The following is a 72089-nucleotide window of genomic DNA, read 5'->3' on the forward strand; positions in this document are numbered from 1 at the left end:
CAATACGGTAGGAGACAGACGGTCCTGACTCCTGTGATACCGGTATACTATATGGCAGACTTGTAAACGACTCAAATTTTTTTTGAGTCGATTCTTTGTTTGAGTCTGGAAATTTGAATCGATTCATCAAACGACTCATGATGTTAAATTTAATTGATTCGAATCAACTCATGACTCATCAAGTTCCTCGATAAAATGATTCGAATCAACTCATGACTCGAGCAACTAGCCAACGGAATGATTCGAATCAACTCATGACTCACACATTTTGATGAATCGATTCAAATCAACTCATGACTCACACGACATTTTTATTGAACTTATTTCATTCAACCCATGACTCACTATAGGCATTTGTTGATTATTTGACTTAAAGCTATCATAAAATGAATATGCCGCATACCACAATTGTATTAAGCAGCATAGTAGCCTTGACCAAAGATTCAAGCAGCTACCTAGTAGGACTAGGTACATAGGTACCTACCTTACACCTACCTATCTTCAACACTCAACAGTCAACAGTGCAATGTCAGATAAATTTGTAAGTAACTCTGAGAGACAATTATAATATAAGTAAGGACTAAGGAGTAGCATAGTAACCTATCTCTTATTATTACCTAGAAAGTCTTATTTGAAAATTCAAAAGCACAAGTTCCGAGAGGCATTCATGTTTTTTTTTAATCAAACTTTTTCTACATGATAATGAGACAAATGTTACTACTTCTTACTTATCAGATAAAATTATTCAAACAGTACAACCTCAAAAATAGGATTAATCCCACCTGTGAAACATTCAGCATCAGCAGGGACTCCATGGGCCACGAGGAGGTCATGACCTTGCATGAGTGGCTCAGGCCTCAGAATCAGATATGATCTTGAGTTGAGACTCATTGAAAGTAGTTAATGTAGGTATACATACATTCTCCAAACGGCACCTAGTTTAGCAGTGCCAACTGGCTGCCAGCTAGATAGAGCCCATCCGTCACTTACCCATTTATGTTGGCTCAACGTGGAGATTAAAATGAAGGAATATAAAAAATATTGTTAGTCTACAATTTTAGATTAAAAATGACGTCATTGAATATTAATCGATATCAGGAGCACCGGAGCACTAGCCAAGTGGCTCTTTTGGTAAAAATAAATTGTCATTGGTGCAATTCGGGCAACGTCATCCGGCCAATTTGTCACGAGATTCAGACGTGAAAGTTATCAACTGCGCCATTAATGTAGTTTTCTTAAAACATACTATGACTTTCACATTCTATTCTCGAATTCATGACGTCACTCATAGTACATATTTTAGGCGAATGGAGATCGCTGAGGAAATATTTCAAAGCCGCTCCTTTACATTATTCTGAAGATTCTATGATGTCATAAAACAAGTTTCTTTTTAAACTTCTATTTCATGGAAAAATGTGCATTTTGTGGTTTATTGGCAGTTGAGCATCGCAATTTTGCGGTTTATATGTGAGTTTATTTATATTATAGCATAGCCTATAGGTAGTTTATAGGCTATAGGTAGTTTGGGTGTATTTGACTCTATAGACGCCCAAACTCTTATGCTGTTGATTGATTATTGGGACCAAATTGGGACTGGGAGAAGGGGAGGCAGCCGCAGGTGTCAATTCTGACTTCTGACATGTAAAATTTAGGTACCTAGGTAATGTAGCAGGCACTTGGTTTGGTAAGACTAAGTACCTACCAACTGCCAAATGCTTTTGGCTCATTAGGCGCCTGTGCCTGAGCCTCTGAGGCTCTTATAAGTCTGAAATATGGAGTTAAGTGATGGCTAAAGCTGAGGGGGTGATCTAGCATTGATTATTAGGGTGTTGATGGTGACTTGTAAACGACTCAACTTTTTTTTGAGTCGATTCTTTGTTTGAGTCTGAAAATTTGAATCGATTCATCAAATGACTCATGATGTTAAATTTAATTGATTCGAATCAACTCATGACTCATCAAGTTCCTCGATGAAGTGATTCGAATCAACTCATGACTCATCGAAAAACGGTTTGATTCTGAGTCGATTCACGAATCAACTCAGAGTCGTTTACAAACCTGCTATATGGTGAGAGTCACTGGCACAGCCCTGTGACACTGGCACGGCCAAGGAATCGCAGACACAATAATGTGTGGAAGACACCGGCACGGGGACACAGACACAGAGGTGGGATGGACACAGCAGCATGATGATGATAATAGAACCATAGATAGGATGAAGACGAAGAAGGAAGAAGATGGAAGAGGAACGGAGGCGAATCAGAGATTGAACATAGTTAGTGACGGAACTGTGGTTGAAGAGAGAGACGGTAACGAAATGGAAACATGTCACAGGTAGCAAAGAAGGCAAAGGCATAGAATGCGACGGAGCGCAGGTGGAGAAGAAGAGTAAGAGAGGAAGATAACGACACACGGAGACGAACACGGGTTGATGGCGAAGAAGATTTACTGTGGAAAGCATAAATCCAAAGGTAGACAAGGACGGACTTTTATAGATGTTGTCGAAATTTGTTCAGGGTCCATGTGCTGACATTAATATCTTGAAGTAAGTACAACGAGATGGAAATGCCTTAGTACGGCGCCTTCCACTTGCCTGAGCAGCTAAAACCAAATATGCTAATGGCCAAGGGGCCACACACGCGAGAAGTTATTTGAAATATGCACCACCAAAGCATGACGTCGGATCATGTATTCTGGAGCATTGCGTGTGCACCAAAATAGCAGGAACCACTCTAGACTCTCGTCAGAAGGTTCACCATTAGTCTCGCTGCACTGCTGATGGATCATATTTGTCCGAAAAGTGCCGCCGCGGTCAGATCTAGCCATTATGCTCGCCGCCAGCCTATGATTACTTCCTCCACAGCAGTCGGGAATCACTGTTCGTGTGGCGAGTGCCGATAGTATCCAGACCGCCGTGTGTGGTCTACCACAGCCCCTTCTCACCCCACAGCCTGGCCACCCAGCCCTCCTCCATGCCTCTGAGGTAGGGGGCGGCGTGCAGGGTGTCGGCCTCTGTTGCATGTATCTGAGCGCGCTGCCGGGGTACCGCAGGGCTACACCGCTGGACCGGTACAATTAGGTCCGCTTGCGGGAGGTGGCGGGCGGCTCAGTGCGTCCCTGCACGTGCGAACCAGAGACCGGCCCTGGGTGGGCCACCCTGCGTGCAGCCGGCCGATAAGACCGGTGTTGACGGTCTGCAAGTGTTGTTTACAGCTGATAACTGATTACAGCAATTGGACGTGGCGTGTTAATAGATGAAGCTTATGCCTTTTAACGATGTTAACTCTGTTGATTATCCATTCTATTGAGAAAATATGAGGGAAACGGTAAAATTTGCGTTGTAGAACAAATCGGTGATAGGCAATAGCCAACATTCGTGACGTGTTTTGTTCTACAATGATGTCGAATACAAGTGTAATAGGATGTGGGAAAAGTAATTGGGAGCATAACCTCTTCAAATTGGCTGGCGTAGTGCTTTTTTAGTGAGATTCACATACATGCTTGTTGTTTTCCGGAAATGTTAAGATTTGTTAGGCATTTGGACCAGTTCGGTGCAATGTGTTTAAATATACGTATGGGACATTGGGAGACACTACTACATTCGATACATTCGATACCGACCCCCCCCCCCCTCCGACAATTTCAGACGTATTCTGGATTTCTTATTTATGTAGTGTTCGGTATGACTCGTATTTCTCAGTGCCCATGTGTTTGAGTTTCACCAGCTGTTCATTGTCTCATACAATCGTCAGTCTCTAATCCCACACAGTAACTCAGGCCCATCTCATGTTTTCCCCCATACGCACCCTGTTTAACACAGTCGAGTAGCTCCGGCGAATCATCGGCTCCCTCAGCTGAACGGATTAGCCGTAATGAACAATGAGCTGGCACACTGCGCTCGCAGATACCGGCTCTCACCACCGTTCTGTGTCTCAGATCTCACCTTGTTTTCGGCAGCTCCCAGAAGGTCTACCAGAGAACAAACAGTGCCGGATTAGGTGGCTAATGACGGCCGAGTGCGACCATGGGTCAACAGACGGCGGGGGGCGGGCAGCGGCTCCTCTCCCAGCTGTGGTCTGCCGCCCGCCCGCCGGCCGGCCCGCGCACACCGCACAATGGACGGCCCCGAAGAAAGACATCACACGCCCGCCCGATTTTCGGCGGCCAGGGGCGACGCCAGGGCGCTCATGTGGATATTGTTCCTACCGGCAGATATTGTGGCTACAACATTGAGAGAGGAGGCTCTCAGACACCACCAGACCCCATCTGCGACTGTCCCCTCGAGTCCCCCCTGGTGACGTTCCTGTGACCGCCTCTGCGCGGGCCTCCCTGGCCACCCGGCGGGGCGCCGCCCCGACAATCGGCCGACCTCGGCCGTCTCTCTGTCCCCGTGTAATCGGGATACCCGTGACAACCGGGCCCTGTCGGGCGCGGGGTGTGAACTGTGAACTGGGAACACAGCTCGGGCCGCTCGCCGGACGACGCAGCCCGACTGTGTTCTGGGCAAGGAATTCGGCAGAGCTGCTGCGGGGTGGTGGTGTGGCGTGGTTTGCTCATCGCTGTTTCGTGATGTTAGTTGTACTCACATATAATCATGACTGAAAACGATTGGGGTCACTCGGGATATGTTCAAGTGAATAATGCATATTGCACATGAAATTATTGTCTTGGTTAATATTTCGGCATAATTTTTTATTTGAGCTGCTACTTGATCAATCTTATGTGTATTGTGTAACTTGTTAGTTGTTCTTATATAATTTGCTAGCTCGTATACGGCGAGTAGCTCTCGCCTCAACCTCTGAAGGAAGAGCATAAATTCATCTGTGACGCCGAAGTTTGAAACCAAGCAGAAAGCGACATTTATTTTTTAGGTCGACCTGCCAACCGTCATCTATCCGAAGGATTCACTGCATAATTGAACTCGTCATTGTGTTCTTGCGGTTCGTAGCAAGGGTTTTACCACCCAACAGGGTTGTACTTGACTGATGAGTCGAGTCAGAGATTTGACTCAACTCTGACTCAGATGAGTCAGGTTTGAGTCGAGTCAGATAAAATGTTGAGCTGTTGAGTTGAGTCAGAGTTGAGTCAGACAAAAATATTAAGGTGTTGAGTTGAGTCAGAGTTGAGTCAGTAAAATAACTTTGGACATTGAGTTGAGTCAAAAACATTTAGGAACATGAGTCAGCTGACTCATCTTTCTAGAAAAAAATATGTAAGCTTTTCATTCTCCCCTCGCTTAACAGCTTAGGCATGGCCCTGCTGCCGGATTTTTTTTCACCCCACCCCCCTCCCCTCAACAACTTTTTTATCTGAGTCAATTTTGAGTCAACACACTTGACTCAACAAAAAATTTGAGTCAAGTTTGAGTTAACTCATATTTTCATTGAGCCTCTTGAGTCATGAGTCGAGTCAAGGGAAAAAATCAGCTCCTTGTTTGAGTCAGAGTTGAGTCAGGGCTTTCTGAAGTTGAATGATGAGTCGAGTCGGCAATTTTTTTGAGTCGAGCACAACCCTGCCACCCTACTCTTCTTTTGAATGTGGACTGAAGACTTCTTTTGTTCCATATTTAGCGAAAGGGATGGAGACCCAAAATAAAGATGAGTGCGTTACCCGTGCATTAGCCACTCTCATTGTTACCCGATTAAACTCTAGCTCTCATGTACTTGGCCTAGTTTTCAATTCCGTCTGGTCAATGCTATTCCCAATTAAGCACCTATTTTGCTTGATATTGAACTTCGCCCACTTGTATCTGAAGTCCACTCCAAAACCCCTGGTTCTATCAATCCAACAGCTCCCTTCCTCTTCCTCCAAAACAGCTCGAGCGGAAGTGCCGGCCACCAACTGAAGTTCCTCTCGACATTCCAAATCGGCGGCGACCCTGGGCCAATACGTGCCGGGTATCGGCTCTTTTCACCCCTCCCCCCGCACCGGCCCTTTCCGTCCCCGCCCCCGTCCGCTGCGAACGAAGCAGGAAACACAATCGGGTTCGTTAGCGGCCTGCTAACCGTACGGTGCGGCGTCGATAACACACTCCCTGTAGCCCCAAACATTCAATTATCGTGCCGGACAGCGCGGCGGCGGCGGCGGCCGCGCCATTTGCCGGCTTAATTGGCGTTGATTTACATGTGTGCCAGCGATAAATTGGTATTTACCCGGCGGCAGGAGATAGTGTTTCGCGGCAGGTACCGCCCCGCGGCCGACGGACGGCCCAGCTGGGATTGTTACCGGCACGAGCCGTGTCCCGGCACCGCGGCCCCACGGCCCGCCCACCGCACAGCGCGGCCGCCGCTCCCCACGGCTCCCCAGTCCCCGGCGGCCTCGGCAGCAGCACTGTCGGTCGGCGGCGGGGACTCCCTCCTAACTCCCTTCCTCTGCCTCTGCCTCTGCCTCTGCCTCTCTCTCTCTCTCTCTCTCTCTCTCTCTCTCTCTCTCTCTCTCTCTCTCTCTCTTTCAATTTTTTTTTTCAAATGAAATATTTTCCTTTTCTCAGATATCATATCAAAGTTTTATCTGGCACTACTCTTACGTTTGAGGCACATATTATCCAAACAAAGCATCTATATGCTTCGCAGTTTAGAGATGAGCTTAACCACAACGTAAATAAATGCAGTTTCCAACTGGAAGCCCTTAGTGATACCGCAAACAGATTGCAGCCAAGTATGTGTATCACCACCCATCTTGGTTTGATCCAGCGGCTGGTGGGGCACACAGACATACTTACCGTCCATTTGTGGTCGGTCAATTATCATTTAGTGGGTGTGGGCGAGCGGGCCGGTGTGCTGGCGAGCAGCCCATCTTGGTACAGCGGCCGGCACGCCACCAGTCATGGGCGTCCCATGCCACCTGGCTGGCAGCTCCGGCCCTCTGCTCTGACTGCTGCGTGATGCGACTAGCACCGGTTGTTGTTGAAATCAGTTGCTCTGGGAAAAAAACGACTCAGGGTTGTGTGTTCTGTGCATCGACCTCGTCCATATGAAGAAGCGAAGCATCATTTGGCAACTTCAACTGTATGGAGATGTAAGTTATAGATTCGTTTTCTTTTAGACGTGGTTGGCGATATTTGTGGTCCAGGTGCGTTGACAAAGTTGACAAGTGAGTGTTGCCGATTTTTCTAGACATCGTTTTAAAATTTGAATACTATTGTGTGATAAAGATGTATTCCCAGATTTTATGGGCCTTGTTAAACACCCTACCGTCTTCTCTTTCATGAGTGTGAGACACTTTGCCTTATCTTTTTTTTTAATAAATTTAGTCCGAACCTTTTTGATAGGAAGGATGCACAAGGACAGAGCCACCGCTAAGCGAAGCTTGTTGCGGCGACCCTGCCCTCTACCCTCCGATCGCGCAATTCCAGTTCTATGGCAGAATTTAGAGTCCAAAGTTTAACGTGCGCACATAGCCGCGCACACGGCCGGTCCCCTCGCTGACTTCGCCTGGCTACGGCCTGCCACCAACCGCAATCATACCTGTCAGGAGGCCCATAAACGTCAAGCGCCCGTCGCGCTTCGAACCCGGACTGTTATAACCGGGAACGCGTGCTCTCACCACGCGGAGTCCAACGCTCTACTAACTGAGCTGCGGGACCATCTCATCCAATAACGAATAAAATGAGAGCGAAATACAACACTCAACAACGATTCAAGCTGCTTGAAAGTCGTTAGGTTCCCAGGCCCTCACAACACTGGCTGGATTGAGCTCTGGAAGACGTAACAAAGTGTCTGCTTCCTGTTCTGTCAATCTTCGGCCACAGTCCACCTCAACGACATCTTACTGTCATTTTATTGCATAACGTGCATTCCTGCAAGGATTCTCACCGGTGTACGTACTTACATCTCACACGACTAACAAGGCTGAGCGGACGTGGCTGCGGTGGTGAGCTGACCTTGGGTCCTGTGATGTCACTAAACGACACTCGGTGACGGAGCCAAAGGGTTACACGGGTCCGACGGTGGGGCCCAGTCCTGTAAAACTGACAGCCCGGCTGAGTGAGTCGTTTAAAGGGCGATCGGCGCTCGTGAGCGATGGGTCGCCACTGGGATGGATGTATGTCCCCTGCTGTCCTCCCTAACGACACCTACACGTGAAATACGGCCCCTCGGAGGGCTGTATTGCCAGGAACGGTATAACACTGACAGGTAGGGAGGATATGTCCCCAGACCCGGCGCCAGAGTTTACGACGCTGGCGGTCCTAGGACAGAGTCTTTGTTTGATTCTTGACATTAGGAGTAGCGGTAGGTAGGGAAGTCAATGGAGCGAGCCACCACCTTCCATGATCTTTAAATTTGATGCTATGCTGTCCAAGTTCTACTTAGCGAAAACTTTTTTCATAGAAGGAACGATAGTATTTAGGGTAACGTTTCACTATGTCTCACATCACTAGCAAGCCGTTTCATAAGGTCGACGGGGCACCACCGAGCGGTGAGACTTTTCCACGTTGTGTGAGGATGAACACTCTGTTCAGATATTTACCCAGGTACTACAACCTACAGCGACTGGCAAGAAACCCACATCGGCGCCGGCTGTGGTGAGCGATAGCGGCAAGAACCAGCCGATCTCAGGTCTAAGTGGTGTGCTACACGTGTGATCGAGGTCCGTCTCGTCACCCTCATTCAAACCAACTGCAAAAACGGACTCGGACGGTGGGTCGGTTAATCAACTAATTCCATCAGGACGGATTGGTGAACATAAGCAGGACATTCGATGGTTTGATATCAAATGATTCAAGCACTTACACGTAAAACATGACGATAATACGTGCACATATCTTATATCCACCAAATATTCAGTAAGGATGGGATGAAATGAGCGGACACGTATTGTTTACTTGTCCCAATTATTGATCTGTCTGCGAAACACTGCACACAATACACACAAAATCCTGGAAGCGCGCCGTGCTCTGCGGTGTAGAATGCCGCGGGTGCAAACAGAGCCGGTTAGCCGAAGTGGGAGTGCTGCAGTTCGGGTCGGGTTTGTTTGTGTTTTGGTCCAGTACCGGCCCCTCAGTCCGGATATTCCCGTCTCTGTGTTGCACAGACAGATGTCGCTCGTGCCGCTGTCTGGGCCGACCGGGGCTGGCAGGAGTGCCTGCTCCTCCAGCAGGCAGGAGCATGCCCCCTCTGCCTGCTGATTCTGCTGTATACCCACCGCCACAACCACCATGATTGATTTATGGTGATGATGTGTCCTTTATAGCCCACATCAATGTAGTTTTTGATAAAAATATGATTCGAACATTATAGCTCTTAGTACCTACTCAATGCATTTTTGTTTTGTTTTGTGAGCAGGCACTTCAAAATGTGCACATACGAGTACTACATTCCAGACAAAGATGCATAGATGTCAACGAAGTGTAATATTTACATCAAGTGACCGCATTTCACGTCAGTCTCTCGGTCACACTATACACTAATCCTGTTATTTCGTTTGCGGCAATTTCAGCAGAACACAGTGAACAAATACCTACAGCTACCTACACAAGAATTATATTTACCGAAGGTTTGTAGAATCAGTCTAATCCCCATCTTATTTTGTGAAGCTGTTTGCTGTTTACGAACCCCGACATCAGCTCACGAGCTATGAATCTCAACAGATGTCTGTGACAAACCGAAAACCCGCTAGCAAGTAAACAATACTGCAGCTGCTCATAGGTTTTCAAAACCTGCCTGACTGGCTTCAAGCTTTATCACATACACGAGCAGCAGCGTCCCGTCCACTGACACATTCCACGTTCGTACCGACACATCGACCCGGCTTATTGGTTGTCGTCAACAGAGTGCAATAACAGGCTTGTCAATGTGTCGCATTTGGCGTGCTTCTAAGCCCAATAAAGCGTCGCCACAAATCACCACTGGGGACGCGGGCAGTCGCCGGTGTCACCGGGTGTCATCCTGTCAGGTGTCAGCCGCGGTGTCAGGTGCCGATGGGGACAGATACGGTGACTCGGCGCTGCGCAGTTGGGCGCAGTGGGCGTGTCTCCGCACTGCCGCGGAGAAAATGACAATAGGCGATAGCTCGACTAAGATGTCACACGTTGTAATGTCAGCTTTTATCGCCCAGCCAATGTGTTAGCGAGCAAATAGGCATTTTAGATACCTTCGCAAAGACGGCCGGCGCTCGGAGCGCGGCGGTCGGTCCGCCGCGCCACGCCGCTCACATATGTGTCATCTGGCCCCTGTCCTGGTTCTCATGCCCACGTGTTGTGCGTACCACGAGGGCTGAGACGGGACGGGGGCCTGACAGTCTTCGACGGGACTCCACCGGTGCGCGACGGCCCGGTGCACGACGTGGCCGACGTGGCCTTACGTACGACGCGGCCGACGTGGCCCTACGAGAACGATCCAGTGAACCGCATTTGTGACCGCCGAATTTTGTGCATTTTAACCGTTTCCGTTTCAATCAAGAATAGACCTTTTCATATATGAACAATAACTTTATGGTCCTCCGGGTGACGAGAGAACGAGTACGAAAACGAGTGAACGATGACGAGCACGCACGAACATTTCCGCATCGAACGGGTGAACCGAACGATTCTCACGAACATTCTGGTCCTCTGGGCCGGATATCAGTGAACTAGTGTGCGAATGGATTTACAGTGACGACGCGGTAGTGTGAACTGTGAGTGCAATGTCTGACAAACGGTCACGACATGCCAGTGATGCGAAATCACATCAAAGCCGCCGAAGCTCGTATCACACGAGGAGCGAGGCGAGCTTCAGCACGGCGTCCTCCGGTCTCAGTGAAGCCCGCCGACGAGCTGCACTTAGCCAGCTCCAGGCGGAACAGGCCCAGCGCACCGCCGCGGCCAAGGCTGAGCTGGCCCGGCGTCAGGTGGAGCAGGCCCGGCTACAGGCGGAGCAGGCGGAGGCGCAGGCAGCGCTGCAAGCTCAGGCGGCGAAGGATGAAGCAGAATGCCGCCAGCTGGAGTTGGAGCTGCTGGAGCAGGAGGAGCGGGGTTCGCAGCTCGCTCGTTCTTACGCTGCACCATCCGGCGTCGGCCTCCCGGTGGTTGCAACAGAGCCACCGGCGCAGGTATGCGTGTCTCGACAGACGGACGAGTCGGTCACGCGCACCCGACAGTGGCTGACTCAGTCTCAGCTACACGTGCCACCAGTGGATACGGCTCCCGTCAGCGCTGTGCCTCCACCTGCAATGCGTCTGCAGCGCCCGTCCAGTGACGACAACCGAGCGGTCCCGCATCTGCCGCGCATTACGCTGGAGAAGTTCGGCGGCTCTGCCATCGAGTGGCCGCGGTGGATAGCCCTCTTCAAAGCGCTGGTGCACGACCGCGCTGATCTCACCGACGTGGAACGGCTAACCTACCTGCAGACTCACCTGACGGGGCCGGCAAAGGAGTCTGTGCGCGGCATGCTCTGCGACGCCAGTCTCTACAGCACCGCCCTGGGTGAGCTGGAACGAGAGTTTGGTGACCCGTCCCGTGTGATACACGCCACGATGCAAAGACTCCTCACAGCGCGGCCGGTGAAAGATGGCGATCTGTCAGCGCTGACAGAGCTGTCTCGTGAGCTCCACACCGCGGTGAGCGTCCTACAGTGTTTGCACTACGAGCACGACCTTGCCGCCGCCACGAACGTCACCACTGTGATTGGGAAGCTACCAGCCTCCCTCGCCTGGAGGTGGGGCGAGCACATGGTGGAAAACGGCATCACTCGTCCGACGCTCGTCGATCTCGACGAATGGCTTCGCCGTCATGTGTCAGCTGGTCGGTTGGCCTTGAACGTGACCACCAAGCAGCTGCCGAAGGTCGAGGCTAATGACGCTGAGTGCCGCCCGAGACGCGTGTTTACCACCACGTCGGCGCGGCCCACGCCGGTGGCTGTAAAGCGGGAGAGGACAGCTGCCATAAAGTCATCAGCGGACGGACACAGTGACTGGTGTACCATGTGTCAGCAAACACACGAGCTCCAGCACTGTGACGAATTTCTCGCGCTGACTGTGAGTGAGAAGGCAGAGTTCGTCGGCAGAAACGGACTGTGCTTTAACTGCCTGGGTCGCGATCACATCAGCGCCACGTGTCCCAGTGATGCACGATGTGACGCGGAGCACTGCGGCAGGCGTCATCACACGCTGTTACACAATGGAGGACGAGTGTTTCCGCTGCGCGATTCCGATGATGGTACGCCGTCATCTGCCAAACATGTCGGCACCGCATCGGCCGAGCCTCGCAGTGATGTTCTCCTGCAGGTGGTGCCCGTCACCGTAAATGGGCCGGCAGGTAGCCGCACCACGAACGCACTCTTCGACCTGGGCAGTCAGGTCACACTGATCACCGACGACCTGTGTGACCGGCTCGGCATCTCAGGGCCCACCGACAAATTGGTGCTGAGTACGCTGAGTGGGACCCAAACGACGACGTCACGACGCGTATCCTTCGCCGTCGAGGCTGTGGGCGGCGACGGCAGGGCACACCGTATACGAAACGCCCAAACGACGCCGACGTTAAACGTGTCAGCCAAGGCCATGGACTGCACAGTAGCAAAGGAGAAATGGCCGCACCTTGCCGACCTGGATCTCCCCAGCGCCACCCACGGCCCAGTGGAGGTGCTCCTGGGAACCGACGTCATCGAACTTATTGTGCCGCGAGAAGTGATCGAGGGACCGACGGGAACGCTGTGCGCCGTAAGGACGCTGTTGGGATGGACGGTGACTGGGCGGGCGTCGGAACGCTCGTTGCTCGATGGTGAACACGTTGTCAATCACGTTCGTGTCAGTGATAAAACGAGTGCAGTCGCTGACCTTCACACCCAGGAATCATCAGAGACGACCCAGTGGTGTCACGCAGCCGAGCCGCCGGGCCCGGCCGACATCTTCAGCAGAGGCGGCCCGGGGACGGACCTCGCCCCCGGCGGACCGTGGATACGAGGTCCAGCTGCGCGGTCCGGCCCGGCCGCCCTCTCCGACGACGAGACGAGGGTGACGGCGTGCGTCACCGAGCGAGCGGAGCCGGTCGTAAACGGCAGTGACTTCTCGTCCTGCCTCATGGACTCCGGCGGCCTGCTCAGAGTCGGTGGCCGTCGCTGGAAGCGGAAGAACACGCAGCCGCAGGATCGCTCCTGGCGACGCCGGCGGCGAGAGTGTCTCCCCGCGCACGCCGACCGCACACTGCATGTCGATCATGGACACGACCGAGGTCAGGGTCGACGAACCAGTGCGACTGACCGACGTAAACGTACCACGTGGACATTGGTCGGTGAGATGAGCGGAGTGTGTGACCCTGGTGTGGGCGGTCTTATTCCCGCCGTTGACGTGACGACTGATACCGGCCAATACAGGCGGCCTGTCTCTCGTCTCTGCCGTCTTGAGTGCGACGGCGACGGACAGTAAATGGACTCGGAGAGATAATATGCGCGCACGTGGGACGGCTAAAGTGAGTCGTCTACGACCGCACTGTGCCGCCGACGAGCAGTGTGGAGATCGGAGCGTTTATTAGTGTTTCCTGCGCCCACCATTCGCGGTGTTAACGTGTGTGTGTGCGTGAGAGAGTGAGCCGCTCATTCTGTCCGCTGCGAATGGTCATTTGTGTTGAGTGTTCAGCCATTAGCTATCAGCTGTGAGCCATGTGACAGTTCTTGGACGCGCTAGTAGTTTACGACCTTAGAGTGTAACATAGTAGTGTTAGATTAGTTTATGATACGCACCGTGTTAGCGCTATTGTACGTCCGCGTTTGTTCGCTTCGCCGCTTCGGTAACGTAATGTGTGTCATGTTGTACATTGTGTGATGGGTGTTTGTTGTGTGTCGGCCATGTGACGGCAATGTCACTGCCGCCAATGCCTCTCGGCCCAGCGTGTGTAGTTTACGACATGCGTCAGTGTGTGACGGCACCCGGCTGCCGAGACCGCGCCGTCACCAGTTTTATGACTGGGTGATTGTTGGCGGGGATAATGCCTGCCTCAGTCAGACATTGTGTAGTGCGTAATGCGTATTGTGTGTGAGTGTATGCATATTGCACACGGTGTACGGATCGTGGCGAGTGTGTGCGTGCGTACGAGACGCTTGAACGATTGCTCGCTAGTGGTTGGATTTTCCGCGGATGATCGCGAAAAACCGGGCCGGCTATGTTAGCGAGCAAATAGGCATTTTAGATACCTTCGCAAAGACGGCCGGCGCTCGGAGCGCGGCGGTCGGTCCGCCGCGCCACGCCGCTCACATATGTGTCATCTGGCCCCTGTCCTGGTTCTCATGCCCACGTGTTGTGCGTACCACGAGGGCTGAGACGGGACGGGGGCCTGACAGTCTTCGACGGGACTCCACCGGTGCGCGACGGCCCGGTGCACGACGTGGCCGACGTGGCCTTACGTACGACGCGGCCGACGTGGCCCTACGAGAACGATCCAGTGAACCGCATTTGTGACCGCCGAATTTTGTGCATTTTAACCGTTTCCGTTTCAATCAAGAATAGACCTTTTCATATATGAACAATAACTTTATGGTCCTCCGGGTGACGAGAGAACGAGTACGAAAACGAGTGAACGATGACGAGCACGCACGAACATTTCCGCATCGAACGGGTGAACCGAACGATTCTCACGAACACAATGCGTTATAAACCTAAGGGTTTTTGTTTTCAAAGTTGTTCAGGACTTACTTTGCAGCCTAGTCGTAGCAAGATAAAAAAGACTGCACATTACCTGCCTGAACATTGTAAGTGGTAAAAGGAGCAGTTTTTTTTTTGCACTAGCTCATTTCCAACGCTTAACTTTTATCCTGATTTGGCTTACAAATATTTATTCTTTATTCTCGTACTTTTCACGAAGCCCTTTTGACTCGAGTTATGTGTGGAATTAATCATTTGTTTCATTTAATAATGTTTATCAGGCTCGACATCTTATTATAGCTCAGTAATATTGTTAAAATGTCAGCGAAGCATTTGAATGAGTACCGCACTTAACTTCCATTTTTAGGCCTTTTATCTATAGGACACCTCGCGTTGTTACGGGGGGGGGGGGGGGAGGGGCAGTGATGACACCTCTCTGCAAGCACCACAGCCTTCCTAACCCGTCAGTAAAAACGTCGCCTACCGTTGGCGGCGCGGCTCGGCTGGCACTATTTGCTGTCCTCCGTCGTCCGCGCTGCCCACCGGCTTACACTAGGAGCCGGCGCGGCTAATTCGGCGCAGAGCTGTTTGCGGCCGTGTTCGGCACCCGCCGCGCCGCGCTGTCAGCGGCTGTGCAGCCAACCGAGAAGCGCCGTTTTTGCTCACGGCGTCTACAGTGAACAGGCGCGGTGTCTTCGTCTCAGCACCGTCTTTTCCGCGCGTTCGTCCGCTGTTGGACGGGCTGGCAAACATGTAAAACCAGCCAAACTATCATCGTGAGCGGCAAAACCGCTAAGCATGGATCCGGTTTGTATAGGACTTGTAGGGCCCAATCCCTAACAGTAATATCGGCATTTAACCCTCGCCGGACCTATTGGTTTTCTACATACGCGCCGGCCGAGGGGGGGGGGCGGGTACGACCCCCCCCCCCTCGCCGTTTCGCCCCTGGTGGAGCTAGCGCGTCGCGGAAAAAACGAGCGTGTGCGCCGTTACGAGACGCAGAGATTGGTACCCAATTTTAAGGTCCTAGGTCAACCGGTGACCTCTGAGGTCAGGTCAAGTGCCCAAAGGTACGGTTCAGTTTTTGGTGAATAACTTCGCAAAAAACGGCCGCAGAGCGCCGATTTTGTCAGCATCGTGTTCGTCTCGCTCAGGCGCGTCGAATGATATACTTTTTGTCCGGGTCAGGTCAACTTGGGGTGTTGACCTCAGGTCAAGGTCAGGTCAGCACCCCCAGGTCACGAAGTTGGTCGAAAGAGGTCATGTCGCATATCATTCGATTCGGCAGGTCTTCCTGAGTCCATTGGTGGCTTTCCCGACTCGCTAGCTCAATTTGATCAAGAGTTATTGACGAAAAACTAATATGACCTTGATGACGTCATAAATGACGTCACGCAAGGTCAACATTGCAAAAGTGACGCATCTAACCTTGCAAGGAGTGCAGCAAATCACGATTCTGTGTGCTTGAGATAGTTGGAGATCGTTCCCGGCGCCAGAATAGCAGTTTTCATTTTTCCCCATTGACTTATAATGGTGAGGTCACGAAAATGACCTGACCTCATATGACCTTTAGGAAAAATCCGAGATATAAAAGTTGTGGGACTCATAATGGATACTAGATCCTGCAAGTTTCATTTCCCTGTGACATCTCCTCTGGCAGTGAGGGCGTTGCGAAGTTGCGACATCTGAAGACCGTGCAGAGGTTCACTTATGACGTCATAGGTCAGTGACCTGACCTGACCCAAAAATGCGGTTGGTGTCAAAAGATCCGGCTTGGATCAAAGGTCAGGTATGCCAAGTTTCAGTTCTCTATCGCCAGCGTGTTCGGAGCTATCGCGAAAAAACCCTATGGGGGGGGGGCGGCACCCGCCCCCCCCCCCTCGGCCGGCGAGGGTTAAACATTAGCCCAATGGTGTTGTATGCGAAGAATGGCTTTCATATAGTGAAATTATTAACTATGTAAGATCTACCTACCTATATATTTTCAGAAAGTGACGTTCGTGCCGCCATGTGCCGCTAAGGAAATCTGAATTGAGTCGGTGGTGGACAAGCTGTTGTAGGCATAAAATTGTGGCTCAAAATGCCCCGTAAATGTGGTGGAAATGTAAAGATGTTTTTTAAAATGCCTTTTACCTATCCATTACATACTGCCCCCATCCCCAAACAGGTGGTGCTAGCTTTGTAATGAACACACGTGGGTTGGAACCATAGCAGTAACGCATTTAGCTGAAAATCGTTGACCCCCTCCTTTTGAATCCACCAGTGATATAGCATCCGTCCGTGTCGGTTCGGGTCTGTGTGTGAAGGCACGGGTCTGTGTGTGACGGCTCGGGTCTGACTGTCTGTGGCAGCACAGGTCTGTCTGTGGCTTCATGGGTCTGTCTGTGGCGGCACGGGTCTGTCTGTGGTGGCTCGGTTCTGACGCCATCCGTTTGTGGCGGCACGGGTCTGATACTGTCCGTCTGTGGCGGCACGGGTCTGATACTGTCCGTTAGTGGCGGCACGGGTCTGACACCACCTGGGTCTGAGTCCAGCCATGTTCCTTTCGTGACTCCGTGGCGTGACGGCGCCTCCTAATCCCGGCCGTGACTCCACGGGGCGCCGACACTTGGCCCGATTAATTATCCTCCGTGCCCCAGACAAATCCACAGTCTCTACTGCAAACCATCAGACAAAACCCCCGACATGAGCAAACTGCTCCACAGAGCACCGACTCACCGACACTGGCCGGCTGTTGGACACACAGAGCGGACGTCTCGCTGTCGACGGGCGGCCGGTGCCGGTTCCTGCGCCGGTGACGGCGGCCGCGCCGTCGCTCGGCCGTCCCATCATGGCCGTCGCGTGCCCGTGTCCGCGCCGGACACGTCCGGAATGTCGCCGGACAGGCCGCCGGCGGCCGGCGCGGCAGCCGCGCGCTGTTATTTTGACTCGGCTAATTAGGAAATAGATTTTCACCAGCGTGCCGTCTGTTTGTCGCCGCCCGCCCCCTCGCTGCTGGAGGGGGGGGGGGGTGATACCCACGGCGGCCATTACGATGTTGCGGTGACCCTGCGCCGCGCCGCCTGAACGGCAGGCTGTCTGACCACCGCGCCGGACCGGGCCGGGCGGCCGTTCGGCCGATGGCGGTGCAGCGTGCATCCTGCACTGGCGGCGGACGCGGGCGGTCACCCACCGGACCACGCCGCCGAGCAAATACGGCCATCTGGGCACGCAATGCGGCCCCCAGTGACGTCACGACGCCGGCATCGAGAGCTGTGAAACGGAGACGAGCCGATCTGAGGCGACCGAGACGGATTCGGTGGTGATATCCTCCAAAGAAGTGGAAAATGATGGTTTTTAGTGCAGATTGAGTGATAGCGAGACAGAACGTGTTACCGTTAGCAGCAATGGCGTTGTCAAATGAAGCGAAGGTCGCACTGTTGCCATGGGAATTGATTCTTCCGGGGACTATACATTTGCAACGATGCTAAGTACCCCGCTTATCACTTAGCAACATGTAATGACTTACCTTAGTTTTGCTTGATACCCTGTAGATCACATGTGTTTGAAACATAATGCCTTATTTTATGTTAAACATTGATAATCTTTGCAAATGTCTAATTTATTTTGTGCATTATGCGACTTAGCATCGAAAATCTTATGAACTATGCAAGTCACTGTACTAAGAGGAAAGAGTTTTTCTTCCAGGTGCGAGGTATTCTTGGCTTGGCTTGTTACCATGCCGACATGCTAGGTATATAAAATATACGGAAATATATAAACAACCTTTATAGTCTTTTAATTTTTCAGTTTTTTTTTCCACTGAAACGCTCGTCACTCATGAGTCTATATATCCACAAGTCCAAATACTACGCTACACTTTAACTTGTTGGCTTCGTTTTCTCGTGAACTTTTTAAAAGGTATGACCCTTTGTTTCCGACTTACAAAGGCGCATTTTAAGTATTTTTTATATATAATTTAAGATCAAATACCATTCGGAATCCTAGCTGCCACTGATGACCGTTATTATGCAGCTACTCTTCTGATTAGCAATATTTAAATTTTGTTTCGTGTTGCGTTTATCGGTTGGATTATAACGAATATCTTCATCATAGCTGGACTATAATGAATATTTAATGACATTTTGATTTATTATTTAATTCGTTTTTTTTAATTCAGACGTCACGCTGCTACTGGCCGGTCAGACGCCCCTTTGCGATCGCCCCCCCCCCCAGTTTGTGGGCTTTGGGCGCGGCCCGGGCGCCACCGGAGGGGCATTGGCACGAATAGCTAGCTCCCCTCCAAGCACGGGTTTCCCGGGTCGAACGCAACGCTGCACACTGGTCGGAAACGTCCTCACGAGAGGCCACGGGCGATTCCGGAGTTTCGGATTATTTTTTATATAGATCGATTTGAAATTGATCAAATTATTATACTTAGGCCAAAAAAACTAATCCGGGTGACCAAAAATAGCTGTAATCAGCCCCCGAAGATGGGGTATCCCAGAACTCGGAAACTGACGCGGAGCAAGAGGTTTCTTGAGCCGGATATTCAGAGTCTTACTGCTGATAGACACCAAATTGAAATCCCACATATTGGCCGTTTTCACGACGGAACTTTCGCAGAGGAACTTATTTAATACCTAAAAAGTACCTACCCTTTGAGGCCTTAACATCCCTCAAACTGAAATATTTTATGTTCAAAATAATTTTAGAAGTTTAAATCCGGGCATTTTTTGCCCTCAAATCACTTATTTATTTACAAACACAGCAATTTTTGGTTCTAGTAGCCCACCTTTCGACTATGAGGTATCAAATCAGCGTGGCAACTTTACTCCCTCGGGTATCTAATTCCGGAATTCTTAAAAACAAGGAAAGTATATATCGAGCTTTCTTTTATGCCTATTGAGTTATGTTTTAATGGTGATTAAAATATGGCAAATTTTTTAATTACATTTCACATAAGAAAAACACGCAAAACAATGAAACAAAAATAACTACGGTGGAAATAACCAATCAGCACCTCAGTAGGATATGACGTCATACAAGAATGGTGTTGAAGGCCGTTTGCAGTCCCGGCCGGTAGGTCACGTGACCGCCGGGAGCCTCGGGTCACGCGGCGGTCGGGAGTCGGACGCGGGACGTGGTCGCGGGTGGACGCGCGGGGCATCATGCTTTGCTTTGCTTGCTTTGTCGACTTAATATAACTTACGATCGCATACGTGTGAAACCCAAACACTGCTCAGTGCCCTTAGAAATTGAGTTTTGGAAAGCTCAAGTCCCTATAGCTCCTCAGGTCGGCAACAGTTGAAGCCTCATCTGGACTAGTGAAAAAAGCGAGGGTAAGGAACCTTGTGTTGCTTTTTCTTTTACCGCTATAATTATCTCAAACCATCACAATTTTGAGTTGCCACATTGTCTGGTTCACTACATTCGTGTAAAACTTGGTGAAGGCTGGTGGCTCAAAGAAAGGTGAAGATATTTCTTTAAGTGCCTAATCCGTGAAATATCCCGGCTTTACAAATCTACACTTTTCATTTTTTCCACGATACATTTTTTAAAATTGTTAAAATTTATTCAACATTTGTTAAAAGGGGCTTTGGTTTGGTGTAAACTAGATCATAAAGTTTACTATAGTTTTGTGCAAAACCTGGTGGCTGAAGAAAATAGTAATTTTGCTAAAATGATGTGCGGAAATTTGTTGCTTTCCAATTTCTAAATCAAATTACTCATACCTATATTTCATTCAAAATTAGGAGGCATTATTACTGTTTTTTCTTGCAACATGAACTGAGTTTGGGTGCAGTGCTCCGGAAACGTTGTGGAACTTTAAGCTAGCTAGAGCAGTTTCCATAAAAATTGTTTAGATAGTTGACATAGCATGTTGACAACGGTTTTGCTGTTTCTAAAAAAGTGAAAAATATTTTCCTGCATTAAACAGACAAGGCATGTTATTCTCATAAGCTATCGAATGTGTGTGCGTGTGTGTGTTTTTTTAAGCTGTCAATTGTAACTTCAGTTACTTTACTTTAGAACATATTGCCCAGAATGCGTCACTGATCATGAGCTGGTATATCATATCATATGTAGCAAATGCATAAATGGGAATAGTGTGTCATGAATTTTTGTGCATGCTTCTGGATCATCTGTAATTACATCAAAGGCTCGGCTCAAGAGTGTCCTGCCGACCAGCTTATGCCCAACCCTTTCTGTCCGCAGAACGTCTTCCGTCGCCTGCGACTCCCGCACGCCGTTTGCGCCCCGGCCGTCCGTACCGGTCTTCGCGCTGCGAGCCGCGCTGCTGGAGTTCGCGGCGGCGTCGTGGAGCTCCCATCGGGACAACGTGTGATGCCCGCGTCGAGCTTATAAGCCGTGAGCTTCGATTGGCGGCTCACGCGGTCACCAGCTGTATGTACAGCCTCGGCCCCGACGACCCCGCTAATGGCCGAGACCGGCATACCCCCTGCATGGGTCCGCTGTCCGGCGCAGCGCTGGCCGCCCGCATGTTACGTTTGGCTGTATCGCTGCCCAGCGGGAGCGCGCTCCACGCTGCGGTAGAGGCACACGTTGCGACCCGACTGAGGACCGCAACCGGATGGTGAGACGTCGGCCTCTGCGCCCTGGCCGGGGTAGGCGTGACCGACGTCACAGTGGAGGAACACCCAAACAAGACCAGCCCACCGTCGGAGCAGCATGGAAATATCATGTTCTGCCTGGACGTCGGACCCGGCGGCCGCAGAGCACCTGCACACGTGCGGAGAGGGGCGCTGGAGGCGCGGCTTCTGACATCCCGCGGCGCGGCTGCTGGCAATACCTGACAACGGCGGCAATGGAGGCGGTTGGGAACAGCTGCAGCAATGGTGATGGCGGTGATGGCGACATGGCGGTTTGGGACTTCATCTCAGCGCGGCCGCCGCCCAGGCGCCGCTGCGCCCGGCTGCTCAGCCACCTACCGGATGGCGGGGTGGCCCTTACGGCCCTCACGCCCGTTCGGTCTGCGGCCACGTTCTGGGGTGGCCGTCGCGGGGTTAGCGGCGTTGGACTTCGTCCTTTATCCAGACTGCACCGTACCATCTGAACGGATGGATCTGCCAAGAAAGATGACATCCAAGGCGGCTATGAGGCGATCACAGAGCTTCAGCAAGAGCTTCTCCTTCATGGGGCCGGCCGGCCGTTAAGTCGCAACACCGGCTGCCGAGTGCCAACAGCTGCGTGCGCTGGCGCCGACGCGTTGTGGGCTGCGCTGCTGACGCTCAAGCTGCGATATCAACCATCTATGAATAAGTGGCAGCGGTGGCGGCTTGTCAGTTGTTAACGTGCCTTTGCAGACGTTGTGAATAGCCCGCGTTGGAATCGCATGGTTGGCAACACCACGCAAGCTAAAATGGGCTTCCTTGATGAACCTACTTTTTAAGCATTGTAGCCTTTGTAATTTTTGATGTTTTGCTGTAGGTATTATTTTCTACATATATACTATATAGGCACTCACGTACTTTGAATCGCGCAATGCAATTGAACCATGGTAAAGACAATGATAAATGAACTGAGAGCTGACATGCCCCATGCTTTGTGTCAGTGTGTGTGTGTGTGTTTTTTTTTTGGCGAGTCGATAAAAGTGGTTTTGGACACTGGATGAGTTTTTAGGGGTGTGGTGAGGGGGAATGTAATTCCACAGACCTTTTGTCAGATTCACCAATGCAGTAGGTCTGTGCGGTATTTAGATATCGGAGCATTCTTTGAAAGTCGTGAATAGGGCAACTGAGAACCTACCTATAGCCGTGATATCCCCTCACAAAAACTTCTTTTAAATAACCGGGGATAAGTACATAAGCAGAGTAATTGCTATTACGAACACCTAGGTATCACAATGCTGAGCGAATAGGAAAATCTATAGATGGAGAATTGTGCCGCGTTACGGGTGCTCGGGCGCAGCCAATCCAGCGTTACCCCAGCGGTGACCTTGACCCGCATCGTCTGTCTCGGCTCCAAAGCCAAACCGGCGTGGAATTGGGAGCGCTCGAGCACTCATGGTCCAGCGCAATTCTCCACCTGAATCCATTCCTGATACACATTTGCTTGCTCATAGTCATGTAACCCCGGTAAATTCATCTAACTTTCATATTGGTCGCTCCATAGACAGATGGCCACAGATATCAACTTAAAAGGCCATTGTTGCATTCATTTAGTGGAGATCATTAAAGAGCCGTGATAGGCCACAAGTCGCGTGACATCATACGTGTAACAACCAATGACGTCGGCCTGCAAAACCCAATGGAAGCGGCTAGCAGCGTGCAATAAAACAGGGCGCTGCTTTCTAAATGTCTGTCGTGCGCCATAAATGAATATATCTTTTGTAGTGTGGCAACTCAGTATCTTTTTTTAACTATTGTACTAGTATTTAATAATTTCATAATTTTATAATTGTGCTTACGCTTTATGTTGATGTTAGTGATAAATCCTTAGATAAAGTAAATCGATGTGATATTTAATAGAAAAATAGCAAACTAACGCGCCATTCATTCGAAAGCTGGTAAACCTACTAAAAAGAACTACTAAAATTCCTGAGGAACCAAAGGATTATATTGGTATCAAATAGATGCCTGCTATTCCGTCGTGAAAACGGCCATTATGCATCAAAATGTTCGTTATGAAGTTGCCGACTGGTCAGTGCAAAATTTTTGGTATACTTTTTCCCTAACTAAGATTTACTGTAGCTTTTTTATGAAGGCTCTCCTACAGTGATTCTGGAATATAACTGCAAAGTTTAGGTAAGGAAACAACAGGTAGTCCCATCTAGTTCCACTCTGATTTTTTGTGAGATGAAGTAGGATTTAAATTTACACCAGGGCAACATAAAAGCTAACTGTGCATATTTGCGCAAAATTTGCAGGAGCCGCTCTTCCTACCCAACTACCGCCCGCCCCGCCCCAGTTTCGGCTCGGCCGCCGCGCCCGGCTTACGCTGACCTGTGTGGCCTGCACGCATCCATGCGTAGTTGACTGGTCATTAAAACAGATGCGCTTGAGTTTATGAATTTTGTGAAAAGCGCGTTTTATGTATGCATTTATTTATGTATTGACATCAAAAGCCTTCCACATATTGCGTGGCAATTACGGCTTGCGTTTAGAGAGCCTTGCAATTGACAACCATCACTCGGCTGAACAAAGTGGAAATTGAAACCTTCGTGAATATAAGACGCTGCAAATATAGGACACCTGTCACTGACGTCGGGTTACCTTGGGCCGTCTTTTTACATTAGATCACAATTCCGGTATTTAACCCTGGCCGGACCGATTGGTTTTCTACATTGACCGGGGAGGGTTGGTACAACTCCCTCGCCGTTTCGCCTCTAATTGAGCTAGAGCCTCGCGAAAAAAAAAACAAGCTTGTGTGCCGTTATAAGACGCAAAAATTAGGTACTACCCGATTTTAAGGTCTTAGGTCAGCCAGTGACCTCTTAGGTCAGGTAAGTGCCACAAGGCACGGGCTCGGTTTTAGGTTAATTACTTTGCCAAAAATGGTCGCACTGCCGCGATTTTGGCATAATCGTGTTTGTCTAGCTCAGGCGCGTTGAGGTGTTTAGGTGAAGTCAACTTAACCCTCGCCGGCACAGGCCATTTTGCGTCCTTCGACGGCACAGGGGGGGGGGGGTACGACCCCCCCTCGCGTTTGGCCCCTGATCGAGCTAGAGCCTCGCGGAAAAAAACGAGCGTGTTGCCCGTCACGAGAGAAAGCCGATGATACTCAATTTTAAGGTCCTAGATCATCGGGTGACCTTCCAGGTCAGGTCAATGACCCGAAAACCGGGAAAATCGGGACCTGTTAGAAAGTCGTAAATTGTGGCTGCTATGTGGTTTTCCGGGGTGCTGATCACGAATATCGTATTAGTTTTGATCAGAGATGATGTCTTTAAGCATTTAGACCAGGTCGGGTCAGGTCAGGTCAGGTCAACCGGTAGGGGTTGTGACGGGTATTCGTAATACGTGTCAACCGCCTCTGACAGCTTCGTAACATGCTACGAAGGCGCCAAAACTGCTTCGTAAATGTTCAAATGGTTGCTAAATTGAATTCAGCTCCAAAAACTAGCCTAGAAACATGTAAAACTCGAAAAAGTGAACCGAGGTCACCCGAGGTCACCAAAGGTCAATGACCTGACCTGACCTTCAGGTGACCTTGACACCCATCCTTATGTATGGGAGCAGCATCAAATCACATGTTTGAACGTTTGAAACCACGAAAAGCTTTCAAACGCGCGGCTAATGCGAGCTGACATACGCCGAATCGCGATTTCGGCCAAACATGGTCACGGAAAAGAGGTCACAGGTCAAAGATCATTAGGGTCAGGGTCATGAAATTTGAAGGGTAGGTGTAAAATTGATCAATGCGAGGGTACTGAAAGTTTCGTCGCGATCGGCCGCTTTTTACGCGAGTTATTCGCGAAAAACCTTAGGGGGGGGGGGGTTGCATCAACCCGCCCTGTGCCGGCGAGGGTTAAGGTGTTAACCTCGGGTCAAGGTCAGGTCGGAGCCCCTCAGGTCACGAAAATGGTTGAAGGAGGTCATATTGCATATCATTCGATTCGGCAGGTCTTCCTGAGTCCAATGGTGGCTTTCCCGACTCTCTAGCTCCATCTGATCAGGAGTTATTGACGAAAAACTTACATGGCCTTAGTGACGTCATAAATGACGTCACGCAAAGTCAACAATGCTAAAGTCAAGCACTGGACCTTGCAAGGAGTGCATGAAACCATTCCCGGTGCCCGAATAGCAGCTCCCAATTTCCCTTGTTGACTTAAAGTGGTGCTAGATCCTGTATTATACTCAATTATGACGTCATAACTTAACAGATTCACGTCATATATTTAGTGCTTGACATCCAAATGATAGCTTACATATGACAGAGAAGGTATGCAAAGTTTTATGAAGTTTGCTTCACTAGTTGTGGAATAACAAGCAAAAAACTTTTGCGGAAAGGCCGCTGGCCTCTCGCTGGAGCGTTTCCGACCAGTGTGCGCTGGCGCGCTAGTGGAAGAGGGGGTGGTGGGCTTACATTTCGTCATTCCAGGCTATCGTTCCCAGAGAATAAAGGGTATTTTTTTTTTGTTGACTTAGACGCATTCGCATTAGAGTCCAATGTTGTACGACGTCCTCTGTCGCTGATTTGATCAATCATGCATAACATAAATCGATTCCGCTTCTTATAGGGCTATTGGATTCCGCCAGATTAGGTTTGGGCTTCGGGAATAAACCACTCTCTCCTGTTTGTTTCAATTTCCTATTTGCTAAGCATTTTTCATTTGAACACTAAACCTAGCATTAATTTTGCAAATATCCGTAAGCTAATGGTGACGTAAACTAATGGTGCGTGGCCATCGTAGCAGCCACCACGGTGCCTGTCATGTGGTCATGCTTCAGCGCTCAATAGCCACAAGCGGCCTGAGGAAGCCAAAGTTTTTGTGGCTCCGCGCCCTCGAAAATATTGGATTATGGTATAGCGTGACCGCAAATATGTTGACTTATCTGATCCCAATATGGTACGCCGTGTAGCGGCAATGGCGCCGTACTGTTTGGCCCTTGCTCTGATGTTGGTAATTCCTTGTGTATTTGGCCCCAACGGACGACTTATGATTGTCTGCTGTCTATCGCGATTGGCTTGTAACAACACTCAAACGTAATAATGACACACAGCAATGGTAACGTTTGTCTGCGAACGATTCTCTTCAGCCTACTCTATGATTTTGGATTAACTTTTGGTTTGATACATGATATTCTGTTATTGCTTTCCCTTTACTCGTATACTGTTTCTGGCTTCATTTCGCTGGAATGTAAAATGAGTACCTATACCAGCATCCTTAATTGAATATAGATCATTAACACAGATAGTGAATAATTTTTAAGCCCTATCGTCCTCACATTCATCCTCATTTTCACTTTCATCCCAAACCTCCTTGTCAGCCATAATTTTACCAACACAACCACGATAACCACAACCGTGCTAACACATTCACTACCCCATCAAACCACACCAGACCACATTAGTCCGCATTAGAGCACGCCCCATTCCTGACGCAACCAGCGGCCACATTAGCGCTGTAAGCATCTGCCGTCCCCGGTACACCGACTGCTGCTGGCCCGCGGCCGACTGGTGCACGATATGGTGGTGTCTGGTCCGTCCCGGGGAGTCAGAGCTGCTGATGAAATACTCGGGCGACCGTTGTCCCATTCAGGCGTGATGCCCGGTGTTTGTTTGTTTTGTTTTGTTGGGTTAGGCTCTTTCGGTCGACAAGACCATTGCAGAGCCGGAAGGATGATAGGAATTAGGGGGAGACATTGGTCTGGGCAGGCACCCTAGTGAGTCGCCGGGGCTGAGCCCGTCCAGAGGACAGGCCACCCAGCCCCAAGGCACTCACTGCACCCGGCTACGGGGTGCGCTCCCTCAGGAGCAGCGGTGCCGCTCCAAGGGAGCAGCCCGCATGAGATAAAGTTGCCTGTCCAGCCCGGAGGGGGGTTGCGGAGTTGGGGAAAAGGATTTCAGTATCCTGAGGATAGAAGCACGGAACGGTCGATGCCCGGTGCCGTGGACACTGGACATCACTGCGGACCATGCTGTTACGGTGGCGGTCGTGGAAAGATAGCGTGGCGATTTTTTTTCTGGTGACTTATTAAAGTTTATTCCCTTTCGACCATTTATGTTAGTTAACCCGCGCACCGACGGGGGTCTGCGCCAACTTAGTACCGACGGGGGGGGGGGGGGGCGGATGACCGCCCCCCCCTGAGATCTCGAGAACGAAGCAAGATAGCGACAAGCGGTAAACGGCATCGGATACGCACGGACAAGGTCTACAATTTTTACTAAGGTCATTTTCAGGTCAGGTCAAAGATGACGTCACAGGGGTCGAAAAAGTCAAAATGGCGGCGCTAGATATGGAGAGGGTTTTTCTCGAATAACTTTCGAAGTAGTCAAGATAGGAACAAACTAAGGGCATCATCGTGATCCTCTCGTCAATCCGCATCGAATGATTTATATGTTGACCTCGAAAGGTCAAGGTCAAAGGTTGACCTCAGGTCACGTGACCTCGAGGTCATCATGTATATCATTCGATGCGTCTTGACGAGCTGAACACAATGAGACCATCCGCGCGGCTGTATCTTGTTCCTGTAAGGAGTTATTGGCAAAAAACCTTTGGTGACCTTTGATGACGTCACATGACCTTACAGCTGCCCAACAGCAAAACAGACCTCAAGGTAGTAAAGGTTGATCGTATGTGAAGTCATGTATGGTATATGGGGCCATTCCGACCCGTTTTAGTGGTAAAAACAGGGAGTTGATTTTTCCCCCATTGACTTAGGGGAGATCCGTGTAAGACGCCCAGGGTCGATAAGAGGCCCCATCGCTTTTTTTACCAAACCAATAATGTTATTTATTTTTTAATGTTCTTGTAAAGCAGAAGCCCTCTTGAAACAACAACTCACGAAACCTGAGGTATCAGGTGCGTCGCAGCGACTTTTGGTAAGCCTGTTTCTGTTTTTGCCCCTTTACTTGCTAGATATATGCATCTTTATCACCCTTATATATCTGAAAAAACAATGGCTATCAAATGCAATCTTTTCTCATCGAAATTGTCACATGTTAGCTTCAGAATAGACCATGTTCTGGTGCGCTGCAAATGTCTCATAAACCATAAATATTGTGGACGTTAAAACACTGTATTTTTTTAAGAGGCCCTCCCTTCGAGGATGATAAAACGCCCCCCGATAAAAAACGCCCCCGATGCTAAAACGCCTGCACCTGCGGCAGGCGTGGCATTCTTTTTTCAAGGAGTTTGTTTTTGTTTCTTTTTTCTGTTTCTTTTCTTAGAGGTTATAGGTACAATTTTCGTTGGTCATCAGCGTTTGGTTGTGCTAGTTTTCGCATTGTTCGAGCGCTTTGGAAGTGTTATTGGTTTCGATAACACCGTATTTGCTTAGCTTTTCGAAATAAAAGGCCTTGCAGCTGTGTTCGCAAAGCGTCTTTTACAAGTCGACTTGACTTTTAAAACGCCCGAGGGGGGGGGGCGTCTTACCATACCCATAGTGTAAGAGGCCCTTTTGCAACTTTTTCCAAAATGTTAAAGTTTACGGTTTGTGTACCCCCTAGATTCATTTTGAATGCAAATATGTATGGGAAAATGATGCATGCTCACAGCGCATGCACACGTTAGCGCTTAAATATTATCAGTTGTCTAAAAATAGTAACTGAGCTTAAGGGGGGGCCTCCTGCACCACTCTCCCCTATAATGGGGAGGTCGAGAAATTGACCTGACCTTAGGTCACCGACATCAAAATTCCGAGATATACAAATTGTAGCTACTAATGACCTAATAACATCCTGCGACTTTCAAAGGCCTCCGACATCTACTGTAGCTCTGGCACGGTGACAAAGTTGCAAAAAAGTGACTTGAGGTTGGGTCATTCAAAGTGACCTGGTGACCTGACCTTAAAAGTTAGGAGGTTCAAACTTGCACACCATGTGTAAAATTGATGAGAGAATAGTCATACCAAATTTCGCGGCGCTACGCGCCGCGGTTTTCCCGCTATCCGCGAAAAACCTCAGGGGGGGGGCGGATATCCGCCCCCCCCCGTCGGTGCGCGGGTTAAAAGTGATAGTGCTTTTTCTCTAATTCAGTTTTAGACATAACGAATAACATACTGTGGTTGGTGTGATTTGGTGTTTTAGAACGCACCAGCAATGAGGCTATATGGCTAAGAATAGTGCATAATTGATTAAACTTAACGTGATATTGGCTCCCAAACACACAAGACAATGTTCAAACGGTCTGACAGAGCACACGTTCATACGCCTACGTCAACAATAAACGGTGGGACAGGAAACTTATTATTTATAGTTGGCAGTGCATTGTTCGTTTGCTAAGCTTGGATTCAGCGGTGTAAAAATTCTGGTAAGTGAAACATCAAAGAGCATGGGCTGGCACGAACTTGGTGCCACAAAGCACAATATCCATATTAGTGATAAACATTTATGTGGTGATTTACAGCCATATGATTTCTAACAAAGACATTTCACCCCGCTAGTGTTTGATAAAGTCGTGTGCATTTCACCGTGAGCCATCAGTCTATACAGCGGCTGGTCCCAGTCTAAACCGAAACGGCAACGATTAAATGATAGATTGAAACATTATTCTTGCCATTAAGAAAGGCTCTATAAGCTGCGAAATGAGCAGTGAATTTGAAAGCAAAATCGTTTTACATAATGATACAATTATAAGCAGGCGTTTATAAGCCGTTGTCAGCCGTTACTAAGTCCTTTTTTTATAAGCAGTCGTTCCATCAACAAAATAACGATTAATTTAAAATTAAGTGCTCTTCATTTTCCTTGTTAAAATCTGACTGTCGCAGGGGCGTCTTAAATTGGTAAACCTGAAATATTTTGCATTATATGCATTTCTTTCAAGTGTGCTCAAGATAATGAATCTTAAATGTTACATTTTTAGATGACTCTGTGGAAAATAAATCATGCACCTATTTAAAGTCAGTAGGTATACAAGACTGTAACCATCAACCACTTTCAAAATGTCTAAAAGTGACTTTTTCAAGCATCCGATCTATGTTCCGTTGCTAATGAATATTTTATATCCCTGCTGCTCTTCAACGCCCAGTATTTGGACGTTTCACACCCAACACATTTCGAACACTGCCCTCACTCCAGACCCCTCTGCCCCCCCCCCCCCTGCAGGTCTGGGCAGTGGACAGTGCTCTGCCGCGGACTGCCTGCCGGGGGGGGGGGGGCTGGAGGGGCCTGCCATACAAACAACGTAACGGTTTGGGGCGCGCGGCGACCGCGTGCCAGAGTGCTGGCAGGGCGGCGCTGCGTCCCTCCTGGTCTGGAGGTGTCGGAACAGCGCCCGCCTGCCAGCTGCCCGCCGTGACCCGGCCCCCCGCCCTCCCACGGGAACACACGCCGAGTGGGGAGGGAGGAAAGAGAGGAGGTATGGGATAAAGCAACGGAGAGGGTCATTTGGGGAAACATTTATTTGTTTGTGTTAGTCAGTGAGGTTTGGGGCGATATTCTACCCTTTCATTGATCATTTGTTATGCTGTGGAGACGTTTTCATCTCCTTGATTATCTCTATATGTCAGTATTTTGAATGTCCATGTATTCCCCGGTTGTTGCCTGTCTTGCCTGCCTCCTCCCATTTTGTGCGCACTTACATATTTACACCGCCGCTTGTGCTACAAATCAAACGCGTTCCGTTTCTACATGCTTCTAACGATAGTTTGGAAGTTGTATTTTTGTAAATATGTAGGGGCTGATGCCGAGGAAGAAGGTTCAGCTTGGCAGACTTCACCACCAATTTCACAAAAATCAGAGGAAGTTAGGGGCAAGGACTCATAAATATAGTTAACGCCAATACCTGCCTGTAAATTGGAATGCTCCCTAATTAAATCACAGAGCTAATCGACGGTTTTCTAGAATGCCAACAATGCAAGAGACGTTAGTCTTCTGAGAATCATTTGAACGGTGCGTGTCACCCGAACAAGACATGTCAAAACAGCGGGCAGACTGTAGCGCGCCTGCTCTCGAGCGGCGAGTGTGAGGCCGGCTCCTGGGAGCTCGGGTGCCGCCTCTGGCCGACTTCATCACACCAATAAAAAGTGGAGAATAAACACGGTGTCATACTGGGTGAGAGTGAGCGCCAACAGACCATTGTTAGTGGGGAGGGCGACCGCCGCCGCTCACTCGAGGCGCCTACAGTCCCAGCCTGAAGTGGTCCCGTGCTGGGGGTCCTGCGTTCTGTCGGTCCTGGCGGTGTGTCCTAGCGGTCCCGTGGTCTCCGCTACTCTGTGTGGTCCGTGTGGTCTCATGGTCCGTGGTCCCGGCGCGGTCGGAGGCCATGCGATGTCGCCCAGTATCCGGTTCAGTTACCGTCCTCTATCTAGCTGCAGCGACCGACGCTCTTCCTGTTTACATACCAGTCGACATTTACGATATTATCTTACAGCCGGGTAAAAAGCGTGTTGGCCCGCTATCGTCCCGGCGGCGGTCGGTAAATATTTACACGGGCTCGCCGTGTCTGTTTTGGTCCGGAGCGGCGACCACTGCGGTGCGGCCTCCGGGTCGGGCACCGGCCCGGAACCATCCGGGCATCACCGCACCGTGGCAGCCACCCGGGCTCCACTCCTGGGCAACCACACGGACACCACCGCCCGGCACCGGCCCGGAACCACCCGAACTCCACTCCGGAGCAACCACCCGGACACCACTGCGGCACCAGTCCGGGGCAACCACCGCAGTCTGCACCACCCCGGCACCATACCGAGACAATATCAGCAACGGCCGGACACCACGTGGACACCAATCCGGGGTGAGACCACTGCAGTCTGCACCATATCTACCCCGAAAAAGAACCTCAGCATCACCAGGGATAGGTGCTAACCTTGGCATAACCCACCACCCGGCAACGGCCGGCTCAAACCCCACACCAAGATTACCGGCACCACCGACTGGTGAATCCCTCAACCCGACTGGCTGGAATACGTAACATCCCCGACACCCACCGAGCTACGACACCGGCTCTAGCCTCTCTAAAGTACCAGCTTCAGTGTTACACTAAATGGTTCAGAATTAACGCCTGAGGAAGAGTGATGCTGTGGTGCACGCGCTCACTAGTTAGCGTTCATGGTTTGTCCTCTTTTCTAGCTATCAAAAGTTTGACGTTTTGAGGTCTCGGGAGTTCTGCAAGGTACCGCCATGTGTGCCTTGAACTTGAGGCTAAATTCTACTGTATTTTGATAGTTCGATACCGCTCTCCTCTTCGCTTTTAGAGCGAAATAATGCCAAGTGAAGGTAGGAATGATATTCCCAGTACACCAATAATTTTTGACAAGCCCGGCGTCAACTTTCACCTTCGTTTATCAATGCCTCCATTATCCCAAACAGATATGTGTGACATACAATAGACTCTTTATTGTACATACAAGCAACACAGCACATAGGGCTTTACACACGAACGATAGGCATCTGTCGCTAAGCGTCTATGCCGCAGGTGCGGCTGACTAAGTCACGCAGCATCAACGAGTCGACTTGACACACCAATAATACCGTATTCCAATCGACGGGCCGCGCGAACCCGACACAACGTAGCGGCGCAACGCAGCCGACTGCAAGTACGTAACGAAACGAAACGAATACCGAGACACCAACGACGGGCTACCACCTACCCGCCATAAATAAAACAACAGAGTGGTTTGTGAAAGAAGGTGCACCGCCGCCGCGACAGGAACAATATCGCAGGGTTCGGGACGGGTCGGGTCGGGTCGGGTCAGGCTGTCCGCACCAGGATATATCAGAGGACCAGATCCACCTAGCTTATCTCTGAGTCTACCCCGAGCGAGACAAGACCTTGATGAAGAGCGAATTAGGCTTTGGAAGTAACCGCCAAGACGTCTTTCGGAGAAGCGGTATTTGAAAGAGGGCTCGCATAATGGTGATGTGGGGAGGGGCGAAAATAGCATGAGTATTTCAGCCAACTGGCATATTCGGAGCCAGTCAAAAACCATCTGTCGGAGCTAATAACTAAAATGCAACAACTGAACAATAATTTTGTTTTCTGGATTTATCCAAGGTTCAGGAACATGCTAGCTCAAATAGATACATACAATCGTTTTGTCTTTAACATTCGAAATTTAAAACGTAGACTGCGTCAATTTGAGTGGGAACTTTACCATTGAATAACACTTTACAGCGACACATCCACATACACCAAAATCTGCTACAACCAGTATCGCCTTGTCTTCCAGATAAATGGCCCCCTCTAAATTTCTGACAAGTCAGGTTTGTCGTTTGACTAAAACCTACCTAGCTTTGGACCTGGGTGGCGGGCCACTGCCGTGGACTGGTCGGTAGGTCTCGGCGATCGATACACGCCGGGGCCGGGGCGGCGGTCGGGGCGGCGGCGGCGGCGGCGGGCGTATTGCACTAGCTGGGGGCCGCCGGCTCAGTCGCGGCGCTCGCCGGCGGCCGGGTCGGCTCCGGCGGCCGGCTCGGACTCTCCGGCCGGCGAGCCGAGCGGCGAGCGGTGCTGCGCCGGGAGAGCGGCCGCCAGACCGGCCGGCAGCAGCGAGCCGCCGTACACGCCCGCAGACGCCGCCGACACCAGCCGCGACGGCAGCTTGCTGTACAGGTCGTAGAGCGAGGCGGCCGAGGGTGTGGGCGGCGGGCCGCCGGGCGCGCTCGGCGTCGGCGGCGCGCCGGTCGGCAGCGAGAACGGCGAGCCCAGGTAGGGCGGCCGCTCGGCGCCGGGCGCGCCCAGCCCGGGGCCGTACAGGCCCGGGTACACGCCGCGGTAGTAGAGCGCAGCGGCCGGCGGGTACAGCGGGCCCGGCAGCCGGCCCGCACCGGCCGCGTACGCCGCCGGGTACAGCGCGGGGAACGGCAGCGCCGTGAGACCGTGCCGGAACGCCACCAGCCGGTTACGGGCGGCCGTGGACGAGCGCCGCCGCAGCTTACCGGTGGTCGGGCCGATCACCACGTCGTCAGAGGACGGGTCCAGCATCCAGTAGTTGCCCTTGCCGGGGTCGTCGTAGTGGCGGGGGATCTTGACGAAACACTTGTTGAGACTGAGATTGTGCCGAATCGAGTTCTGCCAACCCTGCCGGTTCTCGCGGTAGTAGGGAAAGTTTTTGAGAATGTACTCGTAGATGCCACTGAGGGTGAGCCGCTTCTGAGGGTGACTCCGGATCGCCATCATGATGAGGGCGTTGTAGCTGTAGGGAGGCTTCTCAAACTTCTTCTTTTCGGCCTTGTCGTCGCTCTTCTCGTCGCCCTTCGCCTCTGACTTGGCCTCCTCGGCGGGCTCGGCGTCCGAGAGTTTCTCGTCGCCCTCGCGCGAGTTGTCGAGGTCCTCGTCGGTGCCGATGACGTCCACGTCGCTCTCGACGATGCCGTCGTCGGAGGCGACGTCGGCCTCGGCGGCCTCGGCCGGCGGCAGCGCGGCGGCCGACTTGAACGGGTTGTGCAGGAGCGCGTCGATGCTGAATGACGATTTCAGTGGCGACGAGCTCATGTCTACAGCTGAGCAAACCATGGTGTCATCAGCGGCAGACGGTCCACTCCTGTCGGCGCGCGGCTTGGTCGGCCGTGGAGAGCAGCGGCGCCGGGCGGTGGACTGACACGGTCACGGGCAGCGGCGGCTCACAGCGGACAGACACAGCACGTCTTCACGCGATACGGCACGGGGCGCTAGTGAGAGACCGGTCGGAGGCGGCGGCCGGCCGACCGGCGAGCCCCGCCCACCGCCCGGCCGCCAATGGGCGGCGGCAGCGGCGCGCAGGCCCCGCCCCGACCGGGAGGCGGAGCCGCCGGCGGCCGGCGGCCACCACAGAGAGCCGCCGAACCGCCGGCCCGCCGGAGGCGACACCTTTCGCAACACATCTCAGAAATATAGCCGCGTCGGTTTTCGGTTCATCCCTGATGTCTTTCTCGCGCGCCGTCCTGCGGGGTGCTGTGCATTGAGTTACGACTCGCTAAATCACGCAACACTTATGTCCGCTCAGCACCGAGCAATGGCCAACAGATATTCGGCGCGAATTTATCGGGCAATAATTAAACTCATTTGCTGGTCAGCAACGCTCGGCAAAGTGGACTTTGATGACCCATAAACTGGAATAGAGCCTCAACAGGGTCGCGCTGGCCGCGGTGTCGTGCTCAGGTTTATGACATGGCTCGGGGCCGCCGCCGCCGCCCTTTCATCTACCGGTGACCGCGCGCGACTCCGGTCGGGTCACGGAACACAGCCGCCGCCAGCCGCACTCTGTGCCAGCACCAAACGGAGCGCGACACAGAACGGCCGTCTCATTGTTCCAATCACATTCATTGAGACAATTGTGCCGATTGTCTGCTGGAAACGAAACCATTTCCTGTTTAGCCGAGCCGAGCCGCGAGCGGCGCCCGTCGAGTCAGAGATGAGGGAGCGAAAAATGATGGAGAAGGCAAAGACGAAGAGGAGGAAATGAGATTATTGGAAAGGATTTACTTAATTTGAGGGATCGGTAGGATGATCATAGAGCATTCTTTTTATGTCTTATGATGTTTTGTATTTGATTTGAACAAAATTGTTTTCTCTGACATACCTGCATTTGATTTGATGTGCTTTTGACATGTTGCCTATCGTTTGTTCATTGAGCCTTTCAAGTCACCTTTTGGAGCAACGGCGCTTTTTGTTTGTTTCAATCTGAAGTTTTCTGAAGTCATATCGGTTTTCTAAAAATTCCACTTTTTGGACCCTGTGGGATTCAATTTTGATTACCTAATAAGACATATCATCTAAGTGTTTTTGTAGTGCTTGTCACGATCTAATAAACGACGCTTTCCGCTTACCTCTTACTTGCTTAGTCTTTGAGAAGAGGAGGCGGGGGGGGGGGGGGGGTGGGGGTGTACGGCCAAAACCACCGGAAGTAAGCGGGTAGGTAGACCTCACATCATTGCATGAACAACGCTCGGCGGCGCCCTTTCTCACGCTCGAAGTGACGGATGTCTTTCAGCGTGAAAGGCATTTACAGAACTACATATGAAGACAGCATATGTTATTTAGGACGGGTGTATTTCTTACTCATTCTCTTGAGAAGCGCCCTCAGTAACATTGAACTGTCTATTTATATATAACCCTCATCAATCATCTCAGCTGTAGACATTGCGCATGACCGCTTACGGGAAATTTTCGTCCTTACCTAAGTGAAAAATCAGCAGATGTATTTATCTTCAGGGGGGAGCATGCACTCTGCAACCTCTGTTGAGCTAGTGCTAGGGAAATGCTGCTGTAAATTTCAGGATTTGCTGGCGTCTAATAGCTAATGATTTATGGAATTTGGATGCTATATTTTGCAGAAGCTGTGATCACCGCCGACACAAGCCAGGTGTTGGGACAGGTGCTGATCGAAAATCGCCGCTAATCTGATGCTCAAGGTCAGCTTGCCCGTAATTGAAGGAGCACTAATAGTATTTCAAAATCTAAATAATCTAATAGTATTTCAATATCTAAATATAGCGTTCAATATGTGTTGGGCGTTCATGTCAAAATGAAATTAAAAACATAAATGTAGTTCAATACAATTTAAGCTTAGCGAATGTGATCACCCTTTCTGTCATGGATTATGGTGCTTGTAAATTTTAACCCTCGCCCGTATTGGTGTTTTTTTTTCCAGCCGCGAACGTATAAGGGGGGGGGGGGGGGGGTCCGTTGGACCCCCCTTGCCGTTTCGCCCCTGATCGAGCTAGAGCTTCGCGGAAAAAACGAGCGTGCTGCCCGTGACGAGAGGGAGCCGATGATACCCAATTTTAAGGTCCTAGGTCATTGGTTGACCTTGCAGGTCAGGTCAATGACCCAAAAGTCGGGAAAATCGGGACCTGTTAGAACGTCGTAAAGTGTGGCTGCTATGGGGTTTTCGGGGTGCTGATCACGAATATCATGTTAGTTTTGATCACAGATGATGTCTTCATGCATTTAGTCCAGGTCGGGTCAGGTCAGGTCAGGTCAACCAGTAGGGGTCCTACCGGGTATTCCTAGTAGGTGTCAACCGCCTCTGACAGCTTCGTAACATGTTACGAAGGCACCAAAACTACTTCGTAAATGTTCATATGGTAGCTAAATTCGAATTCAGCTCCAAAAACTGGCCTAGAAACATGTAAAACTCGAAAAAGTGAACCGAGGTCATCAAAGGTCAATGACCTGACCTGACCTTCAGGTGACCTTGACACCTACCCTAATGCATGGGGGCAACACTATATCACATGTTTGAACGCTTGAAACCACGGAAAGACTGCAAACGCGCCGCTAATGCGAGCCGACATACGCCGAATCGCGATTCTGGCCAAACGTGGTCTGGAAAAGTAGGTCACAGGTCAAAGGTCATTTGGGTCAGGGTCATGAAATTTTCAGGGTAGGTGTAAAATTGAATAACGCGAAGGTACTGTAAGTTCCGTCGCGATCGGCCGCTTTTTACGCGAGTTATTCGCGAAAAAACATGGGGGGGTCCGTTCGACCCTCCCCCCCTATACGGGCGAGGGTTAAGAAATAAGTGGCAAGGCTTGATATTTTTTGTTTTGTTTTTGTAAGAATATGAGGGATATTTATCGAGCACATTAATGTAAAAAAATGAAATTTGACCACTAAATGTTAAAGGGACTATCCCACCTTTAACATGGGGTTTGAGTTGAGATAGCCAAGTTTGCGGCAAGGTTCAGAAACCACTATCTATCTAGGTTGCAACCCCCGCGGCCTCTTGGTGTTGAAGAAATTCGTTCCCTTCATTTGAAAATGGGCCTTGTACAAGGCCCTATCTTCAACATGGAGCGACCGTTAGTGTGACGTCACCTCGTTTAGTCATTCTGATTTAAATGGGTTTGTTCGTTGAAAAATCGCTTAAAACTTGGTCTGAACTTTGTTGTGGTGCCTACAGAGTAAAAAGAATCAGCTTTATGACAGTAATGTGGCCTGGGGAAGGAGGTAATTTTGGGCTGTGACGTCACATATTTGAAAGTTTGTGTTTGGAATATGGGAAGCCTAAGATGTTTAATGAAAAATAAATGCCAGAACCGTGTTCCTGGTCATCCAATCTATAAAGTCGGGCACAATTTAACTGGTTTTAACAACATTTTAGAAGGTGGGATAGACCCTTTAAAGGTATTATCAGGGTTTTTTTTCCGAAATTTCGGAGTTACTCAGTGAAACGTGTAGAAGAAGGTGGCTGAGGCCCCAATCCGAAGTCATTCGTCTCAAAATTGCCTAATTTCCAAATGGTGGGCCTCCAAAGTTGATCCGTCTGCCAGCCAGTACCTGGAGGAGGCAGTACCAAGTACTCGGATACATTTCCCTATAAGTCCATAGGCTTAACACTAGCTAGAGACTTCTAGAGATATTTTTTATGCCAGATAAGGCCGTCGCATACCAGATAAGGCCGCAACGGCCGTTCAACGTTACGTGGGGAAATGGGAGAAATCTAAAGACTTTTTTTCTCTGACGTCTCCACTCCAATATCATCTCTAGCGCAACTGGCAAGCGTTGTTAGCATTGGCTCGTGTCGTCGTAAATAAGATTTGTTTGACGGATATTCCGTAAGTTGAGTGTGTTGTTGTAATTTCTGAGGCTGTATGAGTTGGACGGAATGGCGCCATCCCGCCATGTGCGAAATCTGTGCGAAACAAAGCTGTTCCTATTCATATTTGAATGTTCAAGACTTGTGGGCTTTGTAGCCAGTGCGTGTAGCTTCTAGATATCCTGTGGGTTATCAAAAATCAAAATAATTAAAAAAATTTGTTGTGTGCTTTCAAACTAAGCTCATCCCGAGTGTAATTCAAGAATGTCTTAGTTCAAGCAATTAAACTTGAAAGTGATATAGCTCCAGCAATGAAGAAGCTTGGATGGAACGTTGAACCAAAGTTACCTATCATTTGTAATGTTAATGCTAAGTGCTGAACGTTACCAATAATTCGAGACATCCGTTGTAAGATGTATGACGCAGATCAACTTTGATCAAGTGAAGAAAATAGATTTCAGATGAAACAATGTCAATGTTCAAGGTTGAGCGACTGGCAGATTTCGGAGTGAGCACGAGTGGCCTTGAGACATTCTGTTACTGTAGGTACTCAAAATAAATAAATTATGTTGTGTGCTTTGAGGTTAAGTGTTATCAGTGGTGCTTCATGGCTGTGCTTTGTTGTTGGTGTATGGGCATATTTTGAGCACATTGCAGCATGATATTGGTGGTGTGTAAAGCAACTGATCTCCGCAGACTGCACTTACTTGCAAAGCCTGCGGACTGACTTTGCAGACTGGCTGACAATGAGCAATGCATTGCTGACTGATATCATTTATTCTGTGTTAGTAGCACAAAGTACAGAAGTGGCACATACATTGTTACTTTGAAAACCTGATGTGAATTTGATGTAGAAAATTGGTGGCTGACGTTGAGTCCTTACGTATTGTGAGTAGTGTACAGCTGGTGCATTGAGCACAGACTTGAGACCAGTGACGTTTGTATCAGTAGACTGTGTTTGAGTCTACTTATATGGGTAGTCATAAAGGAGGCGTCACACTTCTTTTTGCAACCAAGGAGATTAAGCGCTATACCCAGAGTTGCTTTGTCATCCAACCTTACCTAACCAAACCTAACCTTACCTACAACCTAACCTACTGCGCCTCTCTTCGTTCGTTCATGGTTGCAAAAAAACAAGTGTGACGCCTGCTATACTACTACCCTTATATGGCCTTGGTTTGAGTGTGGTGACTGAGTAAGCTGGTGTGTATAGCCATGCAATAAGTGTTTTGAAATATACTTTTGGGACAGTATTGAAATGGTGTGTTTTGGCCATCTGGCATGGATGATGGAAAGCCACTAACTCAACTTCAGGAACGCTTCTTCATTATGCTCATCTAAGGCACAATCATCTATTTTCTCTTCGCAAGGATTGATTACTAATTCACTGTCAATTATAACCTGGTCCAGAAGGTTTCGCTGGGCCACACGGTTCATACAGATTCATCCACAGTGCTCAGCAGTGCATGTTTTCAGATTTCAACAGACTGTAATTGTTTCTGTATGTACATATGCATCATGCAAGGGTACAACAGATGCGGTATTTGGTAAGCAGTTGGCAGCAAGGTGGTGTTTGTACTTATTGGCAGAACCAGTTGAGCAGGACTTAAACTATCCTAGTTTCTCTCCAATTTACTCAGATCCGTCTCAACACATTGAACATATTGAAAGCGTCCATCCATGAAGATGTCCTGCATGTATACTCATTTCCGAGAAGGCACGCTCGTCGCTCATCCATTGCCGAGCAGGCACGTGCGTGCCCATCGCCGGCGCGCATTAGCGCGCGTCCATGGCTGGGGCGCACGCGCGCGGCCATGGCCGGCATGCACGCGCGCGCGTCCATAGCCGGCGCGCGCGCCGCGTCCTTACCCGGCGAGAACGCCGCGTCCGTACCCGGCGCGCACCCGCGCGCGTCCACAGCCGGCACTGACAGACCCTGACCGACGGGCGTGCTGCCGTCCGCGGTCCTGACAGATGGGCGGCGGGCCCGGCTCCCGCAGCTCCGGCAGCGGGCGGCAGCCATGGTCGGCATACACGCGCGCGCGCCCATCGTCGGTACGCAAGCGCGCGCGCGCCCATCGTCGGCACGCAAGCGCGCGCGCGCGTCCATAGCATTTGTATTTGTATTTTACATCATCGGCACTCTTCCACTCAAGGTGGCTATTCCGAGCCCTCGTCAAAACAGTAAGCGCGTTAAAAAGACACATAAACAGTTAAACCAGCAAAAGTATAAAAGCACGCTAAAACTAAAAGCACAGCTAAAATGTTTGTATGGTCGCCTATCCAGCTACCTGACTAGGTGACTTTTAATACCTTTCTTAAAGCGCGGACCAGACATGACCTGAAGCTCCGTTCCTATGACATGTTCGTTGTACAGTTTACACGCTCGCTGCTTAAAAGTTCTTTGGCCAAGGCTGGTTCGAACACGCGGTATATGTAAATGACCGGACTGCCTAGTCTGGCGCTCGGAAACATCTCTATTGTACGATATGTCCTGTCGCAGTACCTCAGGCTCACCCCTGCTAATCACCCCGTGTAGCAGACATACGTCGTTCATGTCAATCAACGCACTGACGGGGAGCCACTCCAAATTCCTAATCACGTCGGACACATGATCATACTTCCGTCTGCCAGATATCACTCTGGCAGCAAAGTTTTGCACTTTTTGCAGTCGCTTTAAGCTCGTTTTGCTGGCACAGCCGAATACCTGACTACAATAGCGCACATGTGACATGACTAAGGCGTCCAGTATAGTCGGAAGTACGCTTGGAGGAAGCACATGCCTGGCGTGCATCAGGCCAACAAGAACGCCTAAACATTTGGTGACGATATAATCAATGTGTGGTTCAAAGGTCAGTCGGCTATCAAAGATTACACCTAGATTTTTAACAGTTGACACCGGTTGCAGAGTCTCTCCCAGGAACTGCACTCGGACCGGATCCCTCTCGGCAGCCTGTAGCGCCGATCGGCCTCCGGCGACCATCATCTCGGTTTTAGCAGCGTTTATCTTCATGCCGTTCTGGAGAAAGTAGGTGGCCAGAGTGTCCAGGACACCCTCCAGTGCAGTCTGGATCTCTGGCAGCCTCTCCTTGGGTCCTGAGACGACCAGCCGGGTGTCATCGGCATACCTGGCCATCCTGACCATACTGCCATTCACCTCGGACGGCACGTAGCAGGCGGCGCCGATGGAGGCGATGTTGTACAACATCGGTCCCAGGCAGGATCCCTGGAAAATGCCGATGTCGATGGGGAGCAGCGTCGATCTCTCCCCTCCTGGCACCTGAACACACTGCTTGTGTCCGGTGAGGTAGCTCCGAAACCAGCCCGGGTCTATCTGAAGCAGTTGAAGTTGATTCAGCAGGGTCTGATGGTCCACAACATCAAACGCGCGGCTGAGATCAATTAGCGTCAGGATGCTGATGTCGCCCCTGTCTGCTGCTTCCAACAAACTGTCGTTCACACTGACGAGTGCTGTAGCGGTGCTGTGCTTTTGTCTGAATCCATGCTGCTCTAGGCTATACAGATGGTTTCGGTTTAGATAGCCATCAACTTGACGGCAGACGACCTTTTCGACAATCTTACTGATAACAGGAACGTTGGTGATGGGTCTGAAATTTCCTGCAGTGCTCAGGTCACCTTTTTTGTGCAGCGGTATGACGACTGCGGTCTTCCAGCTGTCTGGTACCGACTCCGACACGATGCTCTTGTTGATTATTTGCAGCAAGATCCGTCCAACGACGGGAAAGCTCAGCTTCAGCACCCTGATGTCGATGGCACCATCAGCGAGCGATGATTTGTCTGGCAGAGAGTATATGATGCGTCTCAGCTCCTCCAGAGTGATCGGGGTGAGTCGCAGTGCGTCAGAGTGGACGCGAGGGAGACGGGCAGCCAGAGCACGTCTCCCAGACTCATGGAACGTCTGGATGACGGCCTGGTGTGTTTCCTCTCCCACGGTGGTGAAGTATGAGTTGAGGTCATCTGCTGACAAGTTCTCAGGCCGGGCCGGAGCGCCGCGCTTCGGCGCAATAACTGCACGCAGCTGCCGCCAGAGGCCCGATGACGGAGCTTCTTCGACTCGTCGAGAGATGTCGCTACGGTAGTCCCGTCTGATAGCGCGCTTCACTTGGGAGTTAAGAGACGCGTACCTCTCCTTGTCATCGGCAGCGATGGCTTGTCGACGTTGGATGATCAGGTCACGGGTGTCATCTGAGATCGGTGGAGGCGCTGGATTCCGTACTTTAACCATTTTCATAGGGGCATGATGATTGAGGACGGACTCAACTGCGTGGACGAATTTGTCCCACTGGATCTCGCAGGAATCCGACCTGGGAACTCTCTGTACCCAGTTGAGGACGTCAAGATCTGCACGGAACTGTGTCGTATCGAGCCGCCTCCAGTCCCTCTGTGTGCGGTACACAGCTCGTGGTTGCCGGTAGCGAGGAACGCTGATTTTACCGAGCAGTTTACGATGATGTGCAGTGTAATCGCATATTTCCACGTTGCACTCAGCGAATGGTTCATTTCTGGATCTTGAATAGAGAATGATATTGTCTAGCCTGGTCGCTGTTTCACCACGGTAGAATGTGGGCTCATGAACCAACAGTTGCATGCCAAAGCTGTTGACTAGTCGATCCAGTTGCTGAGCTCCCGCTGGATTTGTCTCGATGTCTGCATTGAAGTCACCGCCGATAATCATCAGAGATGGCATACACCGCTGAATGATTTCTGTCATCTGTCTCTCTAGCTCATCGAAGTCTCTTTCGTTTTGAGTCACAGTAGTAGCCGGTGATCGATAGATGCAAGCAACCACAGCGGAGCGATGTTTGTCCAGTTTGATTTTGACCCACACGGTGTCCATGTGAGAATCGTTGAGTTCAGATGTTTTCAGTAGGGTCTCGGCTTTGATGGTGTCTTTGGTCAGAATTGTCACTCCTCCGCCGCATTTCTTTCTTCCTAGTTTCCGGTCTGAGCGGTGGATCTTCTCGCTGTATCCCGGTACGGTTATCAGCCTGTTCGGTGTGGCATTCCGAAGGTTTGTCTCGGTGTAGCAGAGAATGTGGGGCTCGCTCTCAGCCACGTCAGCAGCAATATCCGGAAGCTTCGGCAGGAGCGACTGCACATTCAGTACATGCAACCGCAGTTGTGTGCTGTCCCGCTTCTGCCCCAGTGTGGGACATGCATCGCGAGCGGTGCTGTGCGTGCGCTGCCGGGGCCGGTCGGCCCGGCCGGCCGCTCGTTCGGCCGATGTAGGCACCGCGCCGGCCGATCGGCCGGCCGCACGAGTCTCACGGATGGTCAGCCTGGCCGGCCGCTCCAGGCAGAGCGAAGGGGCGTCGCCGAGCGGGCCCCGACCCCTCCTCCCCCCAAGCCCAGGCGGCCGGCGCCCCATCAAGACAGGTATCACGTGACCGACACCAGTGGCGGTCTCAGGTGCCGGGGCGAGCGGCAGCTGAATGAGGGCGCGGTCGTATTCCGGACGTAGTTGATAATGCCATGAACGGTCGGCCTCCTGCGGCCCGGCGCGGCGCTGCTGCAGCCGGCGGCCTGCTCTCCTCCCTCGGCGACGGCTGGAGCCGCCACTGCACGGCCGCCGGAGCCTCTCCGACCGCCCGGTAGGTGGACGCAGGTCAGCCGAATCCTGGTAGAAACGGTAGAGACTCGGAGCTGTCGTTCTGATTGGTGGTTGTGCCGGTAGATTCTCGGGAAACCGGTAGAACGCGGGAAGTTCAAACGTGACCCGCTCCATGTAGTGCAGCGACGATACAAACATACCAATTAAAGTCACATACATTAATAGAAGGTCACACATTAGTCTGTTCCTGAATCACTGAGACTTAAAAAGCACTTCAGTACAGTTTATATGCAAAAAGCACACTTAAGCACTGTGTAAAAACACTAAAACGGAGCTCACTAAAAGGCGGCCGCCATAGTCAGGCGCCAGCTGACGCGCACCCGTACCTGGCGCGCACCCGCGCGCGTCCGTACCCGGCCCGCACCCGCGCGCGTCCACTGCCGGCACTGACAGACCCTGACAGACGGGCGTGCTGCCGTCGGCGGTCCTGACAGATGGGCGGCGGGCCCGGCTCCCGCAGCTCCGGCAGCGGGCGGCAGCTCCGGTGACTGTTCCGGCAGCTCCGGCCTCCGGCAGCGAGCGGCGTCTCCGGCAGCGCTCAGCAGCGGCGCCAAGCAGCAGCAGCGGCTGAGCCAACAGGCGGCCGCGGAGGCACGCCCCCCCCCCCCGGCCCCCCCCCCCCCCTTTGCACATTGTTCGTCCATGGAGATGTCTGCAAGCACGACCATTGTTGAGAAGGCACGTGCATCCATGGCTGAGCACTGAGCAGGCACGTGCGACCCCTTTGCACATTGTTCATCCATACATATCAATATAATTTACCTTATTGATTAGTGTGAGTCTTGCAAAATCTTAAACTCAGAAATACCACAAGGCAGGCTGCCTGGGTGAGTTGCTAATATGAACATAATGAACATTATACATTAGTGCAGTACCTATAAGTACCCATGCTGTGTGAAGGACTTGGTCCTCACGTTCATTCGTTTGGTGATTGCACATGGTGGCATGTGTACCAATTGTTCTCCCTAACCCTTCTTACAACTTTGACTAGCAAGTAGAAGCTGGCAAAATGCAAGGAGCTTACAAAGCATGCTTATATGTAGATAACTGAGGATGATTCTCTCAATTGAAGCATGATCCACACTCATCAGCTTCTTCTGTTCTGTTCCACAAACTAAAACTGAAATGACTCAATTTTCCTCAAAATATATTCATTTATCACTCATAAACAACAAAAATATACATTAAGTAGGTACCAGGGCAATAAAAAACATACAAGTTACATATTTTTTTCATGTACAGTCCTTTCACAGCAACAATATGTAGAAACGCACCAAGACGTTCACGGAGAGCCCACCCATAACAAACTATGGTTGAAGCCGGGGCTCTGCTGCAGCAGCAGGGGTGACGTACAGGGCACAGAGGTCATGTCACATCATGTTGTACAACCTGTTGTTCGAAAAAACAGATCAACATTGATTTTGAAAAACTGTAGCGCTTTCTTCAGTCACTTAGGTAAGCTTTCTCGCAAGACGTTACATTAGATTCACCACTCTTTACAAAATAATCAGATTGAAACTTAGCTCTTGTGCCTGATGCACTTACATTTTAATTTATTGAAATAAAACACTCAAATTTATCCTTGAAAATTGTTGACATTTAAATGATATTAACATCAAGATTTTGATGATCAGCAAACAAGCTATTCAAATCACACCCACATAATAACTTTGGCAATGTTGATAACTCTTGCTGTCTTATTGAAAAGCAAATCTTCAATTTGTTCATATCCAAATCCAATGCCAAGCACTGAAATCTTGTTGCAAGGCCCTAAAAACAACAGACAAAAACAAAACAAAACAGTCTTGTGAAAATCGCCAGTGCGGTGAGGCGGCCTTGGCGAAATTTCCCAAGGCTGCTCTTTGTTTACATTTTAGCGATGGGCCAACTTGGCCGCCCAAGTACTTGTTTTGCGTGAGTAAGTACAATTTTGTCAATTTTGAAACGGCTATATCTCGCAAATTTTGGTACCGATTTACATTTTATGCATATCTTTAGAATCGGCAGAGTCTGGGGAGTTCATTGATTGGAAATTTATGCCAATTCCTTTCAATTTTTAAACCCTGATAATCCCTTTAATTATGCTTTGAAAAAAAAAACAGTTCTCTCTGAATCATATTTTTGCAGCATGCCGACATCCAGTTAAGTCATTGTGTGTTTGTTAGTTTGTTATCGAGTGCTATGTATGTGCGGACAGGGTTCTGATGCGACACATAAGACCTGCAACGGGACAGGCCACTGTTATCGGATAATAGCAAACCGTCCTGAATTAACGACATTGAGTCGATGTTCCAAAACGATTTCAATGAAAATGATCGTGACTTTACCGAAAGCCGCACAAAGTTTAGTACCACCCTCCGAATTTACAGCTGCGCTGGCCGCCTTTTGCTTTTCCGCACATGCCAGCGAGCCGGTATAGGACGTGCGGACCATCCGTTCCTCATTGCTGGGTAGTGGGTAAGGTTGAATGACCAATTACCATCCCGCTCACTGCCTGCACGCCTCCAGTCAACCCGATAGCGCTGTACCGTACCGCCATCAGGCGTCAGCAGTGAGCGGCAGACAACGGCAGGCAGACGGCCAGCCCACCGCCGCCATCCCCGCCGCCGCCGCCGCCGCCCCGACCTCCGCCAGCCGGCGTGGCGACAGGCTCCTGCAGTAGCAGCGAGGACAAACATGACGCAACTCCGGGCGCCATGATTGTGTGACAGGCGCCATCACCCCCCCCCCCCTCTCAGATCAGCGGCGGGGGCCCACTGGCCGGCGGGCCGACCGATGAGTGCAAACATGTGGTTTGGTGTCCGAACCGACACCGATGACATTTAGAGGACTGACTGCCGTTGTCGGATACTAACCAAACGGATGGAGTTTGTCGGTCGGATGATAGCTAGATTCCTATCGACTCTAGAATCTAAGGGCACCCCAAAATCTTCTTTGAAAAGCGCACCAAAAATGTGCACAATGCACATTTAAAAAAGGTGCCATTAGCAAAGTATAATTGTCGTAATCGCAAGTAGTTACATGTTTTACAGCGTACTATCGTCCAATTAATAGTGCATGACTAAATGACAGGGCCCATCCCAGCACTTGCCTACCATGCTACCTTTTCTCATCCCCCGCCGATGACCTCGCCCCTGACCATTTTTACCCTTACCTCTCCCGTGTACCTCCGCCGTGGTCGGTCACGCTTCCTGATAGTTTTGGCCTGGTGCAGTGAGTACGACCGCTTTTAGTGGGCTGCTGTCACGGGCTCAACACCCCAGCCCTGACAACCGGACCCCTCGTGTCGCTATGTCGCCATCGCGTGAGAGACGGTGGCGCGATTTTTCACCGGCCGGCCGCGCTCATTTGGCCGACTCTCACACAATATTGACAGCCCGATGTTGTGCCGTGCCGTGCAGCCGAGGCCGTTTTTCACGGCCCGGGACGCTGGCTCAGGCCGTCAATGTCGCCCAGCGGAGCCAACGCCTAGCGGTATGACGTAATCCGTCCCGCGCCGGCCATCCTGGAGACGCCGGCTGCTACCTCAGTAAAGTCGCTAGGTAAATGGGCGTTTGAGTGTTTTGTGTGCATGCTAGTTGGAGGAAACAAGGTATTGACAATTTTTTAAATGGTATAATATCGTCTGGGGGTTTTCTTTATCCGGTAGTGTCTTGCTTTCATTTTCAAAAAAAAGATGGTTGTCGGCATAGCAATGTAATAATGACTTCGCTCCTTCATCTTTAATTCGTCCATTTTGACAACTTCAGCTAGAATAAGAAGCATTTTGTAAAAATGCTTTGGATAATGGTGTTGTCAAAACAAAATTTGCCGTCTGTATCCAGCAACACTTGCATTGTGTCAGGCGCCTCTGTCGCTTGCGCGTCTCTGGTCCCTGAGCCCAGGGCTTCTGCCTTTGTCACCCCTCTCCACCAATCAGCGACTCATAAATCACACCTGTGACCCGGGTGACCCTCGCGCTGCGCCCGCCACCGCCCCAGGGGTGTTTGTTTTCGACACTCCGCGCCAGTGCCCCGCGGGCAGACGACCCACAGCGCCCGATCACGCCTTTTTGTGGTCGATGCGCGGGACAGGGGCTGGATCGGATCCCATGGGTGCCGAGGACGAAAGGGTTCGTCGGTGAGAGGATAGGGAGGGCAGTTGTGCTGTTTATGTTTTATCGAAGTCGTGATAAGTGTTGCGAGGAGCTCTCGGAAGGACTCGGAAGTAGAGTATTGCAGGACTCGATCCAAACGTTGACCTCGCCCGTTTGTTTGGGATGATGAGTATCGCTTCTCGAATCACGCTGCCATCATATATCTTTCCTCTGTGGAAGGGTGTGTTCAGCTGCTCTTTGAGAGCCGATCCTCACGGCCCATTGCGTTTCAATAGAGACCGTATGACTTCTGAGAGGCTGCCGTCGGGCCGCAATAAGCACCGCATTTACATCCTTGATTTAGTTTGGTGATAGGGGTTGGTGAAGTCACTTCTTCGTCCATCACTGCGAGGGTAGTGCTGATTGATAGTTACTTGTGGCTGATGTGTTTGCCCATGAGTTGCTGAAATGGAAGAAATGAGTTCATCTTAGGTTGTTACTGTCAAGTCAAAATTAAGTTCGGTTGGGAATGTCTGAAATGCTTTGTTTTTTTTTTTCCAGAGGAGTGGAGGATAGAATGTGGAGAACAGAGCTTTGCCAAAAATGGAACTGTACCAGATGCTCTACGATGCTACCTTGGTAAGTACTGATTATTATAATATTATCACGTGTTCCTGTTTTGGAAGCACCACGCTGTTCATCAGCCAACCAACCCAGGCGCCGGCACCCAAGCGCGGGGAAACCCTGTCCCATCTCGGACACACTGTTTCCCCGCTGTCCGGCTTCACCAATCTATTTATTTTCCATCACGCGGCGCGCGAGTGTGGCATCTCCAATCTCCGCCTGTGAGCGCTCCCCTGGCGGCGCGTGCGGCGGAAAGGTCACGCGGGGGTCGCGCCACGCGGCCAAACGCGTCCGTAGATAAACACGACGGATAAGGTTTCGGTCCAGCGCTGATTGAGAACGAGAGGGCGCTAAGTGGCGGGTAATTGGTGAAGGCTGGTGCCGGCCGTTATCTGGAGCGTCGCCCGCCGCCGCCGCCCAGGGGACGGCCGTCGGTCGCGCGGGGGGTAAAAACCCGCGGGCGCGGCGTCAACCGGGCCGCCACGTGCCTTTTGATGGCGCCGTTTGTGCGGAGTGCACATACCAGCGGGACATGGGCGTGATGTCGAGATACCAACGGCCGACAGCTGCGCGCGATTTCGGCCGACTATTTCTCCCTCGAGCCAACCACAAAGCCTGGGCGGCCGGCCTGGACCGGGGAGTGGGGTGGCGGCGGTGTCACGAGTCGCGCCGCACACATTCCTGCCAGCCGTCACGCGGGCACTGGCGGCGTCACGCGGCGCCGCCGGTGCGTGCGTGTGACGCTGCGTGTCCGGCGGGTGTCGGAGCGACGGCGTCTGCAATCCGTCAGCGCGGGCCACGGCACGGCACAGCGGCCCGGGGCAGAGGCATAGCGCTGACACCGCCGTCCGCGGCCCGGGACAGAGGCTTGGAGCGGCCTCAGCAGAGGTGAAGTGAAGAGCGGCCTAAGTAGGCTAAGTATGATATTGTTAGTGCGCAAATTCACTATTTAGACAAGACCAGAAGAAAACAAACCCAATGTGTGTTTTTACTTATTATGATGGTAAAGCAGCTAAAACAAGTTCATCACAAAAGAAAGTAGCACTTGCTATGCATGTGATTGGACGTTGAAGTCCCAGTAAAAATCGGTAGCAATTTTGCTTCCATATACAGTACACATCAGTTATGAGAGAGACCACGTGTGTTGGGCACATTTCTCATCATAGCTCATCCTCCCTCATCCAGTAGAGGACTCGACCTGAATGTACCGCATCCACATGGATCCAGGGACTGTGGTGGTAGTCGCCTCCGGCATTTCGGTGACTTGCCAGGGTGCCCCACCAGTGGATACCATGCACGCTGGTGGTGGTCAGCACCGAGTTATCGCCACCCTCTTCTCGCAGCCACGGCATCCTCTTCTCAATGCCCGTATCCTTGTAGGACCACCTGTCGAACCGCCGGACTAGACGGACGTCCGTCTGGCTGCCCGTCTCGTCCACAAAACTGTAGCGACGCGGCGCGAGCCAGACGCCGCCCCAGCGCTGGCGGCCCGTCTCCGCCTGCGCCTCGATCCGGTAGGCGAACCTGGTGCCGGTGCCCAGGTCTCGGATGGCGTCGGCGTGCCGCAGGATCGAGTAGTCGTCCGCCATGGCGGGCGCGCCCTCCCGGCGGCTCTTGACGCTGAGCAGGTCCCAGCTCTTGGAGTTGGCCGTCAGCAGCAGCGTCCAGCCGCCGCCGTCGTGACTGAAGTCGCACAGCACCGGCACCGGCATCCCGGTGAACCAGTAGATGCCGTCCCGGGGAGCGCCACCCTGGTCCCGCAGCTGCAGACAGGAACGGGCGCAGGCACGATTCTTCGAGTCAAAGGAAACGTCTTGAGAGGAGAAGGTCTCTGGCAGGGGCTCCGGCTGAGCCTGGCAGGACGGCTGGACGGTGACGTTGTCTGCTTCTGAGGGACTCTGCTGCTGCTGTTGCTGCTGCTGCTGCTGTTGCTGCTTCTGCTGACGATCCTGATGATGGTAGTGATGGTAATGATCAGCCAGCGCCTTCACCACAGTTTCTCCAACAGTCTGTCCCAGCAGATCCCAAAGCTGTTGAACGGCCGGTGGATGCTTATCGGCCGGCTCATCAGCTACTGGTGCTGGCTCGCCACCAGCTGCTCCGTCCTGTTCACCAACTGGGGCTCCGCGGGTGTGCCAGAGACTGGCAGAGAGCAGTAACAGGCACAGAAGCCGGCAGGTCGGGAATGCCGCCATGATGTCCTTGTTGGAGCACAGCTATAGTATCAGCCCTACCGTATGCTGAATATAAGAAAACCAGCAGGAGCGGCGCAAGGAAGCGTGACACTGCTGTTAGCTTGGCAGGGGCTTTCATTTATATGCATCTTTTGTCCAAACAGACGTGTTATACGGTCTGGAAACTCCTCCGCGAATTTCAATCAGTTTATTTGGATATGTCTGCACCGGAATATTAATTGTTATACTCTGACAGATACCAGCTCGTCCAGATCACAGCTGCATGGCTCTGTCCCGATGAAAATACACATTCCACCCAGCTCAAGTTCAGATGACTGTTTAACAATTTTGTAGCTTAAGAAAATGAATTGCACCAATTAGCAAATAATCTGATGAGTTAGAAGAACATTATGAGCGAAACAGCCTGAAACATGGGGCTAATACCGCCTGCCGAGGACTTAGTTTTGCATTTTGGATGCGCTGCATCTGAGATAAATGATTATGATACCTATATTTTTGCGACACATTTAAACAAACGGATGAGAAAAAGTGATACAGTTACCAAGTCATAGTGAAGCCATGTTTACGCACACGCTGTATATAAGTGTCAAAGATGGCCTGACCGCAGCACTATCGCTTGCGCCTGCGCCAAGGCTGGAGCTTGTCGCTTCTTCTCTGGTGAATGGAAGGACTTTAACCTTGCTACTCAGCGTAATTGGTCACCTCACCATGGCGACACTCAGGCTCCTCCGGCTGGTGTCGCTACTATTGCTCTCTGTCACCCTTGGTCCTCTACAGGGGACTTCAGCCAGCCACCACGATGGAGCGGTCGGTGTCGGACAAGAACCAGTAGTGGATGGGCAGACAACATTTCGGCAGCTGTGGGATCTTCTGGGACAGACGGTTGGGGAATCGATCGTGAGGGCTGTGGCTGATCATTGCCATAACCACATGCGCCAGCATCAGGAAGGCCAGCATCAGCATCCCTCAGAAGCAAACAACGTCACCGTCCAGCCGTCCTGCCAGGCTCAGCCGGAGCCCCTGCCAGAGACCTTCTCCTCTCAAGACGTGTCTTTTGACCCGAAGAATCGCGCCTGCGCCCGCTCCTGTCTGCAGCTGCGGGACCAGGGTGGCGCTCCTCGGGACGGCATCTACTGGTTCACCGGGATGCCGGTGCCGGTGCTGTGCGACTTCAGCCACGACGGCGGCGGCTGGACGCTGCTGCTGACGGCCAACTCCAAGAGCTGGGACCTGCTCAGCGTCAAGAGCCGCCGGGAGGGCGCGCCCACCATGGCGGACGACTACTCGATCCTGCGGCACGCCGACGCCATCCGAGACCTGGGCAACGGCACCAGGTTCGCCTACCGGATCGAGGCGCAGGTCGAGACGGGTCGCCAGCGCTGGGGCGGCGTCTGGCTCGCGCCGCGTCACTACAGTTTTGTGGACGAGACGGGCGGCCAGACAGACGTCCGTCTAGTCCGGCGGTTCGACAGCTGGTACTACAAGGATGCGGGACTGCACTCGAGGATGCCCTGGCTACGGGGATCAGATTACAGAGAGAATGCCGTGCTCTCGACCAGTAAGAGGAGCAGCCGTAACTGGCACGGCACACTGGCCAGCCACGTGAACGCCCCGGGGAACTACCGTCCCAGCCCGTGGATCGATGACCTGGCGCCCCACTCGGGCAGGGTGCTCTACTGGGTGCGGGAAGAAGAGCTCTGAATGGTCAGCTATATATGCTGCGCGATCACAGATCAGATTCCAGGCTTTCGGTAGCCATGCAATTATGTACATCGGTCCTCAGTTAGCTTAGCCTGTGTCCTTGCCGTTTGTTTTTTATTCACTAGTAAATGGTTTATGAAAAATTGAAATGGTTTAACGTAAAATATGTGTTACACTGTACGTTGATAGAGGTATCTTGACTTTTTCGGTGTGCTGTCTGAATGAAGGAATGTTAATAAATTATCATGTTTACGAAAACATGTATACCTACTGTTCCTAGATGCTGCTGTCAGCATTTTTATATTTCTATATTTACATTTAACCCTAGAACGCCTAGGGGGGGGTTGTATCACCCCCCCCCCCCTGAGGTTTTTTCGAAGTGCACGCTAAACGGCTTGTCGTAGCGGGCTGAAATTTTCAATACCCTCTGGGGCAACCTTTGCGCATCTTTTGCCGAAAAAAATTGATCGGGTCATGTCAGGTCACGGAGTTATGACGTCATAAGAGGTACAGCCTCCGGCCGACAGTTACCAAACGTGTGCGCCGAATCCCTAGGTTTTCTGCCGGTGATACCCACATTGTTTGATGGATCATGATGAAACTTCCCATGCATGTTGGGGCAAGCATTTGCCATCGTGTGGTGCAAGAAAATTGACCGGGTCAGGTCAGGTCACGGAGCTATGACGTCACAAGAGGAACAGCGTCCGGTACTATTTTTGAAAAGCGCCCGAACCACTATTTTGCTAATTCTTGTCACCTCAATGGGAATATGCAGCAATATTAGCTTCTATAGGGAGCAAATGGACCTCCCAAATCCAAAAATACAATCAGATTTCAAAAATTTGAATTTTGATTTTTCGAATTTCTGCCGCCGACTGTGACCTTGCCGACTTCCGGCGCTCCCAACGCGCCATTTTTAGAGCTAGGGAAACGAAATACATACCAAACGATAGAGAATTGATCAAGGAACACGATAGTGAAGGTTTCAAGTCGATATCTCCCACCGTTTTGCCGCAATCGCCGCGGAAAGTTGAAAAAGTTTGATTTTTTCGGAAAATTTGACCTTTGACCGGTCATAAGTAGGTCAAATGTTGACCTAGGACCAAAAATATACCACCAATCGCGAGATCTCGTTGAGAGCAATCCGTTGGTTTTTTCCGCTAAGCTCTACGACCTTCCGTTTCGAAACGCCAGGGGGGGGGTCGTAACAACCCCCCCCCCCCCTGGTCGTTCGTGTTATGAGAAATGGCCTGGTCGTGCGAGGGTTAAGACGAGAACGGTTTGTTATCAGCCCGCACCCTGCACTTATAAGTGCAGGGTGTCGGGCTGCACTTATAAGCACCTGCACTTATAAGCATCCTCTAAGCGTGTCGCATTCCTCACACGGGCGCATATTGAAAGCAGAACCCCCGAACGACGCCAGCTTTCAATTGACGGCCACAAAGCCCCCAAAGGGGCTGAGATTGTATCATGACTGGGACCTCTCCCTCCCCCTATTGCCTGCACTGCCTCTGCACTCAGTGCTTCTCTCTCCGCTCCACCCCTCCCCTCTCTCCACCCCTGCTCTCACTAGACGCCCTGCCGCCCGCATGCCAGTCTCAATTCAGCGGCAATCTTTCTGAATGAATGTACAAAACAAAGCCAAACAAACGCCCGCCGGCAATTGCCGCGGATCGCCGCCAGATGAGACGCAATTGGCGCGGGCGCGGCGATACGAGCGCCCGCCACAATTGGCGCCAATTGGCGGCGTTTGTGGCGCGCCGATTGCGCTCCATAGCGCGGCTGAGAGTCCGCCTGGAGTCACCCGCACTGCGCTGAGCGGTGGAGGGGAGGGGTGCTGGACGGATGCTTCATGCTGCAGCTGAGCGGGCTGGTGTCGGTGCAGGGCGCAGGAGGAGACTGACGGGCTGGCTCGACTGATGGCGACTGAATGGTCAGCCGTGGGGAGACGATTCTGCATTTTCACCAATTTGCAGTGCGATGTAAGATGGCCTGAAACAAAACCACACATAACCGAAGGTTTGTATTTAAAGGGACCCTCCCACCTTAACATTAGATTTGAGTTGAGATAGCCAAAATGGGGTCCCTGGCTCACAATTACCGGTTTCGGCACTCACAACATCGAGAAATGCCTTAAATCGGAAATATTGAATTTCAAAATTGCAGCATTTTGATTCAGAGGGGCTAATGCTTAGGAATACCCCTCTGAATGTGTGACGTCAGCGCAAATATCTAACGATTTTTAAATGTGTAGTGTGAGAGTTGGGTTTTGGAGGCTGTCGCCTCGGCGCCGCGGGGAGCGTCGGCCGGCCGCCGTCTGCCCCGTCCCCTCTGGTGTGGACGGAGGGGCACATCTGGCGTCGGAGCGGTCCCGGCGGCCGTTCGTCCCAGTTTCGGGGCCATGCCGGCGCGTCGGACGGGACAGAGGGGGAGTCGTGTCCGAGCCATGGGACTGCACGGTGGTGTGTGAGGGTGAGCGAGAAATACAAAGAAATTTGGCAAAGACTACCTTTTACAAGCTATTTCGGCAACATGCCTGAAGAGAGCGATGGTGCAGTGACGCGGCAGTGATCGGCACCGCTTGCAACGACTTGCAACGGAGCTGTCGAGGCAGTGAGAAGCAGGGGTCGCCCAGGAGCCGTGGCGTCTGCCGTGGACCCCGCCCGTCACCTCGTCTGTCCCGGTGGCTGCTGCTGGACTGGCCCATATACAGCCGGCCGGGAGGACCGGCAGATACGGCGAGATGGACTGCGACCGGCAGAAGAACCTAGTGCCGCTGGACTAACTGGACACTGAGCGGCTGGGTCGCGCTCCGTGCAATGCTCTGGCGAGTGATGCTCGCAGTGAGGGTGCTGGCGAGTGATGCTCGCAGTGAGTGCGCTGGCGAGTGATGCTCGCAGTGAGGGTGATGGCGAGTGGTGCTCGCAGTGAACGTGTTGGCGAGTGATGCTCGCAGTTAGTGCGCTGGCGAGTGATGCTCGCAGCGGTGAAGGTGACAGCCGGTGGGGCTGTGGAGGAGCGGCAGCCGGTGGGGCTGTGGGAGTAACAGCCGGTGGGGCTGTGGGAGTAACAGCCGGTGGGGCTGCATGGGATTGGCAGCCGGTGGAGCTGTGGAAGTGACAGCCGGTGGGGCTGTGGAGGTGGTGGCAGCCGGTGGGCTGTGGAGGTGGTGGAAGTTGCCGGGACTGCACTGAAAATTCCACAGGAGGGCCGTGTGGTGGCAGTCGCCGGCACTGCACTGGAAATTCCACAGGAGGGCCGTGTGGTGGCAGTCGCCAGCACTGCAATGGAAATTCCACAGGAGGGCCGTGTGGTGGCAGTCGCCGGCACTGCACTGGAAATTCCACAGGAGCCGTGTGGTGGCAGTCGCCGGCACTGCACTAGAAATTCCACAGGAGGGCGGTGTGGTGGCAGTGAGTCAGTGGCGGGGACTTTTTAGAATAAGTGTCTGATTGTTTGTGAGCTCGTGGTTTTTGTGTGCATTTTAAGGCGATAGTTGATTTTGTGTGTGCCGTTGATGGACAGGAGAGGGCAAGTGGTTGAATGAGAGCTGGTAGTTTGGTGGCATCTGTGCTCTGTAACAAAATTGGTGAGCCTGGCCAAGTGCATTTCTTCATGTCGGGCGCTGCACGTAAAAAAGATTCTTAAATGATTGGGGAAGGTACGTGGACATTATGCGTGCTGATTAGGAGGGTTTAAGAGAATGTCTTACGAGTGCTTGGCTGGTTGTGTGCGTGTTTGTGTTAAAATTTCAGTGGTTGATTCTTGAGAATCAGGGGAAGGTGTAGTGTGAGAGTTGGGTTTTGGAGGCTGTCGCCTCGGCGCCGCGGGGAGCGTCGGCCGGCCGCCGTCTGCCCCGTCCCCTCTGGTGTGGACGGAGGGGCACATCTGGCGTCGGAGCGGTCCCGGCGGCCGTTCGTCCCAGTTTCGGGGCCATGCCGGCGCGTCGGACGGGACAGAGGGGGAGTCGTGTCCGAGCCATGGGACTGCACGGTGGTGTGTGAGGGTGAGCGAGAAATACAAAGAAATTTGGCAAAGACTACCTTTTACAAAATGTTTGACTAAAACGTTTTGTAGCACGCGGTGGTATATGCTATTTGCGCGCAACATCTGCCGCAAACGCCACACTTCTAAAATTAAGTCGCTAGAAACAGCGGAGATCCTAAAAAAGTAAACAAAAGTAAAAGTCTAATATCTTGAAAACCAGTGAATATCTTTCGGTGAAATTTGGTAGATATTCGTTTTCGCTCTTTCTGAACCGAGCGACATGACTTTCATGCCAATTCATAAACTTTTTTGAAGGTGGGAGGGTCCCTCTCCCTTTAAAGGGACTATCCCACCTTTAACATGGGGTTTGAGTTGAGATAGCCAAGTTTGCGGCGAGGTTCAGAAACCACTATCTATCTAGGTTGCAACCCCCGCGGCCTCTTGGTGTTGAAGAAATTCGTTCCCTTCATTTGAAAATGGGCCTTGTACAAGGCCCTATCTTCAACATGGAGCGACCGTTAGTGTGACGTCACCTCGTTTAGTCATTCTGATTTAAATGGGTTTGTTCGTTGAAAAATCGCTTAAAACTTGGTCTGAACTTTGTTGTGGTGCCTACAGAGTAAAAAGAATCAGCTTTATGACAGTAATGTGGCCTGGGGAAGGAGGTAATTTTGGGCTGTGACGTCACATATTTGAAAGTTTGTGTTTGGAATATGGGAAGCCTAAGATGTTTAATGAAAAATAAATGCCAGAACCGTGTTCCTGGTCATCCAATCTCAAAGTCGGGCACAATTTAACTAGTTTCAACAACATTTTAGAAGATGGGATAGTCCCTTTAACAGCTAAAAGCAGTATTTGCTACTTGCTAGAATTGTGTTTTTCTATTGAAAACAAGCCTGCGTTGTGCAACAGCTTTGCAAAATAATTGCCCCTACTCTACTCATATGCAATAATCATTCGCATGGAACGATCGGCACCGTTTATTTATTTCACCACTCCGATAATCACATAGAATCCTCAGCTGTCAAAGAAATGACGAGGGCGGCCGCGTCCGTTGTAATCATCATAGAAACTGAAACTAATCATGTGTCGTGTCGCAATATGGAACGCCAGGCGTCCGTTTTTGACCCACAAAATAAATAATTCGAGTTTCTCTTATCTTGACATTTCTCGCCTCTCTCCATCGCTTTCTTTACTTATATTCATGTTGCTCGTGCGTTTGCTTGCATTCTATGTGCATATGTGTCTTTTTGTCTGTCTATCTGTGTGTCTGTCTGTTTGGTCTCTCTCTCTCTCTCTCTCTCTCTCTCTCTCTCTCTCTCTCTCTCTCTCTCTCTCTCTCTCTCTCTCTCTCTCTCTCTCTCTCTCTCTCTCTCTCTCTCTCGCTCACCTCTCTCTCCGCTGCGAGTGAGGAGAGATGCGATTGAGACGCCGCGGGAGTCGCTCCACCGCTGAGTTTTTCTCCACACCAGCCCGGACCGCTCCGTAAAAACTGACTGGCCAATTTTCGGACGCGAGGTGGAGTGAAAGGGGTCCTTTTAAGAGGATTTACCAGTCGGGAGACAGGCCGAATGACCACGTTTTTCGTCGGCAAACTCGTTTGATAAACACGCGATCCGCAGGCGCGCACTCGCGGCCCCAAATTAAAAAGTCGCCCGTTTTTTAGCGGCGACATGACGTGCTTCCCAAGCTGAGCAACGTGCTCGACGAAACAGGCGTCCTTTTTGTCATTTGTTTGAAAGGCCGATTTCACGGGCCGTGAACACCACAGAGCGCCCGTCGCCGTGTTCCACTGCGGCTGCTTGCTATACCCGTTGTCTTTGTACCCATCCCTGCACTCGGCGGCCGTTGATGCCAGAATCATGACTCCCGCTCCTACTAGCGCAGCCGACGCCAGCCCCATCTCGCTTGGAACTGAGACAGGTGATTGAGATTTCCATCAAACCGGCACGGATCAGCGCGGCGGTAGTGTCCAGCGGCAGGACACTGGCCGCGGCGGCACACAATGCCGCGCAGCCGGCCTGTGTCCAGCGCGGCGCTATAGCCGCCACCGCGCCGGAAACGGCCCACTGATGGCTGTTGTGGCGGCCGCGCCGGGGGTCGGACTGACACGGGGCGGCGAGGTGCTGATGGGATTACCCGCCCACCATCCACCGGAGCAGCTGACCGGACAGTAGCCGGAGCGGCGAATTCCGCCGCGGCGCGCCTCGATCGGCGCCATTGTGCGCCGGCCGGTGACGCGATCATGGGTGATTGTGAGGTTTTCGGGTGTTTAGCGGCGGCGTGCGCCACCCAGCCGGTCGTGGGGTGGACACCGCCTCTTTGAGCGGCTCCTGAGCGGGGTCGTGTCACCTGACCGGGGTGCTGGGCCAGGTGAGGTGATCACACACCGGCCGGCCCCCACTGTGCCTGACCCCTTCCGTTACCCACCTCCATAGGCTGTTTGCCGGCTGGCTGAACACAACGGTATTCCTCACAGACGTCCGCTGCCAAACTGCGCCATAATTGTATTAGCGCGGCATTGTTGTCGGCGCCTCCTGAACCCCTCAGAGGAGACGGCATTGGACCGGGGTATTGGACGGTTATATGGCGGATTTTCTGAAGCCGCACCGTTATATTAGTGAGATAGACCGGCCGTGGTTCAAATACGGCGAATTCCTCAAGATTTTAACTATTTTGCACTTAATCAATGACTAACTTCCGTGGGAATGCCAACAGCCTATCCATGGTTATGAAAAGGGGAACCTTCAGATAGCTCACTCTCACATAGAGGATAAGAATGTGTCCATTTTGATAGCCAAATGTTTTAAATATGTGGAACTGCACTTAAGTTTGATGGAAATACATGAAAAATTTCGCTAATTTCATTAGGTGACAAAATTAATTGAAATCCGTGGTCAAAAATCCGTTTTCCGTTGTCCCGTAGCTCAGTTGGTAGAGCGTTGGACTCGGCGTGGTGAGAGCACGCGTTCCCGGTTATAACAGTTCGGGTTCGAAGCGCGACGGGCGCTTGACATATGGGCCTCCTGACAGACCTGGTTGCGGTTGGTGGCAGGCCGTAGCCAGGCGAAGTCAGTGAGGGGACCGGCCGTGCGCGGCTACACTGAAAAAAATAATGACACCTAAAAGGGGTGTTTTTTAAGCGTACCAAAAACGCGCAGTTTTCTGGAGTCCGATTACACCCGGAATCAGACACTTTCTAGGGTATTATGACACTGGCTGAGGGTGTATTTTTATACCGTACGGCGTCAAATGATTCCCGGAATCATACGCCTTATGGAATAAAAATACACCCCAAATCAGAGTCATAATACTCTAGGAAGTGTCTGATTCCGGGTGTAATCTGACTCCTGGAAACTGCGCGTTTTTGGTACGCTTCAAAAAAACACCCCTTTTAGGTGTCACTTCAGGGAGTAATCGGATTTTGAGGGTGTATTTTGATCCCACACGGTGTATGATTCCGGGAATCATTTGACGACATGTGGTATAAAATACACTCCCAACCAGAGTCAGATTACCTCGGGGGGTGTCTGATTCCGGGTGTAATCGGACTCCTGGAAACTGCGCGTTTTTGGTACGCTTCAAAAAAACACCCCTCGTAGGTGTCACCTCAACGGTGTCAAATGACTCTTGGGATGGTTTTTCTATACCGGCTCAGAGCCTGTTCCTGTTTAGCGTCATACATCAGCTAATATCATATATGATACCAGTAAAACGCCTTTTGGGCGAAGAACGAGCGAGCGAGATAGTGAGCCCTGCACGTGCGGAAGGGCGAGAGGGTACTTCCAACGGGCTTGCGCAAAGCACCCTTCTAACCGGTCGCTAGCGGTGTGCCAAATTTGAACGCAATCGGCCCAGCCGTTCCTGAGATCTGGAAGCGGCATTCTGCACGTGCGCACGTGCAAACGGGGTCCAAAATGACTTTTGCACGGCACCCTACTAACCGGTCCCCAACCGTGTACCAAATTTGAGCGCAATCGGCCCAGCCGTTCTCGAGATCTGGAAACGCCCCCTGCACGTGCGCACGTGCAGTAGCACCCTAACCGCAACACATGGGAATGCATCGCCTGGTGGGTGCCTACCTGTATGCCAAGTTTCAGCGAAATCGCCCCAGTAATTACCGAGTTACTGAAATGGGAACAAATTTGGCACCTCTTCTTTTTGTATTTTGCACGTGCAGTGGGGGTCACTCACATAGATCAAGAGTATCCGACCTTTGGTAGAAGGGATGCAGCTACACTATAAAAATTACCGCAAGACAATCGCTCAAGCCGCTGCTGAGATATGGGCCTCTCAAAATCATTACTTTTGCAAAACTGCTTGAACACCCTTGACATTTCACGTGGCACGTGCCACGACGGTCACTGAGATGTATCAAAAGTAGTCAATTACGGGGTAGAAGGGATGGGGCTACCCAGCAAAAAAGACCGCAGGCCAATCGGTCCAGCGGTTGCTGAGATATAAGCCTCTCAAAAGCGTTACAGGCCGGGCCGGGCCGGGCCGGGCCGGGCCGGGCCGCTCATACTGAGATTTTTCCGTTATATTGAAACGAGCGAGAGAGTGAGCCCTACACGTGCGGAAGGGTGAGAGGGTACTTTCAACTGGCTTTTGCACGGCACCCTACTAACCGGTCTCCAGCGATGTGCCAAATTTGGAGGCAATCGACCCAGCCGTTCCTGAGATCTGAAAGCGGCATTCTGCACGTGCGCACGTGCAAACGGGGTCCAAAATGACTTTTGCACGGCACCCTACTAACCGGTCCCCAACCGTGTACCAAATTTGAGCGCAATCGGCCCAGCCGTTCTGGAAACGCCCCCTGCACGTGCGCACGTGCAGTAGCACCCTAACCGCAACACATGGGAATGCATTGCCTGGTGGGTGCCTACCTGTATGCCAAGTTTCAGCAAAATCGCCCCAGTAATTACCGAGTTATTAAAATGGGAACAAATTTGACATCTCTTATTGTTGTATTTTGCACGTGCACTGGGGGTGACCCACATGCATGGAGAGTATCCTATTTTTGGTAGAAAGGATGCAGCTACCCTATAAAAATTACCGCAAGTCAATCGCCCAAGCGGCTGCTGAGATATGAGCCTCTCAAAATCACTACTTTTGTAAAACAGCTTGAACACCCTTGACTTTTCACGTGGCACGTGCCACGACGGTCACTGAGATGTATCAAAAGTAGTCAATTACGGGGTAGAAGGGATGGGGCTACCCAGCAAAAAAGACCGCAGGCCAATCGGTCCAGCGGTTGCTGAGATATAAGCCTCTCAAAAGCGTTACAGGCCGGGCCGGGCCGGGCCGGGCCGGGCCGGGCTGGGCCGGGCCGGGCCGGGCCGGGCCGCTCATACTCAGATTTTTCCGTTATATTGAAAAGACTCACTTCGCTCGCTGCGCTCGCTCGCTCGTAATTAGCAACAATACATGCATGTCATTCTTTATTTTATATGCAACAATAAATTCCAAAACATATGGGCACGAAATGTATGGCGAAATCTAATGAAAACTTATCGTTAAGGCTCATGGGTCCGTGACTCCATTCACTGTAAGGAATTACTCACATTTCAACAATGTTCCATCAACCGGTGAGTATTGCTACTTACTTAGGTAGAGTTATTCTGCAGCTTAAAGGTAGTGTGCCAGCTTTCTTGGACCGTATGGAGTTAATGGCCCAGATAAGGAGAACCGGATTTTTAGAACTTATCCATACCTTCAAAACTCATGGAAACGTCTTAAATTCTTCAAATTTTGAGTACCCCAGTGCGAAATTCGCCCCGACGGGTTGTCGGTCGTACCCCAACCACATTTCACACCACTATGAACAATAAATGCACACACTGAAATCGCTATTACCGATATACTCATCCAATCAAGTTTCGATAAACCCGTTCATCATCATCTCCTGCGGTTTCGAACACGCCTGTTAGGTGGCTTCTGATGCTCGTCGAGGTCGGAATTTCCAAAAACGCGTGGTGCGTCGGGCCGCGCGCTCTGACTTCGGCCAAGAAAAATGCGTCAGCTGATCATTGTCATTTCTGCCACTTGCGTGTGGTGAAATGGGGTCATAACTTATAAGACGGCTTTTTCATATAAATTATTTTACATAAAATCATATTTCAAACCATAAATAATGTTCGACAGCCAAATAAAAGAAACAATACAATACGGGCTTACAGTTTAAGGCTCGACATTGTGTTGTCTACGATTAGACAGCTGATAACTCATTCCCGTACGTCGTATGGTCGTAACACTATAATGACCTTTGCTTATTGTCACAAGTGCGCCGCATTCGCGATTGTTGCCCGACGCCTGTTTGCAGGTGAGCCCACTACAGTTGTTATACATATCTAAAAACCGAAAAACTTTTAGGCGAAAAAGGCACTATTCCAGGCCCATTTTTGATTTTTTTTTGCGATATTAGGTAAAAACAGAAGCTTCTTATCCTAGGAAAAATAAAATGGGAAATCTTTCAAAGGTGGCACACTACCTTTAATGACATAAAAACTTACCTCCGTCTCCATGGTGCGTTGCTATCTTGTCCTACTTCAAAATTTCGCCGAGTGCAGGGCGCCTCGTTGTTTAAATACGCATGTTGAGCAAACTGCAAACTACAAATAATATCTGAAGTTTATCGTTAAAGCACTATTACTTGAAGTAAATCTACACTTTAAACAGCGTTTGGCGACATTAAAAGCGCGTTAATTCAAATAAGTTCCTCTCCCCGCTCACACCACACGCACCCACGTGGGCACACTTCCGGCAACTGAAGTCAACGGCTTTCCTAACGGTTTTCATGCAAGGTCGAGCTATTTCATCTTCGTGGCGGACCGGCATGGCTAGAACACAAATGACGTCACACGACAATGCAGCTTGCTGATTGGCCGGGCATTGACTCAAACCACTGGACCTGAGCTGTGGTTCGCACCAGGGTTACAGAGTCAGAGTCAGAGTCGGGTGGAGTTGACAGTTGTGGCCGGAGTCAGAGTCGGAGTCGACGGCGACTTTGGAAGCCGGAGCTGGAGTCGGAGTCTGGGTCACCGAAAATCAATTGATACCGCAGCGTATCCGGACAAATCTTTGCATGACATTTCTTCGTCGCGCAATTCTTCGTCCGCAAAACTTCGTCCGCTCATTTCTTCGTCCGCGCATTTCTTCGTCTCCGCCTTTCTTCGTCTTGCATTTCTTCGTCTCGCATTTCTTCGTCCGAGCATTTTTTCGTCTCCGCATTTCTTCGTCCGCGCATTTCTTTGTCTCGCATTTATTCGTCTCGCATTTCTTCGTTTCGCATTTCTTCGTCTCGCATTTCTTCGTCTCGCATTTCTTCGTCTCGCATTTCTTCGCCTCGCATGTCTTCGTCTTGCATGTCTTCGTCTTGCATGTCTTCGTCTCGCATTTCTTCGTCTCGCATTTCTTCGTCTCCGTATTTTTTCGTCTCGCATTTCTTCGTCCGCACATTTCTTCGTCTCCGCATTTCTTCGTCTCGCATTTTTTCCGCAAATCTTCGTCCACAAATTGACAGTGCAGCCTGCTGATTGGGCTATTGCCTATTTCATCTTCGTAGCGGACCAGCCATGGCTAGCTCACACAAGACGTCACTCGGGGCATTGATTCAAATCACTGAACCTACACCAGGGTTACGGAGTCAGAGTCGGAGTCCGTTGGAGTCGGCAGTTCTGGCCGTAGTCGGAGTCGGTTGGAAACGACAGTTCTGGCCGTAGTCGGAGTCGGAGTCGATATTGGAAACCGGAGCTGGATTCGGAGTCTCATTCACCGAAAATCTCTTGACTCTGCAGTGTTGGTTCCTATAGGAACCAACACTGCAGAGTCAAGAGATGGTGGTATACCACCAGTGACGTCAAAACAATTTCTGTAATAATTTAGTGTTTTTTGATACTATCATGTGGAGTTTTGAACCCTATGGGTGTCATTTCACTCAGTTGAGCGTTTTCGTAATCCGTGACTCGCTTATTAGGTGTAATTTGACCCTCAGTGGTGCCATATTATTCCGGTGTCATTTGAACCCAATGGGGCTCAAATGACACCGGAATATTATGACACTACCGAGGGTCAAATTACACTCAATAAGTCGTTTGAACGGAATATTATGACACCACTGAGGATCAAATTACACCTAATAAGGGAGTCACGGATTGCGAAAACGCTCAACTGTGTGAAATGACACCTATAGGATATAAAAACTCCTCATGATAGCGTCAAAAACGCTTAGATGTGTTATTTTACACTGACACCGTGCAGGATCTCTTGACACGACACCTAAAATGGGAGTCAAAATTTTGGGAGTCAAATGACCCTTGGGTATGTGATTCTGACCGAGATCAATTTACACTCAAAAACGGTGTATGGACACTGTTTTTCAGAATCGGATTACACCATCGGTGTCAGTTGATTCCCAAATAGGGGATCGTGATTCCCGGGGGGAGTAATTATTTTTCTCCGTGTACGTGCGCACGCTAAACTTTGGACTCTAAATTCTGCCATAGAACTGGAATTGCCCGATTGGAGGGATGGAGGGCAGGGTCACCGCAACAAGCTTCGCTTAGCGGTGGCTCTGTCCTTGTGAATCCTTCCAATCAAAAGGTTCGGACTAAATTTAAAAAAGTTGTGAGGACCTAATTTTGATAAGTAGTTTACAATTCATATAATAGTTTAAATTGATGCCGCTTCCGTTATCTAAGAAAGGTGTGTGAAGTTAATCCAAAGGGTAAATGTCACAATATTGTGTGAACTGTGAACTAGTTAGGAGGTGATTTTCTTTTACTTGCTGGTCATTGCTGCGGGATAAGGACGTTAGGATAAACAGGTATAGGATAGGCAGGTAGGTAAATGTAACTTGCTGTAACTAAATGTGAGTTTTTCCTTGATGTGACGGTGTGAGAAGTACCGAGGCTGTTTACTTTGTCAGGGGCGGCCGTAGAGCGGCGCCTCTCAGCGCCTGGGGAGTGTGAAGAGGTTAGTGACACTGGTGTCTGGTGTGGCCTGTTTAACACCAGCGCCGCCGCTGTGCTGTCCAAACAAACCGCTCTGCCCAGCGTATCCGCGCCTGCGACTCCAGTACCGTGATTATCCGCAGGACCGCAGATCGCTGAGTAACGGTCTCCGCTGCAGCTGCACTTCGTGACATTCTAATTAATTGACCGTTATATGGAATGATTGAGAAAGTGCAGAATGAGATGATGTTTTTTGTACTCCAGCGTAGATGGGTAGCCATACGGCTTCCACGGTTGACAGTGATGACATCAGTCATCTTTTGCAAGCTCGTTAAAGATTTGGGCTGTACGGGGACTCGAACCCCGGGCCTTTGGATTAGCGCTCCAATGCTCTACCTCTGAGCTATACAGACCAAGTACTTTAACGAGCTTTCTGCCAAGTTTTATGCGGATCATTCTTAGGTGTTGTTTTTATCCGCTGGGACTGAGAGCGTGAGATGATGTTTTTTGTACTCCAGCGTAGATGGGTAGCCATACGGCTTCCACGGTTGACAGTGATGACATCAGTCATCTTTTGCAAGCTCGTTAAAGATTTGGGCTGTACGGGGACTCGAACCCCGGGCCTTTGGATTAGCGCTCCAATGCTCTACCTCTGAGCTATACAGACCAAGTACTTTAACGAGCTTTCTGCCAAGTTTTATGCGGATCATTCTTAGGTGTTGTTTTTATCCGCTGGGACTGAGAGCGTGAGATGATGTTTTTTGTACTCCAGCGTAGATGGGTAGCCATACGGCTTCCACGGTTGACAGTGATGACATCAGTCATCTTTTGCAAGCTCGTTAAAGATTTGGGCTGTACGGGGACTCGAACCCCGGGCCTTTGGATTAGCGCTCCAATGCTCTACCTCTGAGCTATACAGACCAAGTACTTTAACGAGCTTTCTGCCAAGTTTTATGCGGATCATTCTTAGGTGTTGTTTTTATCCGCTGGGACTGAGAGCGTGAGATGATGTTTTTTGTACTCCAGCGTAGATGGGTAGCCATACGGCTTCCACGGTTGACAGTGATGACATCAGTCATCTTTTGCAAGCTCGTTAAAGATTTGGGCTGTACGGGGACTCGAACCCCGGGCCTTTGGATTAGCGCTCCAATGCTCTACCTCTGAGCTATACAGACCAAGTACTTTAACGAGCTTTCTGCCAAGTTTTATGCGGATCATTCTTAGGTGTTGTTTTTATCCGCTGGGACTGAGAGCGTGAGATGATGTTTTTTGTACTCCAGCGTAGATGGGTAGCCATACGGCTTCCACGGTTGACAGTGATGACATCAGTCATCTTTTGCAAGCTCGTTAAAGATTTGGGCTGTACGGGGACTCGAACCCCGGGCCTTTGGATTAGCGCTCCAATGCTCTACCTCTGAGCTATACAGACCAAGTACTTTAAGTATAGCTCAAGTATATACAGACCAAGTATAGCTCAGAGGTAGAGCATTGGAGCGCTAATCCAAAGGCCCGGGGTTCGAGTCCCCGTACAGCCCAAATCTTTAACGAGCTTGCAAAAGATGACTGATGTCATCACTGTCAACCGTGGAAGCCGTATGGCTACCCATCTACGCTGGAGTACAAAAAACATCATCTCACGCTCTCAGTCCCAGCGGATAAAAACAACACCTAAGAATGATCCGCATAAAACTTGGCAGAAAGCTCGTTAAAGTACTTGGTCTGTATAGCTCAGAGGTAGAGCATTGGAGCGCTAATCCAAAGGCCCGGGGTTCGAGTCCCCGTACAGCCCAAATCTTTAACCCGCGCACCGACGGGGGGGGGGCGGATATCCGCCCCCCCCTGAGGTTTTTCGCGAATAGCGGGAAAACCGCGGCGCGTAGCGCCGCGAAATTTGGTATGACTATAACCTCATCAATTTTACACATGGTGTGAAAGTTTGAACCTCCTACCTTTCAAGGTCAGGTCACCAGGTCACTTTGAATGACCCAACCTCAAGTCACTTTTTTGCAACTTTGTCATCGTGCCAGAGCTACAGTAGATGTCGGAGGCCTTTGAAAGTCGCAGGATGTTATTAGGTCATTAGTAGCTACAATTTGTATATCTCGGAATTTTGATATCGGTGACCTAAGGTCAGGTCAATTTCGCGACCTCCCCATTATAAGTCAATGGGGGAAAATCAACTCCCTGTTTTTACCACTAAAACGGGTCGGAATGGCCCCATATACCATACATGACTTCATATACGACCAACCTTCACTACCTTGAGGTCTGTTTTGCTGTTGGGCAGCTGTGAGGTCATGTGACGTCATCAAAGGTCACCATAGGTTTTTGGCCAATAACTCCGTACAGGAACAAGATACAGCCGCGTGGATGGTCTCATTGTGTTCAGCTCGTCAAGACGCATCGAATGATATACATGATGACCTCGAGGTCACGTGACCTGAGGTCAACCTTTGACCTTGACCTTTCGAGGTCAACATATATATCATTCGATGCGGATTGACGAGAGGATCACGATGATGCCCTTAGTTTGTTCCTATCTTGACTAATTCGAAAGTTATTCGAGAAAAACTCTCTCCATATCTAGCGCCGCCATTTTGACTTTTTCGACCCCTGTGACGTCATCTTTGACCTGACCTGAAAATGACCTTTGTAAAAATTGTAGATCTTGACCGTGCGTATCCGATGCCGTTTACCGCTTGTCGCTATCTTGCTTCGTTCTCGAGATCTCAGGGGGGGGCGGTCATCCGCCCCCCCCCGTCGGTACTAAGTTGGCGCAGACCCCCGTCGGTGCGCGGGTTAACGAGCTTGCAAAAGATGACTGATGTCATCACTGTCAACCGTGGAAGCCGTATGGCTACCCATCTACGCTGGAGTACAAAAAACATCATCTCACGCTCTCAGTCCCAGCGGATAAAAACAACACCTAAGAATGATCCGCATAAAACTTGGCAGAAAGCTCGTTAAAGTACTTGGTCTGTATAGCTCAGAGGTAGAGCATTGGAGCGCTAATCCAAAGGCCCGGGGTTCGAGTCCCCGTACAGCCCAAATCTTTAACGAGCTTGCAAAAGATGACTGATGTCATCACTGTCAACCGTGGAAGCCGTATGGCTACCCATCTACGCTGGAGTACAAAAAACATCATCTCACGCTCTCAGTCCCAGCGGATAAAAACAACACCTAAGAATGATCCGCATAAAACTTGGCAGAAAGCTCGTTAAAGTACTTGGTCTGTATAGCTCAGAGGTAGAGCATTGGAGCGCTAATCCAAAGGCCCGGGGTTCGAGTCCCCGTACAGCCCAAATCTTTAACGAGCTTGCAAAAGATGACTGATGTCATCACTGTCAACCGTGGAAGCCGTATGGCTACCCATCTACGCTGGAGTACAAAAAACATCATCTCACGCTCTCAGTCCCAGCGGATAAAAACAACACCTAAGAATGATCCGCATAAAACTTGGCAGAAAGCTCGTTAAAGTACTTGGTCTGTATAGCTCAGAGGTAGAGCATTGGAGCGCTAATCCAAAGGCCCGGGGTTCGAGTCCCCGTACAGCCCAAATCTTTAACGAGCTTGCAAAAGATGACTGATGTCATCACTGTCAACCGTGGAAGCCGTATGGCTACCCATCTACGCTGGAGTACAAAAAACATCATCTCACGCTCTCAGTCCCAGCGGATAAAAACAACACCTAAGAGTGCAGAATGAAGGCTCGGAGATTTAGACAATTTGCAGAAATTAGTGGTGTGGTCTTCACCGAGCGATGCTGGGATTCATGTACATATGTATAGTACCTACCGAATATCAGCCAATAAAATTTTGTATTGGGCCCTTGGAGAACTGGAACCAATATAAACGCTGATGACTTTAAGGCACATTTTCCAAAACATTTGCTGCATCAAAAGGGTGTATTGAAAACAAAGCAGGCGGACCACGAAATTATCCGATCGATTCCACACTCTGTTCTAACCCAACTCGGCTGGAGCGCGCTCACCACTGCACTCGAGCTGGCAATCAGAGCACATTTTACAGTCAGTTGGCAGTGTGGCGTCGCCCAGTCCGTCTGTCCGGCGCGCCGCCGCTCCTGAATGCGTCATGAATGCCGCGGCGACAATGCCGGCGCAGATCGGCTGACTGTCGACAATGCGCTGCGGCGCGCCGCCGCCGCCACCGCGCCACAGCCGCCGCCGCGCCGCCACGCGCTGCTTTTTGTTCACTGATTAAGTTTGATTCCGGCCTTCATAAAACAAGGGATTAACTAAACAGGCGTTTTGTGCCGGCTGGTCGGATAAAGCCCATTGGGCCACCGCATCATGGCTTTTAATGGGTGGCGCGGCAGGAGCGGCCAAAAACAAAGCGCCCACCAGATGGCCGCACCGACGAACTAATTGTCCGACAGTGATCGCACCCGTGCCGGCATTATCTGATGATTTGATAAATTGGAAGTCAGCCCGGCCCGTGACGGTGGCATGGCTGCAATTAGAGCGGCGAGCGGCGATCGTGGCGCATTGAGCGGCACCCATGAAATGAGCGCCGGCTAATGTGGCGGCAGGAGCGGCGCAGCGGCGGCCACCGGGCTACCGGGCTGTCTCCGAGCTGCTCCCGCGCACCTCCTCTGGCGACCGAGGGTTGAACTTACAGTAGTCGTCAGATCCCTGTATATCTAATTGGATAGGTCTAATATCCCTATCATTAGCTAACCGTGCATCGACGGAAGATGGCCTGAGCTTTGTCAGTTATTACGACTGTCAGTTGTCAGTTTACGATTGACTCAGTCGTCACTGACTTGTGCGTTGAGAGGGCTCTGTGGTATTGAGCTCATCTACTGACGACTCTAGCTTCATCGTTTTCTGCTTTCTAAACAGAAATATGTTGTCAAGTTTCGCCTGTTTAATTGGGCCGTACATCAAAGACTGCCCTGGAGGCTGGAAGTGCATGTAAGTTCAGTCAGCGGTCTAGATAACTTCGGGCTACATAAGGATAATTAAATTGGACAAGCACCCGTCGTCTCCCCGCCGTTTCATCTCGCTTCGTTCGCCATGTGGGCCACTCCGCATCCCACGCACGCTCGACACAAGTAGAAATTTTAAACGCACGTCAAAACGTTTCGTCGTTCCCGGGAGCGGAGATGTCCTCCGATGGCCGGTCGGTGTGTTCAGCCGTGCGTGAGCGGCTGGCGACGCATTTCGATAGCGGCGGCCCAGGTACTCGGAATAGCCGTCCGTCATGTGGACGGATGGCGGAAAAATCTGGCTACTTCTGCCGGTTCTCGATCGATCGGCACGTCCGTATACGGCCGCAGACATGCCGACTATCTGACCGATAACTGAACGATTGGCCGCTCTGAACGGCACGGACCGACCGACGGACGAACACCGGTCCTTCCTATAACACAGGACCAACACACCAAGCGTCGATGACTCCAGCAATCAAACAAATAACAGAGCTAATCAAACATAACGTGAGCGCAATCACAATAGGAGAGGGTGTTTCCGGTGACTGCTGCTGCGAATCGACGGCGGTCCTTTGGATGAGTCACTCGCCATGATCAGCAGGCACGGGATCGCTGCTTGCAGCGTGCAGACAGAGTTCGTTGATTGAGTATCTTCACGGTCATGTGTACGCTCGTAACGTGATCAGAGTGTATTTAAGTTTAAGAGCTTTTTTGTTTGTCTGGAAATTCTGGTTTGTAACAAAAATAAACCGTTTGTTGAGGGGGTTGAGCTCTTGCGCTGAGGTCTCGGTGAGCTTTGTTGCCTTCAAACGCCCTGCGCTGAAAAACGTAATCACCAGGCCATCTTTGGACGATTGACGGTCGTCAGCCCTCTGATATATGCGCGGCCGCGATCGGCTTCTCGCAGCAAACGGCGGCCGCGCTAACGATGCACCCTCTGTGCCTGGTCGCAGACCCTCCCGACCGCTAACAACATCTCCGGGCCGAGCCATCGGGACGGCGGCAGTACGCGATCAAAGCCATCGGCCGCGCCGTGCAGCAAAACAGACGATTCTTTCTGTGGCACGCGCTAACCCGCTCGAGCACGGCTTAATTGGCCTCCTACGGCGTCCCTTGTTCTCTTTGTCGGTACCGATGTGATGAGGAAGACGTCGACTGCTGGCAAACGCTAGCGGAGGGGTCGGCTGGGTCGCTGAGGCAAATGGAACATCGTGAATTGAATGCGAATCCTTACAAAGAAACGCGACAAACCTTACAATGAAATTTGTAATCAAGAACATTAACCGGAAATATTTTTTATAAAAAAGTATTTATTGGGATGCAAGATTGTTGTTTGCCATGACCCGGCTCAA

General features: G+C 50.9%; 1 protein-coding gene across 1 annotated transcript; it reads right to left on the minus strand.

Annotated features, from left to right (window-relative positions):
* Nucleotides 1-32476: 32476 nt before the first annotated feature.
* Nucleotides 32477-34758, minus strand: LOC122364937 (fork head domain transcription factor slp2-like). Its single transcript, XM_043335748.1, has one exon. The coding sequence runs from the start codon at nt 34613-34615 to the stop codon at nt 33527-33529; it is 1089 nt and encodes a 362-aa protein (XP_043191683.1). The 5' UTR covers nt 34616-34758; the 3' UTR covers nt 32477-33526.
* Between the last annotated feature and the right edge of the window lie 37331 nt (nt 34759-72089).

Source organism: Amphibalanus amphitrite, unplaced genomic scaffold (genome assembly GCF_019059575.1).
Source record: "Amphibalanus amphitrite isolate SeventyFive unplaced genomic scaffold, NRLGWU_Aamphi_draft 000708F_arrow, whole genome shotgun sequence".
Classification (NCBI taxonomy): Eukaryota; Metazoa; Arthropoda; class Thecostraca; order Balanomorpha; family Balanidae; genus Amphibalanus; species Amphibalanus amphitrite.

What these genes read in the sequence shown, in the direction of transcription:
- LOC122364937 (XM_043335748.1), bottom strand. Translation starts at nt 34,615, where the DNA reads ATGGTTTGCTCAGCTGTAGACATGAGCTCGTCGCCACTGAAATCGTCA.